At 37.0% G+C, this 72,089-nt stretch overlaps 2 protein-coding genes across 2 annotated transcripts; one reads left to right on the top strand and one right to left on the bottom strand.

The window, feature by feature from the left end:
* The first annotated feature begins 45,177 nt into the window (after positions 1 to 45,177).
* On the top strand, positions 45,178 to 46,117 carry LOC131149897 (signaling peptide TAXIMIN 1). Its single transcript, XM_058100690.1, has 2 exons — positions 45,178 to 45,676; positions 45,796 to 46,117. Exons 1-2 carry the CDS (start codon positions 45,570 to 45,572, stop codon positions 45,917 to 45,919), a joined length of 231 nt encoding a protein of 76 aa, XP_057956673.1. The 5' UTR covers positions 45,178 to 45,569; the 3' UTR covers positions 45,920 to 46,117.
* Positions 46,118 to 46,794: 677 nt separating this feature from the next.
* LOC131149895 (phospholipase A1-II 1) lies at positions 46,795 to 48,334 on the bottom strand. The gene is made up of 2 exons (XM_058100686.1): positions 47,740 to 48,334; positions 46,795 to 47,489 (listed from the first exon to the last, which is right to left on the bottom strand). The coding sequence occupies exons 1-2, from the start codon at positions 48,328 to 48,330 to the stop codon at positions 46,878 to 46,880; spliced, it is 1,203 nt and encodes a 400-aa protein (XP_057956669.1). The 5' UTR covers positions 48,331 to 48,334; the 3' UTR covers positions 46,795 to 46,877.
* Between the last annotated feature and the right edge of the window lie 23,755 nt (positions 48,335 to 72,089).

The following is a 72,089-nucleotide window of genomic DNA, read 5'->3' as shown; positions in this document are numbered from 1 at the left end:
GTGGCATTGTTATTTTGTTTGATTATATACTTACATTTTTATTATTGTCGTATTTTGTGTGTATATATATACATATATATTTAATTGGTATTGTATTATTTAGGATCAGGTATTGATATGATAATATTTTGAGTCTTTTTATTATGTTTTATTATTTATATGTTTGGTGTTCTTGATTTATTGTTATTATTTAAGTTAAACTTTTTATTGGTGTTGTATTAGTCACATTATTTCTTGCTTATATTTATCTGGGGTTGAGATTATTATTTGTTGGAGTAGTTTCAAAGTTTTTTTTTCATGATAATATTTATATATATTCTAGGGTTGTTATTGTAAGGTTTTAGTATTGTAATGTTTGCTTTAGTGTTTAATATATATATGCTCTATTTGTCTTGTTGTTTTATTTTAATTAATATTCATGGTGTAGGATTTACAATGCTATAAGATTTGTTTAAATGTTGATATTCATGTTTACATTTTTGTTGTATTTATGGCTGAACGATTATTATTATTATTATTGTGGGATTTTTGTCGTTTTAGTATTCAAAGTTTGAATTTTGTTATTGATGTTAATGTTCATATTGTAGTGTTTTTATTGTTGCCGTATTTATGTTCATGTTGGATTTTTGTGGTATCTATTGTATATATGTTAAATGATTAATGTTAGTGTGGTAGAATTTTTATTGATATTATATATTTATTATATTAGTATTTTGGGAATTAGCATTTTTATAACATTGTATATCTATTATTTTGGTAACGTCGTATTACATATTTAATAACTTAGTGTTTTAATAAATTAATATTGCTAGTTATATGTATTACATATTAGCATTTTGGTAAGTATTACATATGTAGTATTCTTGTATTTTTGTAATATTACATACTTAGTGATTTAGTGTTTAATTGATAGATTAGTATTTTAATTACATGTTCAGTATTAATTATTTTTAGTATATTAATATATTTAGCATTAATTATCTTTAGTATCTTAATATATTTAGTATTAACTATTTTTAGTTCATTAATATATCTAGTATTATTATTCATTTTTAAATGTTTAGTATTACGTATATTTAGTATATTAATATTTCATTATTTACTATAGTGTTTTTTCAGTATATATATAGAGTCATGTATTCTATTATTAATATTTTTTTTTTAGTATTTTAGCATTACTTATTAGAGTATTAATATTTATCATTATTTTTATCGTGATTATTATTTTTGTTTATATCATATATTGTGTTATTTTTACTATTATATATTTGTATTAACTTAATATTTTTTTTATTATTATTTATTTTCTTAATTTTATGATTTTTCCCCCTATGATTTTAATGTTAGGGTATGAGCCTTCGGGCTTCACGTACCTTTAGTTATGAGGGAATATGTAAATATTTAGATTTTACATATATTTTTGTATTATTTATTTATTTATTTATTTATTTATTTATTTATTCACTTTGCACGTGTATTAATAAATTTACTAGAGGAGTAATTTTAAAGACTTCTTAGATTAACTTAGGGATAATTCTAAATTAATTAGGTACCGTTCGTAAGAACGAGCACGTAGGGGGTGCTCGTACCTTCCCCTCGCGTAACCAAACTCCCGACCCCAGTTCTGGTAACATAGGCCCATTCTACCCCTAACGGGGTAGTAATCATATGTTCTAACCACACTAAAGGTTAGTGGTGACTCCGACATTCCATGTTTTTCATGAAAATTTAAAACGTCGCCGAGACGTCGCGACACCGGGTTTTCGGTTTAAATCATTTATGTACGTAGTTTCGTTTGGAGTTTAAGGTAAGGAGAATTTGATTACAACAACATTTTTGGAATACTAAACCGCTAAAATGTTAGGTTATGCTTATATGTATGATTTAACTGTTTATTTGCTAAATTCTACCGAGTAGAAATGCTTATTTTTATGATTTTTCGATTTTTGGTAAAAATATGGATTTGGTGTATGGTCTCCAAATGTTTCAAAACTTCTTTATTTGTATTATTATGTATGTAGGAGATGCCTAAATCCCTTATTTTTATTTAAATGGTGTTTATTACATTATATACTATATAGCGGATTTTGTTTAAAATAGTGTCACGTATGGACGAAAATGAACTTGTGAACATTTAATATTTTGATATGGATTATGGGAACGGAGTTCCAACTTGTTATACTGAAAATGTGGAAAATAAAGGCCGGTTCTACATCGAGCTGTAGATGTGAAAAGGGTAAACCGAGAGGATGTGTGCCAGTTTATACCCGAAGTGAGTATCTGAATTTGTGAAAATACTGGAATTGCACAGGTTACTATATTTTGTTATAAATTGTATATATGATACTGGAACCACAACTTGTTACCAAAAGAAGTTGAAAAGAAAAAAACTTAAGTGATGGGGTTGAAAAATACTCTAAACTATTATAAGCATTGTTCCGATGCTGGCAGTACAGTGCAACCACACATGAGGCATCAGTGTGGGTACTTAAGATAGTCGACCTGCATGGAGTTAGTAAACTACAGGTAAAAATAAACTAGTGGGCGGTCGGACTATAGAAGATGCTTGGCATTGTCTATACGAACATGACATTATTAGAGGTATCAGTGCACAACCCGTGCCACGGGGGTAAACAAGAAAATTGTTATACCAAGCTGGTAGTTGTTCTAATATTCATATGCATGATTTAAATCCTTGAATGTGCAGAAAAATCCTATATGTTACAGTATTATATACAAATTTTCCATATGTATGAGTTTTTATGAAGATATGCATATATGCAGTCACACACTGTTATAACACCTTCTTCCTTATTGAGAAGTGTTCACCCTATTATACAACCTTTGCTTTCAGGTCCATTAGTACGTTGGTCCTAGTAGCTAAAGGGACTGAGGAAATTGTTTTTGGTTTAGCTTACGTAAGCGTTCAAATCATGTGTTAAAATTAGATGAAGTTCCTTTTTTGGAGAGTTGTAATAACAGGTTATATTCTATGTCTGAATTTATGTACTTAAGGATGTAATAGTAAACTTTGGTATAAGTTTAGCAAAAATTCCAATGAATGTTTATGTTTTTCCGCAACATTTACATTGTAATTATGTATGGTTTACACCTGTATGTCCTTGTTTAGGGTAAGTTGTCTGCGTATCTTGAACAGGTACAGGTCTTTTGTATTTGGGTTAACGGTGCTGGTCCGTATAAAGGGTTGGGTCGTTACAATTGGTATCAAAGCCCATTAACCAGTCGGAAGTGTGTTTTGATGCATGCTGTCTGGTTAGGGATATGTTCAGTGCTTAGGAGTTGCTAGTTCTATAGTATAGAATATACCAAAGTATAGGACAAGGATAAGACCTTGGATTTTGCTTTGTATATCTGGAGACGGAAATTCATTGATAGACTTCTGTGTTTTTTTGGATTAGTCAAAAAGTTCAGAAAATCACGGTAATCCATTGACGGTTTTGTTTCCTAGTAGAAAGGCGGAATTCGAGTTCGAATGATAATGTCAAATTAATGGAGTATGTCAATATTAGGAATATGAATTTAAGGATTGAGTCTATAACATGATAGTACCAATCGATTCTTAGGCTATCACATTTCTAATGGATTCTCGTAATTGTTTTTCAAGATGGAATCCAGGGATATTACTGCCAACATGGGAGGCAGTAGTAGTGAGGGTGCCGGCCTTGAGGCTGCTAATGAATCTACTAGTGTGTTGCATGACTTCGCACAATAGCTTATGGTTGAGGTCGTGCAAACGAATAGGGGGCAGGATCACCCTACGACTGAGTTGGGTTACTCTATTGAGCAGTTCACCAGGTTGAAGTCCTCGGTTTATTTGAGTAGTGCAAATCCAGTTCGTGCTGAAAATTGGATCCAGGAGATCGAGAAGATCATTGATGTCTTGAATTGCACGGAGAGGCAGAAAGTCACCTTCGCCACGTTCAAGTTGGCAGGGGAGGCTGAGAGATGGTAGGTGTCTGTAAAGAAGATGGAGGAACATCGACCGAAACCAATAGTGTTGACTTGGGCCGGTTCAAAAAGCTCTTCTTTGAACATTATTTTCCGGCCACGGTTAGAAACGCGAAGATGGAGCAATTCATGAACCTGACGTAAGAGTCGTTGACAGTGTAGTAGTATGCTGCCAAATTCCAGGAGCTGTCCCGATTTGCTCCATTCGTGATACCGAATGAAGCGAAGAAGGCCTAAAAATTTCAGAGGGGTCTGAAGAAGGAGATCCGTAAGCAGATGATGATCTTGCAGCTATAGGACTTTGCTACGTTGGTTGACAAAGCCACAATAGCAGAAGAGTGTTTGCTAGAGGACGTAGAGGTTCAGATCACGAAGAAGAGGCCAGTGCCTCCTAATTCTTCATTTGAGGCAGGACAAGGTAATTGGAAGAAGAACAGTGGTGGTATGTCCCAAAACACCACATGTGTTCAACGTTGCTCTTTGTGTGGTAAGAATCACCATGGGCAATGTTGGTTGTCTATGGGAGTTTGTATGCGGTGTGGTAAGCGAGGACATCAGATGAGATACTGTCAGATGCGAGGGAACAGTGGAACCTCATAGCAACCATACAGGGGAAATACTCAAGCACGGTTTGGTGGTCAGCAAGGGGGTACGGCCCAGGCTAGGGTGTATTCTTTAACTCCAGCCGATGCTGAGAACTCTGGTGATGTTGTCACAGGTATCATTTATATGCTTTCTTATAAAGTTGTAGTATTATTTGATTATGGGGCAACACATTCTTTCATTTCCCATGGATTTGTTAAACTGTGTGGATTAGAGGTGCGATTGCTAGATTATAAACTGGCAGTAGTTACACCATCTAGGTTTGTAGTTGGGTGTAGCAGTGTAGTCCGTGACTTCCCAGTTGAAATACAGGGGAGGATGCTACCACTCGACCTTGTGGTGTATGACATGTTTGGATTTGATATCATCTTTGGGATGGACTAGTTGTCATCCAGTTATGCTAGTATTGACTGCCACAGGAGGGAGGTGTTGCTCAGACCACCGGGAGAATCGGAATTTCAGTTTTTAGGGTTGTGTGTGCATTTTGCACCACGGATCCTTTCTACTATGTAAACTAGGAGGCTACTCCTTAGGGGGTGCCAAGGGTATTTAGAATTTGTGAAAGACACACCAGCAGAAGAAAATAAACTGGAGATGATTGCCATAGTGCTCGAGTTCCTTGATGTATTTCCAGAGGACTTGCCAGGTTTACCTCCAAATCGTGAAGTGGAATTTGCCATAGAATTAGCTCCAGGTATGGCATTGATATCTAAAGCTTCGTATCGTTTGGCTCCAGCAGAATTGAGAGAGTTGAAAGAACAACTTCAAGAGCTGCTAGAGAAGGGGTACATTCGACCCAGTGTTTCTCCTTGGGGAGCACCAGTGTTATTTGTGAATAAGAATGATGGGTCGATGAGGATGTGCATCGACTACCGAGAATTGAATAAGGTGATGATTAAGAACAAGTATTCGCTACACAAGATCAATGATTTGTTTGATCAGCTTCAGGGCATGCAGATCTTTTCCAAGATTGATTTACGGTCTGGGTATCACCAGCTGAAGGTGAAAGCAGAGGATGTCTCGAAAACTGCATTTCGAACCTGGTGTGGCCATTTTGAATTTATGGTTGTGCCTTTTGGTTTGACTAATGCACAAGTAGCGTTTATAGATTTGATGAACAGGGTTTGCTACGAATATCTAGACCAGTTTGTCGAGGTATTTATTGATGATATCCTAATATATTCTAGCAGTGCTGTAGAGCATGAAGTTTATTTGAGACTGGTATTGCAAATGCTTAGGAATAAAGGGTTGTATGCTAAATTAAAGAAGTTCGAGTTCTGGCTGGAATAGATTGCATTTCTGGGGCACGTAGTGTCTAAAGAAGGTGTATCAGTGGACCTGAGTAAGATTGAAGTAGTAGTGGACTGGGCGAGACCGAAGAATGTTCAGGAGGTCAGAAGTTTTCTAGGTCTTGCAGGTTACTATCATCGGTTTATGGAAGGGTTCTCCAGTTTAGCAGGTCCTTTGATGAGACTCACGCGGAAGAATGTGAGGTATGATTGGACAGATGAGTGTGAGTTGAGTTTCCAGGAGCTGAAACGACAACTGGTCACTACTCCAGTTCTGACGCTTCCATCTAGTGATGATAGCTTTGTTATTTACAGTGATGCTTCGAAAAAGGGTCTTGGTTGTGTTCTAATGCAACATGGCAAAGTAGTTGCTTACACTTCTCGTCAACTCAAAGAATACAAGAAGAACTACCCGATGCATGATATAAAATTAGAAACGATAGTGTTTGCACTGAAAATTTGGAGGCACTACTTGTACGGTGAAATGTGTGAGATTTTTACCGATCATAAAAGTCTTAAATACTTTTTCACCGAGACGGAGCTCAACATGAGACAGTGCAGATGACTTGAGTTGATTAAAGACTACGACTGTATTATTAGCTATCACTCAGGAAAGGCTAATGTGGTAGCCAATGCTCTAAGTCGGAAGTCTGTGGATGCATTTATTTTGGAAGTGGAGGTTCAGCATCAGATCTGTATGGACCTTGAAAGGTTGAGTTTGGAGGTAGTGGAAGGAAACCATCAGACTGTTCTTGCTAGCTTGGTGGTACAGCCAACTTTGTAGGAGAGGATCCGTGTGGCGCAGAAGGGGGATTCAGAGTTGGTTGAGGTTATAGAAGGAGTTCAAAAGGGATTGAAGCCGAATTTCAGTGTCTCTGGCAATGGGATATTGAGATTTCGCAGCAGGTTTGTGTATTGAATGATGCTGTGATTAAATGGGTTATTCTAGAGGAGGCACACCGTTCACTCTACACCGTATATCCTGGTAGTATGAAAATGTACCGAGATTAAAGGGAATCTTTTTGGTGGTCCAACATGAAAAGAGAGGTTGCCCGCTTTGTAGAGCAGTTCCTGACATGTCAGCGGATTAAAGCAGAACATCAGAAGCTGGCAGGACCACTTCAACCACTCGACATCCCTGAGTGGAAGTAGGAGCACGTTTCGATGAATTTTGTGATGGGTTTACCTACGGTGGTGCATGGGGCCAATGCTATATGGGTTATAGTGGATCGGCTAATGAAGACTGCACATTTCATTCCAATCAGAGTTAGCTACTCTCTGAATAGGCTGGCAGAACTTTATGTGCACAAGGTGGTACGGCTCCATGGTGTCCCTATTTCTATTGTTTCAGATCGGGATCCGCGTTTTACATCTCGTTTGTGGAAGAGTTTACAGAATGCCTTGGGATTGCGACTGACATTCAGTACGTCTTTTCACCCGTAGAAGGATGGATAGTTGGAGAGGACTATTCAGACGTTAGAGGATATGTTGCGGGCTTGTGTACTGGATTTCGGTGATAGTTGGATACGATATTTACCGCTTGTTGCTTGTTGAGTTTGCATATAACAACAGTTACCAGGCTAGGATAGAGATGGCACCTTATGAGGCTTTGTATGGTCATCAGTGTCGATCTCCGTTATACTGGGATCAGGTAGGTGAGAGGCAGATATTAGGTTCAAAAATTGTTCAGCAGACCTCTACCAGGGTCGAGTTGATCAGAGAAAGAATCAAGACATCTCAGAGTCAATAGAAGAGTTATGTTGATACTCGTCGACGAGACTTGGAATTTGAGGTAGGAGATATAGTATTCCTAAGAATCGCTCCAATGAAAGGGGTGATGAGGTTTGGGAAGAAGGGGAAGCTAAGTCCTTGGTATATCGGGACTTTTGAAATCCTTGAAAGGATAGGTTCGGTTGCTTATCAAGTGGCTCTACCTCCAGCACTATCCAGAGTCCATGATGTGTTTCACGTGTTTGTACTGAGGAAGTATGTACTTGATCCATCACACGTACTGAGTTACAAACCTCTAGAGATCAGTGATGCTTTATCATATGAGGAAGTACCAATGCAGATATTGGATCAGAAGGTGCAACAGTTATGGACTAAGGGAATACTTCTCATGAAGGTATTATGATGTAACAATGCAGTGGAAGAAGTTTCATGGGAATTAGAGTCTGAAATACGCCAGAAGTACCTGCAGTTATTTGAAGGTACATAGGTATATATTAGTTTAGGTGATATAGATTAAATGATATGATCTTCGAGAGAGTTTTGCATGTGTATGTAATCTTTTGAAGTATCTTTTGTATAACCACGGTATTCCTCCGCCATATGTGAGGGTATGTAATGAGTTTGGGCTGAAGTCGCTTTGTAGGTGAATGTCGACCCTTTTGTAGAATGGAATTATAAGAAAAGATTATGTTTAGCGGCGCTTAGTAAATTTCGAGGACGAAATTCTTATAAGGAGGGGAAACTATAGAGACCCAAACTCATAATAAGTTGGGTTCATCGACGAAGGAGTCATGTTCGTCGACAAAGTCCTTCAGAGCCTCGTCAATGAAATTTAGAGTCTCGTCGACGAGAAAATACTGAGTGGGTCAGAGAAATATTCGGAATTGGGCTCGGCGATGAAGGAATGACTTTTTCGATGAGTTGTGTGGCGGATTCGTCGATGAAGACGCCGCCTCGTTGATGAGTTTGACTCGATCAAAGGCCCTATAAATATCCATTTTAGTTGCTTAAAAGCTAAGTTTCTCCCAAAGCTCTCTCTCTCTCTCTCTCTAAACCAGCAAAAATCCTTTCTCTCTCTCTCTCTCTCTCTCTCTCTCTCTCTCTCTCTCAGATTCTTCGGTGTTCGACGTCCGTTTCTAAAAACGGAGGTTCCTGCATAGATCAGAGGAGGAAGTTCTACAACTTTAGCGGATTGAATCGTTGTTTTGAAGATTTACGGGTTTTTACAAAAATCGAGGTAAGAATCTGATTTTGATTTCAATTGAATATTTAGATAGTAGTCGAAATTATAGTAAGGTTATATTCTATGGTTTTTTAGGTTTTGAGGATCCCAGGTTGTCGGTTTGGATCGTTTTCGTACGTAGTTTCGTTTTGAGTTTATGGTAAGATGAATTTGATTACAACAACATTTTTGGAATACTAAACCGATAAAAAGTTAGGTTATGCTTATATGTATGATTTAACTGTTTATTTGCTAAATTCTACAGAATAGAAATGCCAGTTTTTACGATTTTTCAGTTTTTGGTAAAAATATGGATTTTGGCGTATGGTCTCCAAATGTTTCAAAACTTATTTATTTGTATTATTATATATGTAGGAGATGCTTGAATCCCTTATTTTTATTTAAATGGTGTTTATTACATTATATACTATATAGCGGTTTTTTGTTTAAAATAGTGTGACGTATGGACAAAAATGAACTTGTGAACATTTAATATTTTGATATGGATTATGGGAACGGAGTTCCAACTTGTTATACTGAAAATGTGAAAAACAGAGGCCGGTTATACACCGAGTTGTAGATGTGAAAAGGGTAAACCGAGAGGATGTGTGTCGGTTTATACCCGAAATGAGTATCTGAATTTGTGAAAATACTGGAATTGCACAGGTTACTATATTTTGTTATAAATTGTATATATGATACTGGAACAACAACTTGCTACCAAAAGAAGTTGAAAAAAAAAAAAAAAAAAAAACTTCAATGATGGGGTTGAAAAATACTCTAAACTATTATAAGCGCGGTTCTGATGCTGGCAGTACAGTGCAACCACACATGAGGGATCAGTGTGGGTACTTAAGATAGTCAACCTACGTGAAGTTAGTAAACTGTTGGTAGAAATTAACCAGGGGGTGGTCGGACTATAGAAGATGCTCGGCATTGTCGGTACGAACAGGACATTGTTAAAGGTATTTGTGCACAACCCGTGCCACGGGGGTAAACAGGCAAATTGTCATACCAAGCTGGTAGTTGTTCTCATATTCATATGCATGATTTAAATCCTTGAATGTGCAGAAAAAATCCTATATGTTACAGTATTATATACAAATGTTTCATATGTTTGAGTTTTTATAAAGATATGCGTATATGCAGTCACACACTGTTGTAACACCTTCTTCCTTATTGAGAAGTGTCTCACCCTATTATACAGCCTTTGTTTTCAGGTCTATCAGTACGTCGATCATAGTAGTTAAAGGAACTGGGGAGATTGTTTTTGGTTTAGCTTACGTAAGTGTTCAAATCCTGTATTAAACTTAGATGAAGTTCCTTTTTTGGAGAGTTGTAATAACAGGTTATATTCTATGTTTGAATTTATATACTTGAGGATGTAATAGTAAACTCTGGTATAAGTCTAGCGGAAATTCCAATGAATGTTTATGTTTTTTCGCAACATTTACATTGTAATTATGTATGGTTTACATGCGTATATCCCTGTTTAGGGCGGGTTGTCTGCGTATCTTGAATAGGTACATGTATTTTGTATTCGGGTTAACAGTGCTGGTTCGTATAAAGGGCCAGGTCGTTACAAAAATTATTTGATTTTCTGTTGTATTCTCGACGGGTTGTCGAAAGAGGGAGACTATCCCTGTGAATAGTTTCGTATTACTCTAACTCGGTTAGGAGAGCACCGGACTGGTTCAAACCCAGTTAGGAGAACTAGGTGCACCATCTTGGAAAGGTGTTGTAAACGGTGTCGCTTCACCCGTGAAGTGAGCAACTAGTGGAATCCTTAAGCTATGGCTTAAGGCAGAGACATAGGCAGTATTAGCCGAACCCCCATAACATATCCTGTGTCATTCTCCCTGCACTATTTGATTTCGGCATTTATTTGTTTATATTTCAATTTCTGTGAATGCTTAGGAAATACTGAGATTGTTTTAATTGTTTAAATATTTGCTCAGTTAATTACCAGTGTGATTGGGATTGCATAGACAGACCCTAGGTTGCGTAATACTGTTGTCATCTGGTTTAACCTAGGCATAAATTATTAAATACTCAATTCACCCCCCCTCTTGGGAGTATACCAATTCCAACATAGGCCTATCAATTGCCTACAAAGGCCGATTGACCATCGTTGTAATGGAAGGGGGTAGTCAACCAAGCTTGTATGTCAGTAGACCATCTTCATGCTTTTTTCTTGAGAAACACAAATTTTATATACTTTTTTCATGCAACTTTTCACAAACAAACACAAACAAGTAACTCCACTCAAAATGCATCCTAGATGATATATTTCATCTTAAAGTTCCAAGTTCTTCATGCAAGAACAAAGACAAACAACCTACATTTGCACCATATATAACTTTATTCAAAAGCCAAAATAACACTTGAAAATACAAAAGCAGGGTTATAGGATTGACCTTATATCAATGCCACAAAGGTATATCAAGTGAGGATACGATTTATAGAATACAATCATCCTAAAGAAATCAAAAGAAGAGAAAAAGACGTAATTCACTTCAAAGTTTCCTCAAACACAATTTTATTCCTTTAACCCCCAAAATGCTCAAACTCCTATGTATTTCTCTCCCTTACCCCCATTTGGACGTGTCAAGAAATGTTCTCCACATGATTTATCTATAGATCGCTCAAAAATGGAGAGAAACCACCTTTGTATTTTGAATTTTGAAAATTCATATTCAAAATAAAAGCCATCAACTAATACCTACTAACTTGGTCATTTTCTGGCGCATGGTAATAACTAAAACACTTGGTATGCTCAGATCCACCAACTAATCAAATGAAAATAACTCAAAAATTTAAATTTTCACTTGGTTGGTCAACCGCCCTATGGGGACTAGTTGACCGTTATCGGGTACCCCAAATTCATCTCCAGATGTGCAAGAAACTTGGGAGGAAAAAGGGGTTGGTTGACCGCCTTTAAGTGGTCGGTCAATCGCTCTATGTAAAATTTTTTCACTCTTTGTAACTTAACTTTCATATATTTTAGCAAAATTATATAATTATTTTGGATAAAAAAATACTATCGACAACCATTTTGCCACAAAAGCTTTAATGCAATTATAAGCCTTATCCTATGCGTTGAATCTTTCTCCAGGTCGAAGTACTATTCAAAGCAGGCTTGACTAACCAAATGCTTCGCCCTTCTAATATATAGGAATGCACTCAAATCACCCAAAGGAAATTCTTAGAAGAACAAATAAATTAAGAAAGTTTCATCTAGTGGTTTACAACTATCAATCCACTTTATTTTACTATTCATTGTATTATAGTCATTATGCTCCTAAAGAAAAGCTTTAAAAACATAATTGGGAGGGAAAAGAGCAGATGACCAATACTTGCATAAAATAAGAATTTGGAGTAGGTTTTTTGCTGTGATTTTTTTCCATAAGCATACCACAGTCTTCCTTGCTCACTCTTTTGGTAACCAAAGGCGAGCTGAGATATTTATAAGGAAGTAAGCCTATCTTAACCCTCAAAGATTCAAAAATAACCTCACAATATCATCAAGGATTCCATGGTAGAATAACTCTATTTTTTCTAAATTACATTTCAAACTAGACATCATATAAAAGAAAGATATAGTATTCTTGATATAAAGAGAAATATTAAAATCTCTATTAGCACAAAATCTTCAATAAAATCCAAGTTAATAATTACAAGTTTGCTGCATATTTATGATGAAAGAAGAAAAAGGCCTTGAGCTTTAGCATTCTTTAAGATGCTATATAATTCATCCATTACCATCAAAAGATATCAGGAGAGAAAGGATCAACTTGTATTAACCCTTTTCACCTAAAAAAAATCCTTGAGCTAAACCATTTACTACAATAAAGTAGTAGGGGGTTGTAATGCACTTCTTGATCCAATTAGTGAATTGAGGAGAGGTCTCTATACTTTCCAAGATCTTGATTACAAAGTCCCAACTATCCAAGTCAAAATCCTTCTTAAGGCCCACTTTCAAAAAAAAAAAAACAAATTGGGGAGGTCCAATTTCAGTAATGGTAGGAGAAATATTAGAGACAAAGTTAAACTTGATGATGAAAAAATAAATAACACTTGTAAATTTCGATACCTTGGATCTATTATGCAAGTCAAAGGAAAAATTAAAGATGATGTAATGCATAGAGTTAAGGTAGGTTGGATAAAATGGAGAAGTACTTCAAGTGTGCTTTGTGATCGTAGAATACCCTTAAAATTAAAAAGGAGTTTTAGGACAACTATAAGACCAGTTATGCTATATGGATCAAAATTTTGGGCAATAAAGAAACCGAATATCCAAAAAGTAAAATTTGTCGATATAAGAATGCTTAGATCGATGAGTGGTATAATACTGAAAGATAAATTAAGGAATGAACATATTTATGGTAAGTTAGGTATAACTCCTATAGAAGATAAGATAAGAGAGGAATGACTTAGATAGTTTGGGCACTTACAACGTAGGTCATATAGTGTATCACTGAGGAAGAGTGATAAGTTACTATGAGGGTAGTAGAAGGGGTAGAGGTAGACCTAAAATAACTTGAAATGAGATAGTGACTAGTGAGTAAAGATTTAATAGCTCTGAATTTTTCAAAAGAAATAGTCCATGATTGCATAAATTGGTGGAAAATGATTCATATAACCAACTCCACTTAGTGAGACTTAAGGCTTGGTTTTGTTGTTGTATGATTGAAATGATACAAGTGAGCAATTCTTAAGCAATTAAAATATTACCATGAATATTTCTCCCCTTTATAAAACATGTGTGGTTAATTAATCCAATGAAAGAAGACAAGCAATCCAGCAATCTATTGCCAATAATCTTTGTAATACATTTTTATATGATATTGCAATAGGCCACATGTTTGAATGGACTTGGATAGGAAGGATTCCAAACTTTAGGCTCCAACACCAATAGGAAGCATTCACTTGCTTTAGAAGTTTGACTTCTTTGAAGAAGGATTTAATAGCACCATATATATCATTACGAACAATAGCCTAGCAAGAGTTATGAAATTTAACATTAAAACCATGAGAACTAGAAGAATTTTCATCAAAAAAGGAAAGGATAGCACATTCAATTTCTTTATTATCCACATCCTTATTTAGAATTGTTTTAGCATCATCAGCCCAATAAAAATTTAGAGTGATTTTTTACTAACGAGGATTGCGCTAGATTACTTCCCTATTATTCTTTCCGAAAAGATTAATATAAAGGAGAGTCAATTCTTTAGAGATATTTTCAAACTAAATAAGTTTCTTCCCATTAGAGTTTGTTAGAAATTTAATCCGACTCTTAGCTTTCTTGTCTTCATTTACCATTGCCAAAAAAAAAACTTATTATTTCTCTCTCCCAACTTAGCCAACCCACTTTAGACTTCTGCATCAACATATCCTCCTTAGCCCTTAGAAGATCCAACTAATTTTGGATCCTCGAGCTTATAGAACGTGAATCAATAAAACCCTTTAGAATGGCATATAGGCTGTGTTAAGTTCTTCCTTTAGCATCTTAATTCTATTACTCAAATCATTAAAATGAAGTTTAAGGAATTCTTAAGGAATGTTTTGAGAAGCTTAAGCAGCTGACAATGAATATACATTTGGCTGAGCTTAAGCAACAAAAACTATGTAGTTACAAAAAAGAATTTTAATCTTTTTTTTGAAGCATAACGCAAATGTAATTAATATAAGAAAGGGACTCATCTTATAGGCTGAGTCTTCGTTACAATATCCTTAACATAGAAGAAGTTAGAAGGGGCACTCCATGATAAACTCGTAACTGTATTTCTGTGCATATTGACAAACGTGGTAAGCAAGACCATTAAATTTCTTTGGATCATACAAAAATATCTTAATCTATACTATATATACATTGAAGTTGAATATAACTTTTGTGCCAAAATTAAATCCGTATGCTAGAAATTCCAACCATCAGAAGTCAAAGAATTTGATATACAACAAACCATTTAACCAAAAAAATTTAGGGCAATATGGTTTCAAAATCTCAATTATTTTATTATAACATAATAGTATTATTATGTTATAAATATTATATTATGATAATTTGTTATAAATGTAATAATAATGCATAATAATAATGTTACATAATGGGACATAATGTCCATTATGACAAAATAAGGAGAACAAGTCACTATTAACTACTATATTAAATTATTATATCATATTAATAAATTAAATTATTATGACATAGTTATTTTATTAATAATCTATTATTTTAAAAAATAGTACAATAATACTATATTATCAATTTATCATTTTAAATAAAATAATAGTATGATAATACTATATTATTATAGTGACATTATTATCCAATTTGATAAAATTATGAGATAATTTAATCTAAAAAGTAGGAGTCTCATGGGAATGGGATTCCCAAAAACTTATTATTGGGGAGGGTCGGAATAGGGTATTATAATTTATATAAATTCTTTCATTATCAGAATAAATATTGTTGGTACGTCAAATTTTTATATATTAATTAAGAGTTTTTTCCAATTTTAATTTTATTTTTTAATAAAATATTAAATAATAGTTTGATTGGGAAAACATTTCCCATTTTGATGCTTACGTAATCTTGCTCGATAGATGGTCCAGTGAGATTTAAACTAATTTTTTGGAAAAAGTAAATAACAAAAAATAAAATAAAAGTTGCCAAAAAAAAAATACACATTACAAAACTAATAATTACATATTTAAGAAATAAAAAGCGAATGCTAAATCAGGAAGAAAAAAAATTCCATTATAGACCAATGAGATTGAAAAGCAAAAGTTTTGTAAAAAAAAAATAAATTTCCAGGAAAACAAAAATAGAGTGCACGAAAGTTTTACTATTCACTGTAGTTTTTTTTCTTATATGTAAAAGTATAAATATAAGTATATATGTATATTTTATTTTTTTCTTAAATAAAATATTATGAAATAAATATTGCTTTAATATTACTAAATTTTTTAAAAAAAAATAAAATTTAACTTACACACAAAATTAAACTTATGTTCATTGTAGAATTTAGATTAAAGAAAGTGTTTGAAATTGTATTTTCATGATCTCAATGTATCTCATTTATAGATTATTTAAAGTGAAAATGAATAAATGAAAAAATAAATAACAAAAAATTAGGATTTGTGAAATTATTCTAAATTTGTAACACATAATTTTTTTTTTTATGTTTTATGTTAAAAATATTATTTATTTTTATGTCTCACAAGTCAGTCTCTGCGTGTATTATATATATACGCGCGTATATGTTGCAAAGAGTTTTGATGTGTCCTTTTTTTTTTTTTCCTAGCATTGATTGTTTCAAAAATGCTCATTTATCCATAATTTAAAAAAAAATTAAAATGCCAATTGATTGCAGCGAGAGAGTTTTGAAGTTAAGGAAATGGCAGTTTGGGAAAAAAAGAAAAATCGTAGCAGCCAGTGAGTGAAAGCTGGAAGTCAAGGAGTAGAGCGAGGGTCAGAATTGTCCAGGTCATGTCACTAATAAATACCAATAGTGGGGGCTGTATAGGTTGCCATGACAGCTTTGGGTGGACAGCTATGATAAGAAATTTAAAAAGATTCAAAATAGTTAAACTAATTTATAATTTTTATAAATTATTAAAAATTTCCTCATTATCATCTTAAATTTTTATAAAATTATTTAAATTTTTATCAAAATTATTTCACTTTTTATAAGCTTTGAATTATAGAAATGATTGATTTTTATCTTAAGTCAAATTTTATTTTTTAAAAATTTTTTAGTAATATTAAAGCAATATTTATTTCATAATATTTTATTTAAGAAAAAATAAAATATGCATATATATATTTATTTATTTATTTATTTTTATAAAAGAAAAAAAGAAAACTTTGAGTTTTTTCTAATTTTAATTTTAATTTTTAATAAAATATTAAATAATAGTTTGATTGGGAAAACATTTCCTATTTTGATGCTCACGTAATCTCGTTGGATGATCCAGCAAGATTTAAACTAATTTTTTGAAAAAAGTAAATAACAAAAAATAAAATAAAAGTTGCCAAAAAAGAAAGTCACACATTATGTTGACTTTTTGAGTCTTATCTCGTTTTTTATAATGACAAATATAAGGTATTTAATGTTTGCCGAGTTTGTGTGAAGGATCAAATAGGAAAAATCATATGGTGGCACATATTGACTTGAAGAAAAAGAAGACCCAAAATATTTAATTTATTTGTATTTTTAATTTGGGTCTGTAATATTATTTAAATTTCAACAGTCTGTTATAATTGATGCATATAATGCATGTAGGAACCTATAAGCTTAAGACCATTGAATGACCTTAGGAATCACCCTGGTCGACCGACACTCATTTTTGGGTCTAAGTAAAAAGACCTTAGAAAAACCCTAAGACCTTGCATGGACACTTAATATAAGTCTCCACTATCATCTATGTAATCAAAGGTACAAATTTAACTTAAGTTCTAAAATGGTAAAGGTTTCGGGCGACCGAACCTTGGAGTTTAAAAAGGCTCGGTCGACCGAACCATTGGAAAGTCAAATAATTGACTGTGGCTCGGGCGATCGAACCTTGGTGTTGAAAACACCTCGGTCGACCAAACATAAGAAAAGTTAGAGTGTTGACCTGACTTCGAGTGACCGAACCAAAAAGACCTTAGCGTTTTCGGTCAATCGAACCTTTACCTTGACCTTTTCCAACAACTCGGGCGCCTGAACATTTACGTTCAAAATATCCTCGGGCGACCGAACATGCAAGTTCAGCAGATTGAACTTGAGGACGAGCGACTAAACCTCGAACAATTTAGAAAATCGCCTTGTTCGGCTGCCCGAAATTCAAAAATTATTTTTCTTCATGTGTCTGTTCGGGTGACCGAACCTATGGCTTGGTCGACCAAAACTCTCGAGTTGGCCTAATTTTTACCAAGGTTAATTAGGGTAAATTAGGGTTATTTTTATTAAACTCATTCAAAATAATTTTAATAATTCCCTTGATGTCCCCAATGGTTATAATTTTGGATATATCTATAAACATGTGCTCATTCGCAAAACTAAGAGATGATTACGAATTTAATTAGCTAAAATTTTCTCTAAATTTTTTAAAGGACCTCTTCTTACTCAAAGCCAAAACACTGCTCACTTTTACTTGTTCCATTGCAAAATCAATTTGCGTGAGTGTATTATGAGAGATCCTACATTGCTTATACTTTCATTGGCTTGATTGATTGTTGATTTTGTTGAGAGTTAGGCCAAAAGGTTTTCCCCGGGATTTAATCTATAAATTCATTTTTCTAAATTTTTTAAAGCCCCTCTTCTTACTCAAAGCCAAAATACTCCTCACTTTTACTTATTCCATTGCAAAATCAATTTGCGTGAGTGTATCATGAGAGATCCTACATTGCTTATACTTTCATTGGCATGATTGATTGTTGATTTTGTTGAAAGTTAGGCCAAAAGGTTTTTCCCGGGATTTAATCTATAAATTCATTTTGGGGGAAACCTTATTTAGCTTGAGTTTTTGCATTTTGATTGCAAGACTCTTAAGCTTGTCTTATGTTGTGAAGTAAATATTTCTGACAAGCTTAGTTTACAAATATCTCTTGTGCTAGATTTTTTGGAAAATCATTTTTGAGATATTTTGATTACACTTGTTGAATATCTTTGAAATCATACTTATGATTGAGATGCTTTGATATATTGTTTCAAATATTGTTTGAAAATACACTCTTACAATTGATTGCCTATTGACATTAGATTGAGTGTTATTAGACATCATTGCACTGAGCTTATAGTTCTTCTCTATTTGATGTGCATTGATTATACTGTGTTGTATCGGTACAAATCTGCTTGTGTTTAGAAGCATTAAAATTGTACACAAATTTAAATTGTCTGTTATATTCCAGGCGTGACCTGAGGGGGTTTGATCTAACCTGTAAGGATCGTTTGTTAGGGTCTTCTCCACCCCGTAAGAAGAGTGTGTAAAGATTGAGATCAACCTTGGTAATTTGACCTGGTTGTAACCGGTGCCACTCCACCCATTAAGTGAGCCGTAGTGGAATCATCGGGCTTGCGAGTTAGAGGCGGGAACATAAGCACAATTGGCCGAACCCCGATAACATTTCTTGAGTCTACTTTTAATTTCTGCAATTTAAATTTTAGCACTTGAATTCTTGTGATTTAGTATTGTGAATGATTGAATTTATAATTGCATAAATAGACCTTAGGTTGCGTAACACTACTGATTTGGATAAATCTAGAAGGAGAAATTTTTAAATACCCAATTCACCCCCTATTGGGAATACACAAATTCGAGCACATTACAAAACTAATAATTATATATTTAAGAAATAAAAAGCAAATGCTAAATCCGGAAGAAAAAAAAATTCCATTATAGACCAATGATATTGAAAAGCAAGTTTCATTAAAAAAATAAATTGTCAAAAAAACAAAAATAGAGTAGACAAAAGTTCCACTATTCACTGCAGTTCTTTTTTTTAATATAAATAATAAATAAAAATGTATATATGTATATTTTATTTTTTTCTTAAATAAAATATTATGAAATAAATACTGCTTTAATATTACTAAAATTTTTTTAAAAAATAAAATTTGACTTAAGACAAAAATCAATCATTTCTATAATTCAAAGGTTATAAAAAGTGAAATAATTTTGATACAAATTTTTATAATTTTATAAAAATTTTAGATGATAGTGAGGAAATTTTAAATAATTTATAAAAATTATAAATTAGTTTAGTTATTTTGAATCTTTTTAAATTTCTCATCATAGCTGCCCACCCAAAGCTGCCATGGCAGCCTATGTAGGCCCCCACTATTGGTCTTTATTAATGACATGATCTAAATAATTCTGACCTCTGCTCTACTCCTTGACTTCTAGCTTTCTCTCACTGGCTATTGTGATTTTTATTTTTTCTCCAAATTGCCCTTAACTTTAAAACTCTCTGGTTGCAATCAATGAGCATTTTTATTTTTATTTTTTAAGTATGGATAAATGGACTTTTTTGTTAACTTTTTAAGTCTCATCCCTGTTTTGATGCGGACAAAACACTTGTATTTCATGTGTGCATTTAGCGTTCTTGAACAGGTTCATGATTCAGTACACACATAAGATAATAGACATGGAAGTCAGAAGGAACATAAAGATCACACACTCATGCGCTTTCCATGACACCAGAAGGACAAAAGAAAAAGACCCTTAATTTAAGTTGTATATGCATTTAATTTTTATTATTTTGGTCTGTAATAATGCATGCATCTGCATGATATGGATTGATTGCTCAAACGACCGTAGACTAACCTTAGGGTACCTACACTTCATATAAAACTTTTTTCATAAAAGGATAAAATCTTATAAAGGTTTTAATATAACTTTAGGGTCAATTTAGGGCTTACAAAGACTTCAGTCAATCGAAGGTTGACCGACGTTGAATTTTTGGGTTAATTTAATAGCCTTGCTTGACCAACCCCTTTTAGTTATAAACACCTCGGTCAACCGAACACACTGTAGGCCAAAAGTCAACTTGTTGACGATGCCTCGTGTGACCAACCGTAAAATAAATATATCTTTCTCGGTCCACCGGACCATGGAACTTGACTTTTCTACTATCCCTGGGCGACCGTACTTGTAGTTCAAAAATGACTCGAACGACTAAACCTGAATGACCGGCAAATCGGACCCCTCACCGAGTGACTGAAACCACGAAGGCCTAAAAAATTGCTTGGCTCAACCAATCGGCCATTGGCCACAATCGACCGAATGGGAAATTTTCCTGTGTGCCTTTGTGAGTGTTCGGGTGACCGACCCTAGGCATCGGGCGACCGAACCTCTCGGGTTGCCATGCTTTTACCATGGTAATTAGGGGTTAAAATTTAATTAAACTTTTATAAAATCCCCAATGTGTCTCTAACAGTCATATTTTCTTGAAAATCTATATATACCCCCTCATTATTCCAGATCAGCAACTTTGATTAACTCTGAAATGTAAGGTGTAGTCCCAAGAGAGGGGGGGGGCGAATTAGGTTTTAAAGTTTCCTTTAACTCCTTTTATAGATTCTAAATAATTTGAATTACAATATCAACTAGAAATCAATATTCACTTTCAAAACTTTAAGAATGAGTAAATCAACTTGATCTTGCACTAATGTCAATTAACACCCAACCAATAAATTGATTCAATCAACACAAACCAATGATTCGCAATGTAATGCTTTCAGCTTTTGAATAATATAATCCTCTCAACAGGATAACTATAACAAGATTCACACTAAAGAATGAATTTAGCAAAGCTTCCAAGATTTAGCCATTGAGTAACTCAAAGTAGAGTTTGATAAAGGCCATGTTTTAATGAAACACACTTGAAAATTCCAATACTCTTCCAAAACTCAGATTTTAAATAAACCTCAATTAATGAGTCTTGGGTGTTAATCAATCAACGTACTCCCTTATGGTTTCTGCAAAAAGTATTGATCAACCAACGTACTCCTATTTGGTTTCTGCAATCCTAAAGTCAAATTAATTATTTATTTATTTAATATCCAATCCACATAATTTATAGATTTGAAATTAACAACCACGCAATTATATATGTACAGAAAATTAAAGAGAGTTTAGGGAAAGAGAGTGAGACCGAGTTTTTTACGAGGTTCGGCTTATACTTAGCCTACGTCCTCGCCGTAGGCAAGACCAACCAAATATTCCACTATAGCGTTTCTTTACAGGTGAAGCAAACCGTTACAATTCCTCCTTCAATAAGGGTGGAGCCCCCTCTCCAAGCGATACCCCACACTCGGTACAACGATTCAACCAACTTTGAACCATCAAAAACTACAAGAGAAACAAGAAATAATTTGGTGTATAATGACACTCTCAAAAGAGTAGATTAGTACAATTGAAATCTATATATTTCAATCAAAATCATAATATAGAAAGATGAAGCTCAAGTATATATATCACTGGGGTTCTTTCTTAGGTTGAACAACTCAATAAAAATGCAAAGACCCGTGAGCTTTTCTGAGCAAAATCGCAGCAAGTAATTCAACAAGAGTATAGGCAAGGTAACTTTGAAAAGTAGAAAGAATTTGATTGATTTGCTGCTTGTAGGTTGTTGGTGTATTTGATCCTTGAGTTTAATCATGTATTTATAGAGTTTAAAGAGTATTTTTCGTGTTGCCCAAGTTACTTGGAGTATTCCCCATTTTTCACAAAGTTTAGAATTTAAAAACTCAATTTCGGAAACTTCTCGTTACTTTTAAAAATTTGAATTTCGAAGGGTCAAGCACCTAGATTTAAGGGGTCAGTCGTTTGGACTTTAAATTTCAATGAATTTTAGAAGTCAATATAGGTTCAGTCGCCTGAAGTGGTTCTGTCTGCTGTTCAGTCTCCTGAACAGATAAGGTCAGTCGCTTGATAGCTTCGACATCCCTTCAGTATTATGATCATAACGATTTTTGTACAACTCTAAATTAGACGTTCTTAGTATCAACAGAAATATAAGAGAAAATCTCACAATTATCTTGTTGAACACTTTTTAAGATAAAGATTTTTTGATAGAGAAAAATACACATCAATACCGATATAGAAAAAATAATAGAATTTGGAAAATCCTGTTTTGGTGCTTTTCATTCCAAAAATAATTTTAACCATTTTGAAATAACTTTTGACCTTATAAAAATATTTTTCAAGTATTTTAAAAGGTATCTAGGTCCAAGTAATTAACTTAAGAGTTTTATGTATCCATATTGAAATTACTTGAAGTACTTACATAAAGACTTCTTAAAACTTTGACATTCTAAGTACTTAAGTCTTCATGCTTTTCCATCTCTTGAGTCTATCTTGACTTCCAACTTCAATTCACTTTAAGTTTCATTCAAATTATCTTTGAATCCATGCTTTAATAATATAAGCTTTATAAGATCTTCTTTCTTTGGAGCATAAGCTTTCAATAATCCTTGTATGCACTTGACCTTGTATTCACATACTTGAGTCTTGAAATATCATCACTTAACCAAATATATTAAGTTCCTCTAAATAAGATTTTAAGCCTTGTAAGACAACCAAATTCTAAATTTCTCTCTAATATTTTGTTAATCAAAGTTCCTCCAAATCAAGTTTTATTACTAAAATCATTCTTTTGGGACAAAATCTTTAAAGCAAATCTCTCTCAACTCTCTTTTACTTGTTTATTTTAAAATCATTTTTGAAGAGAGAATTTTAGTTTGGACACTTTATTTGCTTGCACTGTCTCGCCCCGAACCCCGAAATGGGACTCAGGGGTGAAAATGTAACCTAACTTGTCCCTGTATCATACAAATAATCCACAGATACAGTACAAAAGATGAGGGTCTGATGCCGTGGGGTTCCCAGACACCCTAAACACATCCAACACAATCATATACGCAACGGAAAAGTTCATTATATATATGTACAGTACCATACCAGATTCTATACAAGAGCAGAACACGACTCTATAAAAAACGTACAAATGGGTGCCTAGATACATCTCAAAGTGGCAACCCACCAAAAATACAGTCCTAGAACTTACCCAAGCACTAACCGCAGTACACCAGTCACTACACTCCATACACTAGGACGTTAGTTTTGGTTACTCAAAGGACCTATAAAAATGTACGCACAGTAGGGTTGAGAAACCTCTTAATAAGGAAGAACACAAGTTATATCGGTGTGTGGCATTTGAGTGTTACCATGATGCAACATACACGTAATTAAATGCAATCCAGTACTAGTTTACACAATGCATACACGCACACATACACATGATTAGCAATCCTGGTGTTGTCACATCCTTTGGTCCGAAGCCGACCCGCGACATACGGTGTCGGCCCATAGCCAACCTGCGAACACGGCGCCACCGACACATGGCTAGTCCCCGACTCCCATGGCATCATACCGGTGCTAACTGGTGGATCCACATCCTTCGGCCTGATCTACCAATATAGGCTCACGCCCTTGGATATAGAGCCGGCCACTCTTACCTACGTGGCAGGCGATAAACACATGCCCTTAGATATAGAGTCGGACACTCTCAGTACTTGGAACAATTCGGAACCCCATTCCTACTAGCATTTTAACAGTCACACACACATGCATGCTCATATAACCAAACAAACCACACCAATTTGGTAATCTAAATCATGGTTTTTCAAAAAAATACAGTTTAAACAAGTCAAGGCATGGCCATCCCAATAATCCAGTGTAAATCAACATATACGCGCAGTTTTCAAAAAAACTAGGGATACAGCTCGTCGCCCCCTTTTTTCCAAAACTGTAATAATGAAAAATCCACAATTTTCCCCATTATATCCCCCCAAATAAGTAGCCAAAACACACACAGGATCGTGAACAACAGTTCCAACGAGCCTGATTTCGAAAATAACCGAAATAAACACAATTCCCCTTACCTTTTCCTCGAATAGCAAATCCCGAACTCCAAGGCCCCTAAACAGCGAACCGAGTTCCAAAACCAATAATCAACAGTACAAAATATACTCACAAGACAGTTTTCTAAAAAACTACCAGATCAGAATTGAAAACCGAGCCTTACCTCGATTTTACGCCAAAACCCAAAAATCTCCGAAACGGGATTCCGATCCGTAGAACTTGTGGAGAATCCTTCCACGATCCTCATTGTAACTTCAGATTCACGATTCTAGCAACGATCAACGAAGAAATCTAGAGAGAGGAAGTGTAAAGAGAGTTCTAGAGAGAGAGAGAGAGATATTTGAAGTTTCTTAATGGTGAAGTAAAGAGAATTCTATTTATAGCCCCTTTAACCCGAGCAAACTCATCAACAAGATGGTGTCCTCGTTGACGAGGCTCTATAGTCCTCTCGTCGACGAGACGGGGAATTTGTCGACGAATCCTGATATCCCCAGTTTCCCAAAACTCCTCGGCTTCTCCTTATCAACGAGTCTCTGAACTTCGTCGACGAGACTTACATAGACTTCGTCGACGAACCCTGGCTTCGTTGATGAAATCTGCCAAATTCTTAATTTCCCCTCTCTTATTTATTTAAACCCATTTATCATGGTTCGGGTTCTTACAACCTCCCCTCCTTAAAAAAATTTCGTCCTCGAAATTTGCCATCTCTCGTTCACAAACTCATACATTGAATACGTATAAACGAAATACCAACAAGAAACTGGCGACTACTATAACGCAGCACCATCATACACATACACATACATACCCTCACTTATGGCAAAGGAATACCGTGGTTACATATACAACTATCTCAGGAGTTCACAATACACACACTCCCGACGACTAACCACTTATCCCAACCCATAGTAGGATCATGTACAAGTGCTCAAAACAATTATGGATACTTCCGGCGTATTTCCGTTTCTAATTCCCAAGAAGCTTCCTCAACCTCGTGGTTTCGCCACACTACCTTCACTAACAGTATCTCTTTGATACGAAGCTTCTGAACTTTAGGGTTCAGAACTTGAACAAGAATCTCCTCATACGCTAAAGTATCCCCAATTTCCAACTCATCATAACTAATAACATGTGAAGGATCCAACACGTACCTCCTCAATATGGATACATGAAACACATCGTACACCCTTGAAAGTGCTGGAGGTAATGCAATCCTGTAGGCTACCGGACCAACTTGCTCAAGTACCTCGAATGGTCCGATATACCTCGGGCTCAGCTTGCCCTTCCTCCCAAATCTCATCACCCCTTTCATCGGAGCAATACGTAGAAATAGTTTACCTCCCACTTCGAACTCTAACTCATGGCGGCAAACATCTACATAACTCTTATGCTGACTCTGAGCTGATCTAATCCTCTTCCGGATCAAATCCACCTCATTAGACGCCTGCTGCAGGAGTTCAGGTCCTAACACCTGACGTTTACCAACCTCATCCCAACACAAAGTCGATCGACACCTCCAACCATACAAAGCCTCGAACGGTGCCATCCCGATCCTAAACTGGAAACTGTTATTATAAGTGAACTCTACAAGTGACAAAAACTGTATCCAGCTACCACCAAAGTCTAACACATAAGCTCGCAACATATCTTCCAATATTTGTATCGTACTCTCTGACTGTCCATCAGTCTGGGGGTGGAACATTGTGTTGAAAGTAAGCTTCATGCCCAATGCCTCCTGCAAGCTCATCCAGAATCGAGAAGTAAACCTTGGATCCCGATCCGATACTATGGACACTAGTACTCTGTGCATTCTCACAATCTCATGCATTTACAAATCTGCTAACCTACTCAAAGGATAGCCAACTTTCATCAGTATGAAATGAGCAGTTTTTTTCAATTTATCCACGATCACCCAAATAGCATTCTTCTCGTGAAGTACTGGTGGCAAACTGGTCACAAAATCTATGGAAATATGCTCTCATTTCCACACCGGAATAGGCAAAGGATGCAACCGCCCTGCTAGCCTTTGATATTCAGCCTTCACCTACTGACACGTCAGACACTGCTCCACGAACTGAGCAATCTACCTCTTCATACCAGACCACCAAAAGGTCTCGCGCAAGCCCCGATACATCTTTGTACTACTAGGATGTACCGTATACATAGAACGATGCGCCTCCTCTAGAATCGTCCTTATGATCTCATCATCATTCGGAACACATAGTTTGGTCCCAAACCTCAACACACCACCCTCAGAGACGTTAAACTTTGTAGCCAGTCCCTGTTGTACCTTTTTCATAACCTCTGCTAACTCTGCATCACTAGCCTGTGCCGCTTTTATACGTTCCAACAGGGTCGGTTGGATCACTAAGCTAGCAATGAAATCCTGATGATCACCAAACACCAACTCCATGCCAAGACTTTCCAGATCCCGCCTGACATGATGGTGAGCTACAACTACAGTTACTGCTACATGCTCTGACTTTCGACTCAATGCATCTGCTACCACATTAACCTTTCCTGGGTGATAACTGATCGTGCAGTCATAGTCCTTGATCAACTCTAGCTACCGCCTCTGCCTAATATTCAACTCCTTCTACGTAAATAAATATCTGAGACTCTTATGGTCTGTGAAGATCTCACACTACACACCATACAAATAGTGTCGCCAGATCTTCAGTGCATACACAACAGCAGCCAACTCCAAATCGTGCATAGGGTAGTTCTTCTCATATTCCTTTAGTTGCTGAGAGGCATAAGCTACTACCTTACCCTGCTACATGAGCACACATCCCAAATCCTTCAGGGACGTGTTGCTATAAATCACAAAACCATTATCCCCCGAAGGAATGGTTAGAACCAGGGCAGTAACCAGCCGATGCTTCAACTCCTGAAAACACTGCTCGCAATCACTGGTCCACTCAAACTGCACCCTCTTCCTGGTCAATCGTGTCAGAGGTCCAAACAGTTTAGAGAAACCCTTTACGAACTGACGATAGTAAACAGCTAGTCCCAGAAAACTCCGAACCTCCTGGACATTCTTCGACCTCACCAAGTCAACCATAACTTCGATCTTGCTAGAATCAACTAATATACCATCACCAGTAATCACATGGCCTAAGAATGCAATATGACTTAACCAGAATTCACATTTTTTTTAGCTTAGCATACAGTTTCTTCTCCTGCAGAATCTGTAATACTAACCATAAATGATCCTCATGCTCTTCCGAACTCCTTGAGTATACCAGAATATCATCAATGAACACCACCACAAATTGATCCAGGTACTCATGGAAAACCCTGTTCATCATATCCATGAACACCACCAGAGCATTCGTCAACCCAAAAGGCATGACCAAAAACTCGTAATGGTCATATCTAGTTCGGAAAGCCGTTTTCGCAACATCCTTCGATTTGACCCTCACCTGATGATATCCTGACCACAAATCGATCTTCGAAAAGACCTGCGTCCTCTGCAACTAGTCAAAGAGATCATCTATACAAGGTAAAGGATAGCGATTCTTCACAGTTACCTTGTTAATCTCACGGTAATCAATACACATCCGCATCGACCTGTCCTTTTTCTTCACAAACAATACTGGAGCTCCCCAAGGCAAAACACAAGTTCGAATGAATCCCCTATCCAGCAATTCTTGTAACTATTCCTTCAACTCCCAAAGTTTTGCTGGAGCGATTCGATATAGAGCTTTAGAGATCGGTGCCTAGCCAGACAACAACTCTATCTTAAACTCCACCTCACGATCTGGAGGTAAATCGGGTAAATCATTTGGAAATACATCCGAAAACTCGCTGACTACCCGAATATCCTCGAGCCTCAACTCCTTCCGCGACGGTTCCTGCACACAAGCTAGGTACCCCTGACATCCATCCAAGAGTAGCCTCCTTGCCTGTAGTACTGACAGTATCTGTGGCGCTGGACGCACACACGATCCCACGAATTCGTACTCCTATTCCTCAGGAGGTCTAAAAACTATCACCTTCCTACAACAGTCGATCACCGCATAACTAGAGAACAACCAATCCATCCCCAGAATGACATCAAACCCCGACATGTCGTATACCACTAGATTCGCCGGTAGTAGCTTCCCCTGAATCACCATTGGGCAATCTTCCAACATCTTCTTACAGAAAAATACACTCCCAGATGGCGTAGTAACAAATAAAACCTCATTCATGTCTTGGGTTTCAGTCCCACACCGTCCAATAAAACTCACAGATACAAAAGAATGGGGGGTTGCACCCGAATCAAATAAAATAGAAGCCTTATTCGAAAGCAATAATAAGGTACCTGTCACCGTGTTCCCTGCATGCTCAGCGTCCGCTGGAGTAAGAGAATATACTCTGGTCGGAGCTATATTCGTATGAACGGTTTCCCGAGGTATCTAATTCCTCCCTCGGTTCCCACTGTATGCAGGCACATCTCGCTTTGGTGCACAACGATCACGAGCCATGTGACCAGGCCGATCACAGTTATAGCAGTTACCCTCAAAAGACTGACACTCACCCTTGTGTCGTCTGAAGCACCTGGTACAACGACCACTAGTCTGGATCTCCTGAGAATCCTGGCATTCGGTATTCGAGCAGTAGCCCGAGCCCTTGTTTCTTTTCTTCCACGATCACTGACGAGACCCTATCTGAGAACTGGAAGGTACTGTCCTCTTCCTCGATTCCTGATCCGCCTCGTTTTTTTGGATACCAATCTCAATCACCGTGGCTTTATCCACAAACACCGAGAACTCCCAAATCTGAAGCATACCCACTAGTCTGCAGATATCCTTCCTTAAGCCCTTCTTAAACCTCCGAGTCTTCTCATACTCGCTCGAGATCAAACATGGTGCAAAGCGAGACAGCTCCATGTATCGAGCCACATACCCCTACACCGTCATACTCCCCTGAGTTAGGGCAGAAAACTCATCTGTCTTTGCATCATGTATTGAAGCCGGGAAGTATCTGTCAAAGAACACCTCCTTGAAATGGTTCCACGTCATCTCCTCAGGACCACCTCTCTGCTTCTCCAGCAGATTCACTGCAGTCTACCATCGACCCGCCTCCTTAGATAGTGGGAAGGTGGCATAAAGGACTTGCTACCTATCCGTGCAGTGCAGGACCTCCAAGATCCTCTCAATCTTCTCCACCCAATCCTCTGCTATCGTCAGGTCAGGTCCTCCAGAGAACGTCGGAGGATGCATTCGTGTGAACCTCTCAATAGTGCACCCTGCAGTAGTAGGAGAGCGCCCGCTTCTCTTCACACTCCACCTGATCTCCCATAACACCTGTCTCATCAAACCTCGAGTCACAGAAGGAGACTCATCACTGGTAGTCTCCTCGGAGCCACTTCCTAGGTCATTATCCTTGGTCTCCATTCTGTAGCACAATATGAATCTATCAGTATCCCTACGACATATATAGTCAACACCATGATCTACACTAATCGTGTTAACTACTCTCTGCCAGGTCTAGGTCTGTCTTATCACACCGACACGAAAGTTATTAATGATCTGTCCTACTTTTACTAGAATCGTCAACCCAGGAAAAACACGGAATATCGTTGACAAATCCCAGTCTAACAACCAAACAAACCTCAACCAATTCTACCCATATCCACATCCTATCCAATTCTTCTCATATCCACATCCTATCCAATTCTTCTCATATCCACATCCTATACTATGGTATGTACTCATAACTAAGCCTAACCAAGTCTACAAGATATAGTAACCTGGTTAGCTCTGATACCAAGTTGTCACGCCCCGAACCCCGAAATGTGACCCAGGGCTAAAAATGTAACCTAACCTGTCCCTGTATCATAATCCACAGATAGAGTACAAAAGATGAGGGTCCGACCCCGTGGGGGTTCCCAGGCACCCTAAATACATCCAACACAATCATATACGCAGTGGAAAAGGTCATTCTATATATATATATATGTACAGTACCATACCAGATTCTATACAAGAGCAGAACACGGCTCTATCAAAAACGTACAAACGGGTGCCCAGATACATCTCAAAATGGCAACCCACCAAAAATACAGTCCTAACACTTACCCAAGCGCTAACAGCAGTACATTAGCCACTACGCTCCCTACACCAGGACGCTAGTTCCGGTTACTCGAAGGACCTGTAAAAATGTACATACAATAGGGGTGAGACACCTCTAAGTAAGGAAGAACACATGTTATATCGGTGTGTGGCATTTGAGTGTTATCATGATGCAACATACACGCAGTTAAATGCAGTCCAGTACTAGTTTACACAATGCAGACACGCACACATACACATGATCAGCAATCCTGGTGTCATCACACCCATTCTACCCGAAGCCGGCTTGCAACATACGGCGTCGGCCCGTAGCCAACTCGCGAACATGGCGCCACTGGCACATGGCTAGTCCCTGACTCCCATGGCATTGTACCAGCACTAACTGGTGGATCCACCCCCTTTGGCCTGATCTGTCGGTATATGCTCACGCCCTCGGATATAGAGCCGGACACTTTTTCCTATATGGCAGGTGATAAACACACGTCGTTGGATATAGAGCCGGACACTCTCAGTACTTGGAAAAATTTGGAACCCCGTTCCTACTAGCATTTCAACAGTCATACACACATGCATGCTCATATAACCAAACAGACTACACCTATTTGGTAATCTAAATCATGGTTTTCCAAAAAAATACAATTTAAACAAGTCAAGGAACGACCATCCCATAATCCAGTATAAATCAACATATACGCGCGGTTTTCAACAAAACCAGGGATGCAACCCGTCGCCCCCTTTTTTCCAAAACTGTAATAGTGAAAAATCCATATTTTTCCCCATTAGATCCCCCCAAATGAGTAGCCAAAAAACACGCAGGACCGCGAACCACAGTTCCAACGTGTCTGATTTTGAAAATAACTGAAATAAACACAATTCCCTTTACCTTTTCCCCGAATAGCAAATCCCGAACTCCAAGGCCCCTAAATAGCGAACCGTGTTCCAAAACCTACATTCAATAGTACAAAATATACTAACAAGACAGTTTCCTACAAAACTACCACATCAGAATTGAAAACCGAGCCTTACCTTGATTTTACGCCCAAACAAAAAAATCTCTGAAACGGGATTCCGATATGTAGAACTTGTAGAGAATCCTTCCACGATCCTCGTCGTAACTTCAGATTCTTGATTCTAGCAACGATCGGTGAAGAAATCTAGAGAGAGGAAATGTAAGGAGAGTTCTAGAGAGAGAGAGAGAGAGAGATTTGAAGTTTCTTAATGGTGAAGTAAAGAGACTTCTATTTATAGCCCCTTTACCCGGGCAAACTTGTCGACGAGATGGTGTCCTCGTCGACGAGGCTTTATAGTCCTCTCGTCGACGAGATAGGGAATTTGTCGACGAATCTTGATATCCTCGTTTTCCCAAAACTCCTCAGCTTCTCCTTGTCGACGAGTCTCTGAACTTCGTCAAAAAGACTTACATAGACTTTGTCGACAAACTTTGGCTTCGTCGACAAAACCTGCCAAATTCCCAAATTGCCCCTCTCTTATTTATTTAAACCCATTTATCACGGTACGGGTTCTTACAACCTCCCCTCCTTAAAAAAATTCGTCCTCGAAATTTGCCATCTCCCGTTCGCAAATTCATACACTGAATACTTATGAATGAAATACCAACAAGAAACTGGCGACTACTACAATGCAGCACCATCATACACATACACATACATACCCTCACTTATGGCGGAGGAATACCATGGTTACATATACAACTATCTCAGGAGTTCACAATACACACACTTCTGACGACTAACCACCTATCCCAACCCATAGTAGGATCATGTACAAGTGCTCAAAACAACTGTGGATACTTTCGGCGTATTTCCGTTTTTAGTTCCCAAGAAGCTTCCTCAACCTCGTGGTTTCGCCACAATACCTTCACTAACGGTATCTCTTTGATACGAAGCTTCTGAACTTTACGGTCCAGAACCTGAACAGGTATCTCCTCATACGCTAAAGTATCCCCAATTTCCAACTCATCATAACTAATAACATGTGAAGGATCGAACACGTACCTCCTCAACATGGATATGTGAAACATATCGTGCACCCTCAAAAGTGCTGGAGGTAATGCAATCCTATAGGCTACTGGACCCACTCACTCAACTACCTCGAGTGGTCCGATATACCTCGGGCTCAGCTTTCCCTTCCTCCCAAATCTCATCCCCTCTTTCATCGGAGCAATACGCAGAAATACCTTACCTCCCACTTTGAACTCTAACTCATGGCGAAAAACATCTGCGTAACTCTTCTGCTGACTCTGAGCTGATCTAATCCTCTCCCAAATCAAACCCACCTTCTCAGATGTTTTCTGCACGAGTTCAGGTCCTAACACCTGACGTTCACCAACCTCATCCCAACACAAAGGCGATCGACACCTCTGACCATACAAAGCCTCGAATGGTGCCATCCTGATACTAGACTGGAAGCTGTTATTATAAGCTAACTCTACAAGTGGCATAAATTGTTTCCAGCTACCACCAAAGTCTAACACACAAGCTCACAATATATCTTCCAATATCTGTATCGTCCTCTCCGACTGTCTATCAGTCTGGGGGTGGAACACTGTATTGAAAGTAAGCTTCATCCCCAATGCCTCCTGCAAGCTCATCTACAATCAAGAAGTAAACCTTGGATCCTAATCCAATACTATGGACACTGGTACTCCGTGCATTCTCACAATCTCATGCATATACAAATCTGCTAGCCTACTCAAAGGATAGCCAACTTTCATCTGTATGAAATGAGCAGATTTCGTCAATCTATCCACGATCACCTAAATAGAATTATGCCCGTGAAGTACTGGCTGCAATTCTGTCACAAAATCCGTGAAAATATGCTCCCATTTCCACACCGGAATAAGCAAAGGATGCAACGGCCCTACTGGCCTTTGATGTTCAGCCTTCACTTGCTGACATGTCAGAGGCTGCTCCACGAACTGAGCAATCTGCCTCTTCATACCAAACCACCAGAAGGTCTTGCGCAAGCCCCGATACATCTTTGTACTATCAGGATGTACTGTATACATAAAACGATGCACCTCCTCTAGAATCATCCTTCTGATCTCATCATTGTTCAGAACACATAGTCTAGTCTCAAACCTCAACACACCACCCTCAGAGATATTAAGCTCTGTAGCGAGTCCCTGTTGTACCTTTTCCATAACCTCTACTAACTCTACATCACTAGCCTATGCGACTTTTATACGTTCCAACAGGGTTGGTTGGATTTCCAAGCTAGCAATGAAAGCTTGATGATCACCAGACCCCAACTCCACGCCAAGGCTTTTCAGATCCCGCCTGACCTGATGCTGAGCTACAACTACAGTTACTGCTGCATGCTTTGACTTCCGACTCAACACATCTGCTACCATATTAGCCTTTCCCGAGTGATAACTGATCGTACAGTCGTAGTCCTTGATTAACTCTAGCCATCGCCTCTGCCTCATATTCAACTCTTTCTGCGTAAAGAAATATCTGAGACTCTTATGGTCTGTGAAGATCTTACACTACACACCATACAAATAGTGTCGCCAGATCTTTAGTGCATACACAACAGCAGCCAACTCCAAATCGTGCGCAAGGCAGTTCTTCTCATATTCCTTCAATTGTTGAGAGGCATAAGCTACTACCTTACTTTGTTGCATGAGCACACATCCCAAACCCTTCAGGGACGCATCGCTATAAATGACAAACCCACCATCCCCCGAAGGAATGGTCAACACTGAAGCAATAACCAGCCAATGCTTTAACTCCTGAAAGCACTGCTCACAATCACTAGTCCACTCAAACTACACTCCCTTCCTGGTCAATCGAGTCAGAGGGATAGATAGTTTAGAGAACCACTCCATGAATCGGTGATAATAATCCGCCAGTCCCAAAAAAATCTAAAACTCCTACACATTCTTCGGTCTCACCCAGTCGACCACAACTTCGATCTTGCTAGGATCAACTGAGATACCATCACCCGTCACCACATAGTCTAAGAATGCAATCTGACTCAACCAGAATTCACACTTCTTCATCTTAGCATACAACTTCTTCTCTCGCAGAATCTGTAACACTAACCTCAAATGTTCCACATGCTCTTCTGTACTCCTCGAGTATACCAAAATGTCGTCAATGAATACCACTACGAATTGATCTAGGTACTCATGGAAAACCCTGTTCATCAGATCCATGAACACCGCCGGAGCATTCATCAACCCAAAAGGCATGACCAAAAACTCGTAGTGGCCATATTTGGTTCGGAAAGTTGTTTTTGCTACATCCTCTGATTTGAACCTCACCTGATAATATCCTGACCGCAAATCGATCTTCGAAAAGACTCGCGACCCCTGCAACTGGTCAAAGAGATCATCTATACAAGGTAAAGGATAGCGATTCTTCAAAGTTACCTTGTTAATCTCACGGTAATCAATGCACATCCGCATCGACCCATCTTTCTTTTTCATAAACAATACTCGAGCTCCCCAAGGCAAAACACTAGGTCGAATGAATCCCCTATCCAGCAATTCCTGTAACTACTCCTTCAACTCCCGAAGTTCTGCTGGGGCCATCCAATATGGAGCTTTAAAGATCGGTGCCTAGCCAGGTAGCAACTCTATCGTAAACTCCACCTCACGATCCGGAGGTAAACCGGGTAAATCATCTAGAAATACATCTGAAAACTCGCTAACTACCCGAATTTCCTCGAGCCTCAACTCATTCTGCAACGGTTTCTACACATAAGCTAGGTACCCCTGATATCCGTCCAAGAGCAGCCTCCTCGCCTGTAGTACCGACAGAATCTGTGGTGCTGGATGCACACACAATCCCATGAATTCGTACTCCTGTTCCTCAAGAGGTCTAAAAACTACCACCTTCTAATGAAAGTCGATCACTGTATAACTGGAGAACAACCAATCCATCCCCAGAATGACATTGAACCCCGACATGTCGTATACCACCAGATTGGCCGGTAGTAGCTTCCCCTAAATCACCACTGGGCAGTCTTCCAACATCTTCCTACAGAAAGATACACTCCCAGATTGCGTAGTAATAGATAACACCTCATTCATGTCTTGGGTTTTAATCCCACATCGTCCAATAAAACTCACAGATACAAAAGAATTTGGTTGCACCCGAATCAAATGAAACAGAAGCCTTATTCGAAAGCAATAATAAGGTACCTTTCACCACGTTCCCTGCATGCTCAGTGTCCGCTGGAGTAAGAGAATATACTCTGGTCGGAGCTGCATTCATCTGAATGGTTCCTCAAGGTATCTGATTGCTCCCTCGGTTCCCACTGAATACAGGCATATCTCGCTTCAGTGCAAGAAAATCACGAGCCATGTGACCAGGCCGACCGCAGTTATAGCAGTTAACCTCTAAAGACCGACACTCACCCTCATGCCGTCTGAAGCACCTGGTACAACGACCACTAGTTTGGCTCCTTTGAGAATCCTGGCGTTCGGTATTCGGGCAGTAGCCCGAGCCCTTGTTCCTCTTCTTCCATGATCCCTGACGAGACCCTGTCTGAAAACTGGAAGGTACTGTCCTCTTCCTCGATTCCTAATCCACCTCATCCTCTCAGATCGTGGTCTCAATCACCGTGGCTTTATCCACCAACACCGAGAACTCGCGAATCTGAAGCATACCCACTAGTCTGCAGATATGCTTTCTCGGGCCCTTCTCAAACCACCGAGTCTTCTCATACTCGCTCGAGATCAAACATGGGGAAAAGTGGGATAGCTCTATGTACCGAGCTGCATACCCCTGCACCATCATACTCCCCTGAGTCAGGGCAGAAAACTCATCCGCTATCGCATCATGTACTGAAGCCAGTAAGTATCTGTCAAAGAACATCCCCTTGTAACGGTTCCACGTCATCTCCTCAAGACCATCTCTTTGCTTCTCTAGTAGATTCACTTCCGTCCACCATCGACTCGCCTCCCTAGATAGTTGGAAGGTGGCATAAAGGACTTGCTGCCTATCTGTGTAGCGCAGGACCTCCAAGATCCTCTCAATCTTCTCCACCCAATCCTCTGCTATCATCGGGTTAGGTTCTCCAGAGAACTTTGGAGGATGCAAGCGTGTGAACCTCTCAATGGTGCACCCCGCAGCTGTAGGAGGGCGCTCGTGTCTCCTCACACTCCGCCCGATCTCCCGTAACACTTGCCTCGTTAAACCTTGAGTCACAGAAGGAGACTCATCACTCGCAGTCTCCTCAGATCCACTTCCTAGGTCATTATTCTTGGGTTCCATTCTACAGCACAATAAGAATCTATCAGTATCCCTACGACACATACAATTAACACCATGATCTACACTAATCGTGTTAACTACTCTTTGCCAGGTCTAGGTCTGTCCTATCACACCGACATGAAAGTCATCAATGATCTACCCTACTTTTACTGGAATCGTCATCCCAGGAAAAACACGGAATGCCATCGACAAATCCCGGTCTAGCAACTGAAGAACCCTCAAACAATTCTACCCATATCCACATCCTATCCAATTCTTCCCATATCTACATCCTATACTCTGGTATGTACTCATAACTAAGCCTAACCAAGTCTACAAGATCTAGTAACCTGGTTAGCTTTGATACCAAGCTGTCACGCCCCAAAACCCGAAATGTGACCCAGGGGTGAAAATGTAACCTAACTTGTCCCTGTATTATACAAATAATCCACAGATACAGTACAAAGGATGAGGGTCCAACCCCGTGGGGTTCCCAGGCACCCTAAACACATCCAACACAATCATATACACAATGGAAAAGTTCATTCTATATATATATATATATATATATATATATATATATATATATATATATATATATATACAGTACCATACCAGAGTCTATACAAGAGCAGAACACAGCTCTATCAAAAATGTACAAACGGGTGCCCAGATACATCTCAAAATGGCAACCCACCAAAAATACAGTCCTAACACTTACTCAAGCCCTAATCGCAGTACACCAGCCACTACGCTCCCTACACCAGGACGCTAGTTCCGGTAACTCGAAGGACCTGTAAAAATGTACGTACAGTAGGCGTGAGACACCTCTCAGTAAGGAAGAACATAGGTTATATCAGTGTGTGGAATTTGAGTGTTATCATGATGCAACATACACGGAGTTAAATGCAGTCCAGTACTAGTTTACACAATGCATACACACACACATACACATGATCAGCAATCCTAGTGTCGTCACACCCTTCGTGAAATTAGGAATAGCTTCCCAAGATTGGGGGGGGTGAATTGGATTCCAAAAAATTCTTTTAATTTTTTAAGTTACCTTAAACTTCTTTTATTTCTTTGAACCAATTCTTGACTTGTTTGTTTAATTATTTAATCAATTAAGAACTTAGTTCTTTTATCCAATCAATAACACAATTAATCAACCAATCAATTAAACACAATCAAACATTCAATCACAATTTCCAAACCAATACACCCAATTTGATTGTCAAATATAAATTCACTTCAGCACAATAAGATTGATGTAAAATTCAAGATTTAGCACTTTTGGAATACAAACACTATCCAATCAATCTCAAGTTTTATACCATTCAATCATAATATATCTTTTGTTGTCAGCCCTGGATATGAATTTGTAAGCCCTGTAGTTGAATTATAATTTATACTTTGCTGATATAGATTTGCTTCTTCAATATGTTTTTCAACAACACATTCACACTCTTCTCAATATTCAGAACTCAACTAAACTCTCAGTTAATTTATCCTTGCGCAGTTAACCAAGTAACGTACTCTCGTATGGTTTCCACAAGATATGGTATAACCAACGTACTCCCTTTCGGTTTTCGCAACCCAAATCAAAATTAAACCTTAAGTTTGTTTGATTTCCAAATATACGTAGTTTATATGATCTTCAAATTTAAACCATCCACACAATTTAAATATGCACTGAAAATAAAGAATAGGGAAAGAGAGAGTGAGAAGGAGATTTTTACGAGGTTCGGCTTATACCCAGCCTATGTCCTCACCTTTGGCAAACCACCAAAGGATTACTAAATTTGTTCCGTTGACGGGTGGAACAAACCTTTACAATACTCCTTGGTTAAGGTTAGAGCCCACCTTCTCCAAATGATATTCCCTCGTCCAGTCACCCCTTACATAGGCCAGAGCCCACCTCTCTAAGCAATGTCCCTTTGCTTAGTCAACGATCCAAACAACCCTTGGAATCGTCAATCTACAAGAAACATATCAAATATTTGTGTACAAATAATTTTCTCCTAAAAGAGTTGATTAGTACAACAATTCAGAACTATATACTTCAAAGTAAATAACAATATGAATATTCAAATTGAAGCTCAAGGAAGTATATCACCAATTTAATTCTTTCAATGAATGAAAGATTTCAGAATTGTAGCACAAACTTGGTGAGTAAAATCAACAAGAACTCAGTAGGCTTCGTGCAAGTTGAGATCAAGAGAGAGCCTTGAAAATTTGAGAGCAATTTGAGAGAGATTTTGAATTTTTGCTGAATTTGAATTGATCGTATGATTCAATAATATTTGAGGCTTATTTATAGACTTTAAAAGGTGAGTAAATTGGTCCCCAAACGTTTTGAAATATCCCCCAAGTTTCCATAAATTTCAAGCCATAAATAACCCCATTTAAAAATTTGACCGTTATGAGAAAAAATCAAAACAGCCGCGTGGTAGTCGCCTGCCCATTCCGCCAGTCGCCTGCCATGAAATTATTTAAAGGAACAGCAGGGGCAGTAACTTGGCAGTTGCCTTCCAGAACTAAGGCAGTCGTCTGTCATGTTCACGCAGGCGCCTTTCCTGTTTTGGCAGTCGCCTGGCATGCACACATGCTGTTGTCAGCTTCAAGTACCCTTCTATTTTTTAGTCATAACTTTTTATGTATAACTCCAAATTTGATGATCTTGGTGTCAAATGAAAGATAAGATAAAATCCTACAACTTTTGTGTTGAACACTTTTTAAAATAAAGAGTTTTTGATAGATGAACATACATCTCAATGCACATGTATAAAAATTAACAGCATTTTGAAAATCCTCTTTTTGATGCTTTTCATTCAAAAAATGATTCTAACCTTTTTGAAATAATTTTTGATCTTATAAAAATAATTTCCAAGTATGGTTAAAGGTATCTAGGTCCAATAAATTAATCTAAGAGTTTTATGTATCCATATTGAAATTATTTGAAGTACTTACATGAAATTTCCTATAAACTCCTTCAAATTTCCAATTCTTGAATTCCTTGAGGTCTTTATGCTTGCTTCATCATTCTTTGAGCTTTCATCAAGTTCTCTTTAATCCTCATGCTCTCATGATCTTCAAGATTTATCTTTAAATCCATTTTTGAATCCATGCTTCAAGCTTCATATTGAATTCATTTTTGGTAGTACAAGCTTTCATCAATTCTTTAACGCTCTATCCTTGAGTCCTGAAAATATATCACTTAAACAAAACATGTTAAGTTCTACTTGTTTGTTAGCCTCAAAATAGGATATTAAGCCTTGTAAGGCCAACACTTCGGCCCGAAACCAGACCGTGGCATACGGTGTCGGCCCGTAGCCAACCCGCGAACACAGTACCATCGGCACATGGCTAGTCCCCGATTCCCATGACATCGTATCGGCGCTAACTGGTGGATCCACACCCTTTGGCCTGATTTGCCAATATAGGCTCAAGCCCTCGAATATAGAGCCGGACACTCTTGCCTACGTGGCAGGCGATAAACACACGCCCTCGGATATAGAATTGGACACTCTCAGTACCTAGAACAATTTGGAACCCCATTCCTACTAGCATTTCAATAGTCACACACACATGCATACTCATATAACCAAACAAACCACACCCATTTGGTAATCTAAATCTTGGTTTTCCAAACAATTACAGTTTAAACAAGTCAAGGCATGACTATCCCAATAATTTTGTATAACTGAACATATACGCGTGGTTTTAAATAAACCAGGGATGCAACCCGTCGCCCCCTTTTTCCCAAAACTGTAATAATGAAAAACCCATAGTTTTTCCTGTTAGATCCCCCCAAATGAGTAGCCAAAACACACACAGGACCGTGAACCACAATTCCAACGAGTCCGATTTCAAAAATAACTGATATAAACACAGTTCCCCTTACCTTTTCCCTGAATAGAAAATCCCAAACTCCAAGGCCCCTAAATAGCGAGCCGAGTTCCAAAATCTACAATCAAAAGTACAAAATATACTCACAAGAAAATTTCCTACAAAACTACCAGATCAGAATTGAAAACCGAGCCTTACCTCGATTTTACGCCAAAACTCAAAAATCTCTGAAATGGGATTTCAATCCGTAGAACTTGTAGAGAATCCTTTCACGATCCTCGTCGTAACTTCAGATTCACGATTCTAGCAACGATCAGCGAAGAAATCTAGAGAGAGGAAGTGTAAGGAGAGTTCTAGAGAGAGAGAGATAGAGAGATATTTGAAGTTTCATAATGGTGAAGTAAAGAGAATCTATTTATAGCCCCTTTGACCCAGGCAAACTCGTCGATGAGATGGTGTCCTTGTCGACGAGGCTCTATAGTCCTCTCATCGACGAGACGAGGAATTCGTCGACGAATCCTGATATCCCCGATTTCCTGAAACTCCTCGGCTTCTCCTTGTTAACGAGTCTCTGAACTTCGTCGACGAGGCTTACATAGACTTTGTTGATGAACTCTGGCTTCATCGAAGAAATCTACCAAATTCCCAATTTGCCCCTCTTTTATTTATTTAAACTCATTTATCACAGTTCGGGTTCTGACATGTACTCTCACTTGTTATTTATTTCCTGAAAATCATTTTTGAGAGTATTGCTTAGGTTCTCTCTTGGTTATTTCTTTGATAAATATTTTTGTGAGAAAATTATTTACAACACAAATATTTTCTTGAACTTAAATTCCTTAATCTCCAAATATTCTTTATTTGCAAAAATATTTATGGGAGAACATAATACTCATTTTTCATAAATATTTTATTTGTGCAAAACCTACTTGAAAAGAAAACCCCAGGTTTTCCTATATTGATATATATTTTTGGGAAAAAATTTCATTAGGGTCATATCTTTGAGTATTTTATCAAACACATCATTTCTCAAAAATTGAAAATATTGTTTTGAGAAAACACTCTTTCTCTACTGAGCATAACTCATATCATTAGAGAGTGCATGTATTGAACTTAAATGTGTACATTTCTACTTGTATTTTTTAGTGTTGACCTCATTGGTTACACCTAGTTTTGATTATGACAAATACTCTTGGTATTGATAATTGTACTGAGAAGTGCATGTAGGTTCACCTTGTGCGCGCTTTAGGATTGAAAGACATATCATGATGGCGTGAGGTGTTCGTGCCTAAGAATGAAGATTGATGTGTTGTATTTTGTATTCATTTGATTATTTCTTCATTCTGGAATGTAATTTACTATGAATTGTGCGCGTGTATGGCTTGTAATAATTTTCATCATGCATGGTAGGTAGGTATGCTCAAAACGACCATAATTGGACTCTAGGTACCTACACAGTCCTTAGGTCTCTAAACAAATGCACAAAAAGTCCCCATTATCATCTTCATATTAGGGGAATTACAATTGGCTAAAATTGGACTGAAAATTGAAAAAGTTGAGAGGGTTTGGGCGACTGAACCTATGTTGTGTAAAATGGCTCGGGCAACCGAACAAGTCAACATGTTGACTTAACTTTGAGCGACATAACCTCTTTTGAACATATCTTCCTCGGGCACCCGAGTGTTTCTGAGAGCACTTTTCAACTACTCGGGCGATCGTCTATTTACGTTCAAATAGAGGCTCGAGCGATCGAACTATCTGGTTCAGTTAACCGAACTTAGCTTGGGGCACCCGAACCTCAGACTTTTGGCTACTGACTTTGTTTAAGCCAACTGGTCCTTAAGTCGGGCACCTGAACCTCTTAAAATTGATTTTTTGACTGTGTCTATTTAGGCACCCGAACCTCAGGCCGAGCACCCGAACCTTGCGGGTTAAAATAATTTTTATTGATTTTTAAATGAGGTAAATTGGGTTAATTTTCTTAATGATGTTTTAAACAATTCTAATTATACCCATTGTGTCCCCAACAATCAAAAAATCCTTCTTGCCTATATATACTAGTTTATTTGTCTTAATTAGAAAGGATTAACAAACTTGATTAGGGTAAAAATTCTCTTGACTCTCAAAACCCTAAAAACCCTATATTAGACAAATATTTCTTGTAAACACTCACATACTCCTCATTCTCTTTCTCTAAGCATTGTGAGTATCTCTATAAGACTATTGTGCTTAAACTTCTCTAGCTTATACTCTCTCTTGATATATTGATTAATTGATTTTACTTGAGAGTATAGCCTAAAGTTCTTCCACCGATTTCATTTGATAAATCTAGTGTGGAAAGACTTTGAGGGTTTTTGGTTCTTGCATTATTGTTGCAAGTTACCTAAACCTAGATTTTGTGCACGAAAATCTTTTCTCAAAAAGGCTAGTCTTTCAAACAACTCTATTGTGCTTTATATATTGAAATATCCTATTGAGTTTGTTTGATTTATCTTGCTTAGCACATTTGAAATCCTGATCTGATTTTGTGACATTCAAATAGTGTTTTTCAAATCTTGCTTGATATACACTCTAGATCTGGACTGAAAATATATATTTGATTGAGTATTTAGCACACATTAGAGCACCGAGCATATTTACATATCATTGGTGCTTACATTATTGACTGAACTATATTGGTACACACATCTGCTTGTGTTGAAGCGCATTTTCGTGTACAAACATTTTTATACACATTGGTTGTATTTCAGGCTCGGGGTTGAAGAGGGAGACTAGCCCTGTGGAATAGTTCCGGATTGGCTTAGACCCGGTTAGGAAAGTTAGGTGCGTCATCCTGTTAAGGTGTGTCGATTGAGGTCAGCCCCTTGAATTTACCTGGTTGTATAGGTGTCGCTCCACCCGTTTAAGAGAACATTATAGTGGTAATCCTTGTGCTGGTGTGGCCAAGGCGGGGACGTGGGCACAGTTGGCCGAACCCTGATAACATATCATGCGTGTTCTTTATATATCCGCAATTTGCATTTACTGCACATGTATGTGTGTTTGATGATTGCATAGACTAACCCTAGGCTAAATTACATTGTTGTTAAAATTAGTAGACTTATGTAATAAATTTTTAAATACCCAATTTCCCTCCCTTTTGGGGTTGCACCATAACTATCATTCAGAAATATTTTTATATGTACAAAATTATTTTTATTATATCGGTTGAGTTCAACTCGGAATTGAATTGGGGAGTCTCAACCCTGTAAGTGAGATCGATTGGGTTCAACCCGATAAATTGAACTGGAGAGTCTTCGCCCCGTAAGAGAGACAAGTTGTGCTTAGCATTGTAATTGAACTGGAGTTTACCTCACCCCGTAAGAAAATGTTATAATGGTTTCTACTCCATCCGTTTAAGTAAGCAGAGTTAGTGTAATCCTTGGGGGGTATGCCCAAGGCAAGGACGTAGGCTAATTTGGCAAAACCTCGATAACAAATATCGTGTGTCGCTCTCTCTTTCTCTCTCTCTCTCTCTAATTTAAATTCCTACAGTTTAATTTCAGCATGTGTATGAACATTTATTTAATGTCACAATTATTTGCATACACACATTTGATTTAAATAAGATATACTGCACACGTGTATGTTTGCTTTCATTATTAAAATTATTTTACATACACGCGTGTATATTGAATGAAATATGAACTGTGGTGAATCGGTGTAAATGTTTAAATTAACTAAAATATTTTAAAATCCAATTCACCTCCCCTCTTGGGATCACACCAAAGCCAACATTTTTGAGACAATCAATATTGAAAAAAAAGACACATCAAAACTCTCTGCAGCATATGCGCATGTGTATATATATAATACATGCACTTGTGAGACATAAAAATAAATAATATTTTTAACATAAAACATAAAAAATAAAATTATGTGTTACAAATTTAAAATAATTTCACAAATCCTATATTTTTGTTATTTACTTTTTCATTATTCATTTGCTTTTTAAATAATCTGAAAATGATATACATCGAGATCATGAAAATACAATTTCAAACACTTTCCTTAATCTATATTCTACAATGAACATAAGTTTAATTTTGTGTGTAAGTCAAATTTTATTATTATTATTTTTTAAAAGTTAGCAATATTAAAGTAATATTTATTTCATAATATTTTATTTAAGAAATATATATATATATATATATATATATATATATATATGAAAACAAGAACTGCAGTGACTAGTGGAACTTTCGTCCACTCTATTTTTATTTTTTTTAGCAATTTATTTTTTTGACGAAACTTGTTTTTCAATCTCGTTGGTCTATAATGAAATTTTTTTCTTTCTAATTTAGCATTCTTTTTTTATTTCTTAAATATATAATTATTAGTTTTGCAATGTGTGTCTTTTTTTTTTTGGCAACTTTTATTTTATTTTTTGTTATTTACTTTTTTCAAGTCTTAAATCTCACTGGATCAACTAACAAGATTTTCTCACTACGTGTCAACACTCAAATTGTCTTGAACCTTTAAATTTCGCTGAATGGTCCACCAAAATTTCCTCAAATCTTACTGAATTACGTAAATATCAAAATGAGAAATATTTTCTCAATCAAACTATTATTTAATATTTGATTAAAAAAAAAAAAAAACTCCCTTAATTAATATATATAATCCGAGTGTGGCCTCAGACTTGACTTAACTGAGAGTTGCCACTTTCTCAAAAGCTTCTGATTTGTGAACCCCCAAGTTTAGGCCTTAGCTATGCCTATACGGGAAGTTATTTGCATAAATAAAAATTAAAGACAAATAGGTGTTAGAACCTAGGCCCTAGCGGGGTGCATTTAAGTCTTCTTCGATTTAAATATTTGTAAATGGTTGATTAGAAACAAATAAAGAAATATACAATTATACAAGCACAATTTGGATGTGGATGTGGATGGAGGATTCTTACTCTTACGCGTCAAGGATATTATTATAAGAAGCTCCAGAGGCATCCCCTGTTCGTTCCTCTGCGCTTCAAACGTCATTGTCGCTTTCTTCAAACGCCTGCAAAACGTGTTCCTTCAGCTCTGTCTCTCTATCTTCCCTGTTCTGGCTTTCCTCCCCAACCACTCACCAGATCAAGTAATTCTATAGAAGAAGAAGAACTCTAAGAAGAAGAAGAAGAAGAAGAAGAACTCTAAGAAGAAGAAGCAAGAAGAAGAAAGGAACAATCATGTGCTGCGAAGGCGATTGCAGGCCTCTGGGCTTTCTGTTGGGCCTTCCGTTCGCCTTCCTCTCTCTCCTCATCTCCATCGTCGGCGTCGTCGTCTGGATCGTCGGGTATACTTTCTCTCTCTGTTTAGATTTTCTCTTTACGAACTCTTTTAGTTGTGCGCCGCTGTTGATTTGATCTGGGTTTTGATTGATTCTGATGGGGGGTTTTGATGTGGGTGTTGCAGATTGTTGTTGACGTGCTTATGCCCGTGTTGCCTGTGCGTGACGGTGATAGTGGAACTAGCTTTGGAGCTCATCAAGGCGCCTATTCATGTCATGGAATGGTTCACCGATCAGATCCCCTGTTAGATTTATACCCTTTATTCCCTAGCGTGTCTTTAAATTTGTAGGGTGCTCTCGTTCTCACTCTGTAAGTTATTCTTCGTGGGGTTTTCTTCCTTGTTTGATTGTTTGATGATCCACCACAGGTTTCCATGAAATTTTCAGCATACCTTATCTGATTGTTTTGTATCTGTAACCAATAAATAAACGAATGATGTTTTTTTAGATTGAGCCTCTCTCTCTGATATTCAAATTCATTTTATTTTATTTTTATGGTCTATTATTTTGTGGAAGAAGAAATGAATGAAAGCAGTCATATTTGGGTATCTCTAATGAGTGTTTAATATTGCTAAATTTGGAAATATTTTTATTTGTTGCAATGAAAATCAACTTATTTAAAGTCAAATCATTACATACAGGGATATGGATTTTTGTTAAAAATAGCTTTAATGAGTATTCTTGGGTGCATTGATGGCCAAATTTACAATATAATCAGGTATATCTGATGCTTTTGAGTTAAGTAACATCACCCATCTCCTCCCAGAAAGTTTTAACCCTAAAGTTAACCCAAGGAATGTATAAGATCAGGTATATTTATGCTCTTTGGCGATTTTGATCATAATTTGTAGGCACAGTAGTTCCTTTTTTTTTTTTGTGTCATGTGTGGTGCTATGCTCTTAGGAATAGTTGCTGTGTGTATTTTGGGAGGCAGGCTGGGTGGGTTTTTGTTTTGTGTGCTGAGTTTTTATTTGATTGTTCTTGCATGTTCTCTTCTCTTGAGATATGTGCAGTGAAGGCGCTCTGTTTTGTGTAGTCTTTGTGCTTTTGGAGGTGCTCTGTTTTGTGTATCTTTGATCAAGTCTGTTCAATATATGGTCCAATCTCAAGTGCTCAAGCAATGCTAATCAAAACTGAAGTCCATTATTCATTACTCTTTGGTTATTGATTTGGTACACTTTGTTATGGAACTGCCACCAAAAAACACTCAAAGCTCACTATTATCTTCCTCATGATCCTCCAATTTCCAGGACCCATCAGCCATTTGAACCATACCCTTATTCTGCTGACACCACCATGAAGCGGGAACCAAATACTCATCCTTTAGGGCATCCAATTTTTTGTTGACAAGTGCAATATCCCGTTTCACTTCTAAATGAAACCCTCCTTCAGCTCCTTGCGTTCCTGCAACTCCATGCAGATAAGCCTCCAAATTATGCCAACTAGAAAGTTCTCCAGAGATTTTCAGGAATGATGACTTTCCAGTGTTGATCACCAGCTCTTCTCCAACATCTGCATATCCTATTAGGGGATAAAGTGGTACGAGGTCAGGAGAATTACACACCCGTAACAGATGAAGGTCTTCCATGGATAGAATAATGTTAGTAAAGTTCAAGTCCCCCACACGAGGGCAAGCAAAGAGAAAGGCTGTTACTGGACAGGGCTTCTGGGTGTCGTTTTCAGGCCTGTTCACCCCATTCGCAACAATGTCAGCTGCATTTAGTATTCCCAGTGCTGCCCCCAAGCTGTGACCACATATGGTTATGCTGATTTCTTCATCCACAAATTCATCTACGAGTCGCTTCACCTCAGTTATAACCTGCCATCTCAAGGCAATCAATATGTATCAACAAAAACACCTCCTTTTAACTCTCTTTTCTCTTAATAAATTATTATTATTATTATTCGGTGGTTGGGGTTGTTGATCCAATGATAACTTGATGAAAGACAGTAATGGTTATTCTTCATTTTAAGGGTTACCCTTATTTATTTTTTTTTTGGGGGGGTGGGTGGCGGGGGTGGTGAAGAATCTACTTACACCTGTTTGAAGAAAGGTTGAAATTGATCACCTGGTATCTAGCACTGGTTTTGCTGTATGGAGAATTTGGATTATCTGAAGTGTAAATGGAAAGCCAGCCTCCATGAACATTAGGGTCACCGGTTTCTCCTAGTATATCTGAAGCTGATACCAGAGAGAAATCAAAATCGTCAATCCATTCCATGGTCCGGATTGTCCCTCTCCAAGCGACCAATATATCCCTCCTGCCTAATGCAGCCTTACCCTCATCAGTGGCCGCAGCTACGTACCCTATCCAATTTGACTCCTCACACACAGTATTCGGAGAAATCGACTTCAAAATGAATGCTTCTGGAACTGGGATTTGTGATGTTGCATATAAATACTTGGTCGGGTTGTACTTGAATGGATTAGCCTTATCTATCCCCACCCTGGAGAACAGGTCTTTCCTTGCATATATGCTGCTTCCTGCAAACTTGGATGCCTTCTCAGCGTCAAAAGTGTCGTAAGCTGCCTGAGCCATTTCACCATAGTGAATTATGTACCTTCGGAGATCAATGTCCAGAGGATCCAACAGGTTTTTCCAGTTATTGTCTCCACTTAGCAGCCTCCATCGTTCTGCTATGCTTCCAGTACCCATCATTGCTTGAAGCAATGAATCCTTCAAGTCTTGGAGTGTTGATATATCCTAACAATTTTAGTCAAGTTGTGTCGATTGTCCTTCTTGATGATTCATCATAACAAAAGCATGTGCAGAAGGCTAGTAAGGCATATTCTTAGCTTGGTTAAGGTTGTTGCTTGAGATAGACAACACTCTTATTGTGTGAATAGCTGTTAATTACGTAATATGCATGGCCATATGCAGATTGCGCTTGATCTACCTGGCATTGGCACTTGACCGAAAAAAAAAAAAAAACACCTATGCTTCTCTGGCCAAAAAGAATCTAAATTGTTGCTGGTACTCAAAAAGCATAGGAGGTTTGTTACAATTCCTCTAATATTTCCTGCATCCTACAATCTGCCATGTCCGCAAAATCAAATTTGAAAATTGAACAGCATCAATAAACTCGTAAATTGATCAACACAATCTACCGGCAATTTGTGATTTCCGTCGTCATGTTCTGAACCTCTTGGCATGGTTTCTTCAACCTCTGTTTCTCGCTGTACAGTTGAATAAAAAAAAAAAAAAAAACAGTAGCCATCTGTAAATTAGATCTTTTCAACAAAAAGCTGAATTATGAACTCTTTTAATACAAATGCAGAAATAATTAAGACTATGAAGTTGCTCTGTAGATAATTTTAAAACTATTACAAGAGTTTTTTTGGTTGGTTAATTGAGGGGCCTAAGTTTCATAAAGAGTAGCTCATCCTAAACCCGCTTCTCACTCCTTTTGAAGAATAGAACCAAAACCTTTAATATATAGAGCCATGAATAACTGTTAGGAGCGAAAAAAAGAAAGAAAGTGTGGACTTCTTTTGAGCCTCTGGATCATCTACACCTTAGTCGTTCCAGCCAATGATAAGAACCTGGGGCATGAATTGCTGCCTCTGACTTGGATGACATTGTTTTATAGGAATCCACTTACATCCTAAGAATTGTTTGGACCATCTTCTCTTGGTTAGATGCCATCGTGATAAGTACCTTATCATGCTTTCACCTCAGATAATAGGAGTCCATTTCTCCATTGCATTTTTTTTTTTTTAGAAGGAAAAATGTACCCAAAAAAAAATTCGGTGTCATTTCGTCATCATTTTTGGCAACTAATTCATTAGAGGTCTTTTAGCTATCCTAGATGCACTAAAATTATAAGCAACAATTATACTCATTAAAATAAGGAGTGTCTCAAATCATGCAAAGAAACAAAACAGGGAGCATGCTTTAGGCTCAAACTAAAAGAACCAATATGCGAAAAATTTATCTGAAGATAGAGTTTTTGACTTTGATGCCTTGGCCTATATGAAAGAGCTAAATTTAGCAAGCCATGGAGATGAAGATAAATTTGACAACTAAAATTATTTATGCTATGTTTGAGGACATGAATTTCGAATCTTAGATTTGGATTTGAATGAGTTTGGACAAATTTGAATACAATTTTGAATTACATTTTATCTAAAGCTAATATAAATCTAAATTTAAGGTCTCTCCAAACATAGTGCTAATGAAAAGAGAGCATACTAGGGATTGTTTTGCTAATGCATTTGAGTCGTAAAAGGCCAAGATGTCTACTTACCCTAGTTCAAATAGGTAACCAAAACCAATCTAGTTCATTCTTCGATGAAGGAGGAGATCAAAACAAACTAAGCCACATGCACAAGAACATGGTGTAGATGTGTGGACACTAATGCACATTCCTGAGTCTTGTTCTTGCAATACAGTTCATGTTTTGACGACAAAGTTCGTGCATTTTTTAAACTAAGCTTACAAACAATGAAGGAGATTATCATTGAATTCATGCTCATAGTGATCATGCAAGAGAAGTGGAATTAGATTGGGAGAGGTGTGCTTATGGTACCTTAGTTAACCTTGCAATTCTTCTAGTAACTTCCCTCCAATGTTGGGAGTTTCTCATCAATCTTCTATCTGAGCTTTTAGTTTGGAGCACGCTTAAAAGAGCTTCTCTCTCTATTTTTGCATCTCTCTAATGAGGCCCCTAGGCTTTTATGTATGGGTCAAGGAAGGAAAAATGGCGTGAACAAGATAAATGCTTGACAAATGAGCAGAGAACACAAAACCATAGCTGCCACCTTGGTGAGCCTCGTTTGTCATTTGTCGTGTCATCAACATTGGGGATGCATTGCCAACTTGACATGGATAAAAGCTATGGGTTTGAATTTCTTTTTCCAGCTTTTTAAAATTGTTAAAAGGGATCATCTAAAGTTAAAACAAATTATTCTTCTCCAAACAAATAACAAACTTTAGTTATACCAACTATTATGAATATTGGTGAAGCATAACTTAAACTCATTGGCTAATTTTTTGGCTTCAACCCCTTTCTCGATCTCTTCCTTCTTCTTGGCTGTGTATTCCACAGCACGCTACGGCAACATCTTTGGCAGCAACTAGTTGTTTCCCTGCAAGATCCACCGCACTGTGGCTTACATCTACCACCAAATCCTTGGCTGCGGCTACCTTTTCAACCACATACCCCGCAACTCCTTGAGTAGTGTCTGCCGCCGCTTTCGTTGCCTCCACCGCCTTCTCTGTTGTGTAGTGTGCAACACCCCAACCAGTTACAGCTGCTTTGTCCTCCATGTCAACAGCCACATCACCTGTAAAGAAAGGAGAACTTGATTGTGCAAGTTCAAGCACATTACGAAAAAATCATGTATGTAATATGAATTAGAGATCATAAACCTTTATGTTTAAGTGGACAAAGATAAGGGGACAGAGAAAAAATCATGTATGTAATCCTGCTGGTTTAATTGAGTGCCCAGTAAGAGCCTTGAATACCATCTATAAAAATAATTAGCTAGAAATGCAAAAAAACCTTTTCACATACTTACAAGTGACATTAAAGGTCATGCACCCACATTGTATTCATCATTATACCAATTTTTTAGTCACACTTCCATTTAATGGAATCTGTATTTCTAACATATGTGTGAATAGAGTTTTTGATGTGCATAGAAATATTTTTGTGTTTTGTGACCCATAAGTGAATGCAAGATTTATTTCCTTGCACATGCAAATATATCACAAAAATTTCCACAAAATGGAAATTAAAAGATGAAATTTGGAGGAATGTGGGGAGGGGGGGGGGGGTGCAATTATAATTTCATTTGACAAGAAAAAGGACAAGAACCTAGAAAATTAATTATTTTGGTGCTACCTAGTTTAGTGAAATTTTAGAGGAGACTGCACTACTAGCCCCGGAGAAATTATGCATGGGGACTTGTCCATCAATATGTTAATGTCTATGTTCTAGATGTGAATTATGTGGAACAAATGGGTTTGACATTCATTAAAATTGAACATATAGAATTGATCCATTTGTCACATGTTTTACATCCACAAAATAGGCATATGGACAACACGGAGGGACAGTTTTCTTATATAATTTCTTCTAGTTGCTTACGTTACAAATGTACGACGTATCTATAGAAAGATGGCTAAAAAGAAGGCCATCTACAAAGATATATTTATTGAGGGATTGAATCACAACCAAAAAATAAAAAAATAAAAAAATCCTCCAAGTGTGTTGTCTATGAAAAATAATCTTTCATGTTTTTTGTTTTCAATTGTTTATAAATAATTATAAAGATGCTATTTTATTGTTCAATATTGATATTAGAAAATTTGAGAAACAATAAAATTTAAGTTTCAATTCTTTTAAATTATATATTTTTTTAGTTATTTAATTCTCATATATTGAATTTCTTTATATTTTTTTTTATTTCTTTTTCTATGATTAACTGAATAAACTCAAGGCATATCCCTCGACTTTTCTTATCTTTATTTTCCCCCCTTTTCAATTTGCAATGTGTGTGTGTGTAAATATATATTAACGTCAAAAATGAAATTCCTAGTATATCCTTCTTGCATATTCTTTATTAGAACAAAATTCGTTCCTAATTAAATATAGATTTTATTACATATAAAATTATGGAAATTTTATAATTTACTTGTAATTTATTTTGTAGAGTAAAATTCTTTGATTTATTTTTAAATTAAGGGGAATTATATAATCCCAAGAGGGGGGGGGGGTTGAATTGAAATTTTAAAAACTTTAACGGATTATTTTACCGATTCACCTAACAATATTTCAAACAAAATGAAATGTGTGTATGTAAAGCAATCAAAACAATTAATAAACAAACATACACTTGTAGGAATTTAAAGGAGATAAAAGAGAGAGAGAAAGATTGACACCGAAATTTTTAACGAAATTCGACTATACCCGTCTACGTCCTTGTCTTGGGCAAACCCTCCAAGGATTTCACTAAACCTGCTTACTTAAGCGGGTAGAGTAGAAATTGTTACACACTCCTTCAAGTAGGATGGAACCCTCATCTCTAAGCGATATCCCACGCTTAGTACTCCTTCAATAGGGTAGAATCCCCCTCTCTGAGTGATGTACCCTCACTTAGTACGGATCACACCGTATACCACTCCTTCTAGGTGGAGTCACCTCTTTAAGTGATGTACCCTTACTTTGGGTGGTTCACAACCCGAACCGCGAAGGGGTTGTTTTTAAAAAATAATTTTTTTGTACAAAAAACAATGCTTCTAATAAGCTGATTTGTACAAGTTTGAAAACTATTATGCATTCTCTAATGATTTATAAAATGAAGATCAATAGAGTTACGATTTTCCTCTCAAAATATTTTTCAAATAAAAACTGAGAGCATGGAAAATATTTTTCCTTAAGATTGACCTTTTGTAAAATCAAAATATGAGAAGCTTTTCAAGCAAAAATATGAATGAATATACTGCTCAAAGCTCTCTTGATTTACTCAAATTTTCTTCATAACAATATTCAAGATGAAGTGTATAGGAGAGTTAATCTTTGAGACTAACAGGAGACAAAAGAAAAGGCTCTCAAGTTAGATATATGAACTTGAATATTAGCTTAAGCCTTTTCAAGAAACCCTTAAAAAGTTTTCTTGAAGAAAGTATTTTCAAAATGAAAGTTGGAGAAATAACAATTTGCTCTTTGAAATCTCAAAAACAAGAAGCTCCTCAAGCAAGTATATATAAATTAAATATAGGCTTGAAACTTACTTGTATAACCCCAAGATTTTTTCCAAAAATATTTTTCAAAAGAAAGAGTAGGAGAAAATGAATTTGATCTTTGAAATGAAGTATAAAATATGAGATGAAAGCAAAGAATAATCAAGTAATCTTTCAATGTGTTTTTCTAAAATTTTCAAAGTGTTTGGGCCAAGTATTTATAGGCAATTTTGAAATATGACAGTTAGGTGATCGTTGGGCATTAAAATAATATTATAATTTGAATTTTTCTGATCATTGGGGGCTCAAAATAGTATGAACCCGAGAGGTTCTGTCAATTGGCCCAAGGTCTGATTGATTAGCCGTAAGGCGATTTCCATTTTCACGAGAAACGATCTGCTAGGCACTATGATCCGGTTGACTGGACTTTATATGGATGAGGGCTGGTCATCTAGGCTTCATTTGTTATAAAGAGTCCACTCTAATTGGCTAATCAAATTTCATTTGTGCCTTTATGCACATGCTGGTCAACTGACACAAATATATTTATGGGAGGCTGGTCGACTAGGCCCTTTGTGAATTGCCCATGTGGTCACTCCGGTCGATTGGACTTGAACAACCAGTCGATCGGGCCTTTGTAAAATCCTCATTTTTGGCCTTAAAGCACGCTTTGGTTGGCTGGGTCTTATAGGCCGGTCAACTGGCCTTAACAAAAATGATTTTTTGGCCTTGTCTTTGATTTCCAAAATATTTCAAACCTTTTGTAGATGTTAATCTTTAAGAATAAAAAGGTTTTCTTGACTTTAGGGTTCTTGAGGTCAATTTATGGTCATGGAAGAGCTTCAATAAAAAAATCATATGAGTATGTATGCACAAATGAACCCTAATTACTATTAAAAATTAAAAATCAAAGTCTTCAAGTTCTACTCAGATTTCATGAAATACGCCATGGAATATGATCTTCTAGATGCTTTTCAAGGCTTCTATATTGCAGCATCATCTGTGCTTTTAGAAAGATAAACCTGTTCATTCAATTAGCACACAATTGAGATGTTGTGGTTTGTCATAATCAAAACATGGTTCAAACTCAAAAAGTCAACAATCTCCCTATTTTTGATGATGACAAACACAGGAGCAAAATTGGGTTTAGCTTGAAAGGCTCCCCCTAAAAATATGCATAATTTAAAATATATTCAGTATAGTTCAAGCATATACACACATAAAGACTTGAGAAAGTTTAAATTTAGCATTTACATCCTGTTTGGTTTAATGTGCATGTAATATTGAAGCTTATTTTAAAAGATATTCAATTAAGCACAAAATTACATGATGCAAGAATAATTTATAATTTTTCAATGAGTATCATGTATTATCTTTTTCCCATTTGTGAATAAACAAAAAGATAGGGAGAAAGGAATAATAATTTTGCTCATAAAGCATCTCTCCCTTTTGTCATCAGTAAAAGGGCTAAAAAGAAATTTCTCCTTGGATAAGAAGATTATTTTAAACAATTAGAGCCCTTAAGTTTTTGAATTTTACGACAAAGATTTATTTTAGAGAATTACAAGTAGCATATGTCATAAGTTTTTTTAAAAATATCCCCTTTGAATATTATTCATTAAGTGCAAGGGACTGATACCAAATCTTGCTGAAAAAAAAAAACTTTAACATAAAGGGTTAGGCAAGCCTACATTTTTCTGGTGAACACTTAAGCACATTTCAAATCATGTTTTAAAAAGAAAAATTAACCATATAGATCCAAAAAAAATTGAAAATTTTAATGCTAGATCATATGACAAAATTTGGATCAATGGTTCCACCTAATATTACTGTGGGAAAAGATATGTTTAAACATATGTATAAACAGAAATTTCTCTCTCTCTCTCTCTCTCTCTCTCTCTCTCTCTCTCTCTCTCTCTCTCTCTCTCTCTCCCTCCCTCCCTCCCTCCCTCCCTCCCTCCTAAGCTCTCCCAAGTCTCCATTCCCACTCTTTGATCCTCTTTCTCTCCTCTCCGATTGTTTCTCTCTCCTCGGCCAGGTTTAAGGAAACTTGGGTTCCGTCTCCTGGAAGCTGCAGGCTCTATTTCGAGAACGTGGTAGGCTTATTAGGTAAGACGAATAGATTATGTCAGTATATTCTAAAAATTTAACTGATTAAACTTGAGTATGTGGATGCTTTTTGCTATTATATAAGTATTTGGGAAAAGTTAAAGTGAGTAGGGTGATCATCTCCTTTTTCTTGTAAAACATATATTTGGAGTTGTATTAAACTGTGGAGGTGATCATACCATTATTTTCAGCAAACTATTCCGATTATATTATGATTTAACACTCAAATAAGTGTGGCATGAGATTGACTTGTTTTATGGCATAATTAAACCTGTGGGAATTTCTATGGTATTGTATGGCGAAAATTGTGGTTTTATACTGAGTTCTTGAAATGCTGAGAATAATGCAGAGATTGTGAATTTCATGGTGATATACTAATCACGTGAGTGTTAAAAAATTTAAGTGTTGAGAACGATGGGGAGGGATTATTGAAAATCTTTTGTTGAGAATAATGATCATGTTAGCTATTTTATTATGTAAATTGCAATTTATGTTCTAAGAACCTTGATGGACTAGTGGATGCTCAGTACCGTAGCTAGTGGGAAATCAGTGCAGCCACACTGTTGTGGAAGTGTAGGCCATGGGATAGTCGATTTGACCACGAAGAGTTGTTGTACCCTCGTGGAGTTCGGACCAGGTTGCAGTAGGCAAATTGGACTTACAGACGAGTTACTTTGACTTAACTTGGTGGTAGTTCCAGTCAAGGCTAAGACCAATATTCGGACCGTACAACATGTCATGGGGGTTAAACATGTCGTTATTCTAGAATGAGAGGTTCTTTTAGGCATAATTATAGATTTATATATTTGGGGCTATTATTGAGCTGGAGTTATTAACTAGAAGAAAATATGTATTTTTAACTATATTGGTGTGAGTATAGTTTATAAATGCCTTTTCAGTTAAAGTTAAATTAATGGGTATATTTGCTTACACTAAACTCATGTTAACCACACACTAATAACAATCTATTACTTCTTACTAAGAAGTGTCTCATCCCAATAATTATTTCACATTTCAGGAATTACATGGAATCAGGCTTAGGAGCTTCAGAGCGGGGTGTTGATAGTATAGTTAGGGCAAGTGTTTGTATGAAACTGAATTAGATTTTCTTTTGTGTACCTTGGGATGTAATACTATTTTTGGGGAGATGCTTATGTAATAATGATGATGGGATTAGTACTCTGGTATGGTATTTAAGGTTTATTGTGTTTCCGCTACTTGTTTTAAATTATTATGGAAGACATACCTTGGAACCCCACTGGAATTTGGGTAGCTATAGTTGTGGTATTAGAGATACGATACAATTGTGGTATCTGAGACAGTGTATGTCTCGAGATACGTTATAGATGTGGTATTAGAGGCGTGTATGTTTTGGGGTGTTACATGCCATTTTTGAAAGGGAAAGGGTTTTGTGTGTCTAACTTAGTAAATAATTTTACTGGATATTGTTTAAGTCATATTTATTCAAATAGTAAAATTATTACTTTAGAACACACATACTTTAGAACTTTTAATATTTGAGACATGCAAAGTGTTCATAAATCTAAGAACAATCCATATCTAATTATGATTCAAAGAAAAATAGGACATGATGTTCAAGAATTTTTAGAAAAGCATTAGGATTCAAAAACAAAAACAATAAAGCATATGAGTCCATAAGAATGATTTAAGTGGAGCTCAGCTCTCTTGTATGTGCTCATGCAAAAACATATGCAAAATGTATTTAAGGATGAAGTTCAATATTCATTTATTATTCACTCATCATTTCAAAAAATATTTTAGCATGCATTTTATCATAATCATTTTAGTACATGGTTTATGGACTGTAATCACTTGTGTGATGTTGAATTTAAAAACAACATGATTAACCAATTTGGTCCTAGATTAAGTTCAGAAAATTAAATTTAGACCAAATAGAGTCCATATGGTCAGATTTTCCAAGAAAAATGTATATACTTATACGACATTTTGGAAAATGCAGTTTTTTTTTTTTAAAAAAAATTCGTTAGCATGCCACCTGTAAATAGAACATTTTTCTATAAAAACAGTTCACAAAAGACATGCACCAAAATCTGATTGTTTTCAACAACAAGAAATTCACAAATCACTGCATCAACCATGCAAGTGGCATTTAGTTCAATCAGCATGCACTCCTAATATCAACTACTAGCATGCATTTCACAATATTCAGCATTAGCCATGCAGATGGTGTTCTAGACAAATAACATGTGCATTAGTATAATCAATTCAGGATATTCAACATAGCCCATTGACAGTTCATGCTAAAAATCAAGATATAAATTACCCATCAAGTAATGTAAGCTATAAGCAAAAAGGATAGTAGTGTTCAGTGCAATGTTCAAAAGATAAAACACAAAAGAAAACAGGATAAAGTTATTCAGTTATTACAGACCCAAAAATTTAAATTTTTTTATCAGCTGAGAAATTTTAAAGTCCTACTCCCCCTTAGATGTAGCTCCTAGGCCTCTCCATCAGGCGGTCCATCATGTGATCCCACTTCATTTTCGTTGATGTCCATCTGAAGCTTTTCATGCTCATCATCATCGTTATTCAATTCATTGAAGCGGTTATTGATCTTGGTGAAGTTTGCTTGCATGATGTTCTCTAGCTCAATGTAGTTATTTTGAGCATCAATGCACCCGTTCTCTGAAGAAACTGCAAGCTCCTTAACTTCTTTCTGCAAGGCGGTGAGGTGAGCATTTGTAGACTCTAAATATTTAGCTGTGGATTCCATAAACTTCACCGTGGACTCTCTGAACTCACTAAAGGACATGGAGAGTCTCTTAATAGCAGCCATGATTTTTGCACACGTCGATTGTGGAGGCTAATCCTGTGGAGCTCTTGGCTGATCTCCTCCTCTCTTAGGAGCCTGGGGTAACCATATATTACCTACATGTTCATACCCCATCTGCTTAACTGTAGTGAAGGAGAATATGTTTGTTTTCTTCCTCTTCTTATTTTCAATACCATTATAACCTATACCCTCTTTGTCTAAGGTCATCTTCCATGAACCTAAGAGGTTATCAAAATTTTCTCTACCCTTAGTAAATGTATGGATGATCTTAGCTTGGTCCTCTATCTTTATTTTTAGGCCTAGAGTTTTTAAATCTTTTAGGCCTTTGCAAACAGCTTGTAATTTTACAAATTCTTTGGTCATCTTGTTTGCTTTACACTAAAGTTCAGAGATTTGAAGATCCTTTTCATTTTCAATGGAAATACGAGATATTAAATCTTTTAACTCTTTTTCCAACATTGCATTCTTGTTATCTAATCTCATGATTTTCAAATTGTTTTCTTTTATAGTAAAAATTTTAGATTCTAAATCTTTCAATGATTCCTCATTCTTGTTTTTCAAATCAGTATATTGTTTATGTGTTTTAACAAGAAACTTATGAGTTTTAACATATTCTTTTTGAAGTTCATCATAAGTTGGCATGCATTCACTACTAGCATTATAACATGATTCACTATCAGAAATATCACAAGATTTAGCACAAGAATAATTGCAAGAATTATTTGTATATGAATTAGAAGGAGAGGAATGTACCTCTTCATCGATTAAAGCAATTAGGCAACGATTTTCTCCTTCTTTAACATTTAAGCTTGACGTATCTGGAGTAAAAGACTCCTTTTCCTTGGTTTCTCCATATCTCCTATTTAGTTCCTCCTAAATATCCTTGGCATTCTGACAAGCTATGATTTCTTTAAAAATATCATAATCTAAAGCACAATAGAACATGTTCATAGCACTAGAATTAATTTGCAATAAATTATAATCATGCCCATTTATAACACTTTCTATCTTGGGAAACTCTACATTTTGAAAAACTTTTATTGGGATATAGTTCCCTTCATCGATTACTTTTTAAGCCCTCCAATCAATAATTTGAATAAAAATAGTCATTTTTCGTTTCCAAACATTGTAATTTTTACCACAAAACATTGGAGGCCTTGAACAAGATCAACCCTTGCTAAATATAGATACACCATTATGAGCCACTGCTGTAGGGACTCGAACTAGGAAAATAAGGAAATTAAGTAAGAAAAGGAAAAAGGGGATTTCAGCAGGTTTCATCAACGAAGTCTATGTTCTCGTCGATGAAGGCCCTTTTGAGGTTCGTCGCTGAAATTCAGAGTATCGTCGACGAAGAGATCTAGAATGACCGAAAATATCAGGCTTAGGGTTCATCGACAAAGTTCTTCTTTCGTTGACGAACGACCTTCTGTGGTTCGTCGACGAAGGTGCCATTTTGTCGACGAATTTGACCAGGTCAAGGGGTCTATAAATAGATTTTCAATTGCTTTATTGTTAAGAAATGAAAACATCTCTCTCTCTCTCTCTAGAACCCGTGCCCGCACTCTTTGATTGTTCACCATTTGTTTCCCATTTCAATGATCGGAAGCTACCACGAGGATCAGGGAGCAAATATCTATGAGTCTAGCGGAGTGGATTCTTGATCTCGGGAAAAAGTTAGGGTTCGATTTTCGAGCTTCTCAAGTTGTTTTTCAAGAAATATGTAAGGGGATTATATTATGTTAGCTACGTTTATGAGTTCTAATCGAATGGAATGTTAAAAGGTTTTTATATATATAGTTACGACTTTTCTATGGTTTTCAAGCCTAGGGTTCTAGGTTAACTGACTTTATTTTCAAAACCAACCGTTTAAATTTAAGTATGATATTTTTAAAGTATAGTATTAGTCTTTTCTGAACATTTTCACTAGTTGGAAAGTTGTTATTTAAAACTATAGTCTTATTTTAAAACCAATCAAAGATGGTAGGATTGATTATCTCAAATTTTCCCGTATTTAGCTGTATATCTATATTTAGTAAAATAATAACTTGGAAATATTCATACCCTAGTTTTAGCAGCAGTATTTATGTTCTCAAGTAGATGAGTTATGTATGAATTACCAGATGAAACTTGTGTGACATGAGTATATTTTTAATTGGCATTAAATGAGCAGGTTTTGTGTATTACTGAAATGTAACGGTTATAAGCCGAGATGTGAGATATGATAGCTATATGCCAAGAAATGAGATGAGAAGTGACAGCTAAATGCTGAGTTTATGATACGATGATTTTTACTGAATTAGTATCTAGCAGATATGTTCACAGAAGTATGTACAGATTATGTTATATTATAGTTTTATGAAATGAATGATGATTACAGTTTTATATGACGCAAATTGCCATATATGATAGTAGAGCCCTGTTATGATGATCTCATGGTAAAAACACAGTACAGTAGCTATATGTATGTAGGGGTGCAATCACAAGTCTCAGATAGAGTGTGGATGGGAAAGGCGATTGGTGGCTTGGGTAAAGTACTCCCCAGGGTAGAGATTCCGAGGCCCCATCCGATGGAGTAATTCCGGATGACTTAGCCTTTGGGCGGCCTTTAGGTACAGATTGAGTAGGCACCATTGTACTACTTTATGTTTGACTTAGCATTAGTCGACCAACTATTTGCTTGGTCCAGCCTCCAGACCGCATAACTCGTCATGGGGGGAAGCATGTTGCACGTGTATGTGATGGCATGACGACGCTAGTCCTATAGACCGGGTTGTATCTTCTAGGCATATATGGGCATATTTACTATAGAAAGTGCTATATTGAGCCAGCAGGTTGTATTTTCAAATTTACAAAGCAATACATATTTTAAAATGCCAATTAAATGCATTTAAATATTAGCAGTATATGTACACACGAAATGTCATGCTAGCCACACACTGATGATAATATAATCTATCTTACCGAGAGGTGTCTCACCCTAGCATACAAATGTTGTTTCCAGTCCTCCGAGGGATTTAGTTTAGCGTACCACCAGGTTGGTTGTTGATCGTCTACTGTTTTGTTAGAGCTAGTGAGTTGTAGACGGCATCTATGTCCTTTTTGGGATTGCAATAGTAGATTATGTTTTAATTATGTATTGATGTATATGAGTAATAGTTAGAAACTTTGGTAAACATTAGATCATGTATGTATTTTTGTTGTGTATGTTTATACAGATCAATATGAAACACCCATTTCCCCTTATTTGGGACGGTTGTATATCTATGGTATTAGAGAGATGTATGTTATGTATTTTTAGTGGCACTCTGGGCCCACCTAAAGGATTGGGGTGCTATAGTTGGTATCAGAGCTAACTAGGTTGTTAGGTCTTGTAGACTTGGTTAGACGATGTTAAGAGGTCTTACTAGAGTATAGGAGTCAGGGTAAGACAAGGATAGGAATGGGTATAATAGGACTTTAGGGTTTAGCTTTATAAGCCTAGAGACAGAAATCCATTGGCGAACTTCTGTGTTTTTTTGGATTAGTCGATGGGTTCAAAAAATCACGGCAATCCATTAACGATTTTGTTTCCGAGTGGAGGGGCGTAATTTGAGCTAGAATAAGAGTATCAAGTTAGCAGAGTACGTGGTCATTAGGGATGTTGGTTATTAAAATGAGTCTTATAGTATTGTAGCTGTAATAAATATGTAAGGTACTAAGATTCTAAACCATTTTCTCAATTGTCTTTCAGGATGGAGTCCAAGGATAATACTGCTAATGTTGGAGGCAGTAGTAGTGAGAGGGCTGGCCATGAGGCTGGTAGTGATACTATGGTGGTACTTCATGACTTCTCCTAGCAATTTATGGTAGAGGTCATGTGGAGTTCTAGGGGGCAGGACTGTCCCACGGTGGAGCTGGGAGGTTCTATTGATCATTTTACCTGATTGAAGCCTCCTACCTTCGTAGGGAGTACAGACCCGATCCGAGCAGAGAATTGGAAATCTAGAAGATCTTGGCAGTTTTGCATTGCACGGATAAGAAGAAAGTGCTATATGTGACGTTCAAGTTAATAGGAGAGGCAGAGAGATGGTGGGAATTAGTGAGGATGTTGGAGGAACAGAGAACAGTATAGGTGGCAATGATATAGGGCTGTTTCATAGAGGTGTTCTTTGAGTAGTACTTTCTAGCCACTGTCAGGAATGCAAAGATGGAGGAGTTCATGATCCTGACTCAGGGGCAACTGACGGTGCAAAAATACGCCGCTAGATTCATGGAGTTATTGTGATTTGCTCCAATTATGGTACTAGATGAGACGAGGAAAGTTTGGAAGGTTGAGAGAGGTTTGAAGAAGGAGATCCAGAAGTAGATGACGATACTGCAGATATAGGACTTTGCTACTCTGGTGGATAAAGCCACCGTGGCTGAGGAGAGCCTATAGGGGGATTCAGAGGTTCAGATTTTGAAAAAGAGGCCAGCACCTTTCAGGTCTTATTCAGGTGCGAGGTTGGGCACTTGGAAGAAATATGGTGGTGGTAGAGGTTAGCGGCGAGAGACTGGCGGTGGTACATCTCAGGGTGTCACATCTTCCTTTGCTTGTCCTACTTGTGGCAAGCAATATGTGGGGAAGTGCATATTGGGTTTAGGTGTTTGCTACTGGTGTGGTAGACCAAGGCATATGACGCATGACTGCGACACACCGGGAAGCAATGCACCCCCACAGTAGCCAGTTATGCCAGCATCGATTGCCGCAAGAGGGAGGTAGTATTTAGGCCTCTCGGGGAGCAAGAGTTTAAGTTTGTGGGGTTGTGTGTGTGTTCTGCACCACGTATCCTTTCAACTATTCAGGCTAGGGGATTTCTTCTAGAGGGATGCTAGGGGTATCTGGTATTTGTGAAAGAAATGCAGAGAGGAGAACTTAAGTTGAAGGAGATTTCCGTAGTGAGTGAGTTTCCAGACGTGTTTCCAGAAGACTTGCCGAGATTGCCTCCTGATCGTGAGATGGAGTTCGCTTTAGAGTTGACTCTGGGCACGACACTAATTCAAAAGCTCTGTATCGTATGGATCCAGTAGAATTAAGGGAACTGAAGGAGCAACTACAAGAGCTACTAGATAAGGGTTGCATCCGACTGAGTGTTTCACCCTGGGGAGCATCGGTGCTGTTTGTGAAGAAGAAGGATGGGTCAATGAGGATATGCATCGACTACAGAGAGATTAACAAGGTGACAGTAAAGAATAAATTCCTATTACCTAGAATTGATGATTTGTTTGACCAGTTTCAGGGCACATATGTCTTCTCTAAGATCGATCTGCAATCTGGGTATGATCAGCTGAAGGTGGAATCAGATGACGTACTGAAGACTGCATTCCGGACTAGGTATGGCCACTATGAATTTTTAGTTATACCTTTCAGATTGACTAATACTTCTGTAGGATTTATGGAGTTAATGAACAGGGTGTTCCATGAGTATCTAGATCAATTTGTGATCATTTTCATTGATGACATCCTGGTTTACTCAAGTAGTCCAGAGGAGTATGCAGTTCATTTAAGGTTGGTACTTTGTTTACTTAGGGAGAAAAAGTTGTTTGCGATGTTTAAGAAATGTAAGTTTTGGTTAGAGCAAAACTGGCAATTCTGGGGCATGTTATGTCTAGATAAGGGGTATCAGTGGACCTAAATAAGATAGAGATGGTGGTGGACTGGGCAAGACCAAAGAATGTACAGGAGGTCAAGAGTTTTTTGGGTCTTACAGGATACTACTGACTGTTCGTAGCAGGGTTCTTTAGACTATCAAGTCCATTGACATGACTCACAAGGAAGAACGTAAAGTTTGAATGGACTGATGAGTGCAAGTAGAGTTTTCAGGAACTGAAGTAGTGGCTGGTTACTGCTTCAGTTCTGATCATTCTGTTAGTCGATGGTGGGTTTGTTATCTATAGTGACACTTCTAAGAAGGGTCTCGGGTGTGTTCTAATGCAACGGGGAAAGGTAATTGCTTATGCTTCTCCTTAACTCAAGGAGTACGAGAAGAGCTACTTGACACATGATATGGAATTAGCAATGGTAATGTATGCATTGAAGATTTGGAGGCACTTCCTCTACGGTGAAAGGTATGAGATTTTTACCGATTATAAAAGTCTTAAGTACTTTTTCACCTAGAAGAAATTGAACATGAGATATAGGAGATATTTGGAGTTGATAAAGGACTATGACTGTATCATTAGTTACCACCTAGGAAAAACTAATGTGGTAGCTGATGCTCTAAGTCGGAAGTCAGTAGATGCGTCAGTTTCAGCAGTGGGTGTTCAACATCAGATTAGTATGGACTTGGAAAGGTTAGGCGTAGAATTAGCGAAAGGAAATCACCAGACGTTCATTTCTAGTTTGGCAGTACAATTGACCTTACGAGAAAGGATCAGAACAACTTATAAGGAAGACGCAAAACTAGTAAAGGTTATGGAAGGGGTTCAGGATGGTTTAAAGCTGGATTTCAATATCTCTGATGATGGGGTGTTGAGATTCCATATCAGTATCTGTGTACTGAATGCCGCCGAGATCAAGCGAGTCATTCTAGAGAAGGCACATAGTTCGCTCTACATAGTATATCCAGGGAGTACGAAGATGTACAAGGATTTTTGGGAATCTTTCTGGTGGTCCAACATGAAAAGAGAGATCGCCAATTTCGTAGAGCAATGCTTGACATATTAGAAGGTGAAAGATGAGCAGGAGAGGATAGCAGGACATTTGCAACCACTTCTCATTCCTAAATGGAAGTGGGAGCACATTTCCATTAATTTTTTCATGGGATTGCCATCGACACTTCATGGATAGAATATGATTTGGGTAGTTGTTGACAGATTAACGAAGACTGCCCATTTCATCCCAGTTAAAGTCAGTTATTCCATTGATAAGATGGCAGAGCTTTATGTTCAGAAGATAGTTAGGTTGCATGGAGTGCCGGTGTTGATTGTCTCAGATTGAGATCTATAGTTTACTTCCCAGTTTTGAAAGAGTCTTCAGGAAGCGTTGGGATCTCAACTTACTTTCAGTACTGCGTTTCACTCATAAATTGATGGTCAGTCAGAAAGGACCATCCAGATCCTAGAGAATATGTTGAGGGTGTGTGTACTGGATTTTGGGGGTAGTTAGATCAAATAACTACTGTTAGTTGAGTTCGCCTACAACAATAGTTACCAAGCCAGTATTAGGATAGCACCGTATGAGGCACTGTAGGGTCAGAGGTGTTGATCTCCGTTATACTGGGATGAGGTTGGTGAGCAATAGATATTGGGGCTAGAGTTGGTCTAGCAGACCTCAAAGAAGGTCATGCTCATCAGAAAATGGATTAAAGCAGCTTAGAGTCTGTAGAAAGAGATACGTAGATACACACCGGCGAGAGTTAGAGTTTGAGGTAGGTGATACTTCATTTTTTAGGATTTCTATGATGAAAGGAGTGATGAGGTTTGGTAGGAAGGGCAAGATGAGGCCTAGGTACGTCGGACCATTCGAAATTCTGGAGAGAGTCGGTTCGGTGGCGTACAGGATAACATTATCTCCAGTATTGTCTAGGATTCATGATGTGTTCCACGTGTCCATGCTTAGGAGGTATGTTCCAGATCCTTCACATGTGATCAGTTATGAGTCGTTGGAACTCAAAGACACGTTAGCATATTAGGAGATACTAGTTCAGATCCTAGATCATAGAGAGCAGGAGTTACGTACGAAGAGGATTCCACTAGTAAAAGTACTGTGGTGTAATCACTCAGTAGAGGAAGCTTTATGGGAGAAAGAGTCAGAGATACGTTAGAAGTATTCTCATATTTTCAGAGATGCTCAGAGCTAGAAAGGTAAGCAGAATGGGAAGTAAGTGGTATGTATGTATTATAGTTAGAGTAAGCTTGTTTATGGTTTAGAGTATGTTTGGTCTTCAGGGGCGTTTTTTTTAGATATTGTAATCCCCTGAGACATTACGTGTAACCACGTTATTTCTCCGCCATAAGTGAGGGTATGTAATAAATTTGGGATGGGGTTGTTATGTGGGTGGCCACCGCCTCTTCCTAGAGTCAGAGTAGTGATGGTTTAGATGATGTGATAGAAAAAAGTTAGAGAATTTCAAGGATGAAATTTTTATAAGGAGGGGAGATTGTAGAGACCCGAACTAGGAAAATAAGGAAATTAAGTAAGAAAGGGAAAAAAAGGATTTCAGTCGGCCTCGTCGACGAAGTTCATGTTCTCGTTGATGAAGGCCCTTCTGAGGTTCGTCACCAAAATTTAGAGCATCATCGATGAAGAGATCTAGAATGACAAAAAATATCAGGCTTAGGGTTTGTCGACGAAGTCCTTCTTTCATCGACAAAAGATCTTCTGTGGTTCGTCGACGAAGCTGCCATTTTGTCGACGAATTTGACTAGGTTAAGGGTCTATAAATAGATTTTCAATTGCTTCATTGTTAAGAAATCATATATATATATATATATATATATATATATATATATATATATCTAGAACCTGCGCCCACACTTTCTCTCTTTTAGATCATTCGCTGTTCGTTGGCCGTTTTAACGTTCGGAAGTTACCACGAGGATTAGGGAGTGAATATCTACGAGTCTAGCGGAGTGGATTCTTGATCTCGGGAAAAAGTTAGGGTTTGGGTTTTGAGTGTCTCAAGTTGTTTTTTAGGAAATAGGTAAGGGGATTATATTATGTCAGCTATGTTTATGAGTTCTAACCGAATGGAATGTTAAAAGGTTTTTATATATATAGTTACGACTTATCTAAGGTTTTCGGGCTTAGGATTCAGTTAACTGACTTTACTTTCAAAACCAATTGTTTAAATTTAAGTATGATATTTTAAAAGTATCGTATTAGTCTTTTTGAATGTTTCCACCAGTTGGAAAGTTGTTATTTCAAGCTATAGTCTTATTTTAAAACCAACCAAAGATGGTAGGATTGATTATCTCCATTTTTACCGTATTTAGCTGTATATCTATATTTAGTAAAATAACAACCTCGAGATATTCATACCCTAGTTTTAGCAGCAGTATTTATGTTCTCAAGCAGATGAGTTATGTATGAATTACCAGATGAAACTTGTGTGGCATGAGTATATTTTTAATTGGCATTAAATGAGCAAGTTTTGTGTAGTACTGAAATGTAACGACTATAAGCCGAGATGTGAGATATGATAGCTATATGCCAAGAGATGAGATGAGAAGTGACGGCTAAATGCCGAGTTTATGATACGCCGATTTTCATCGAGTTAGTATCTAGCAGATATGTTCACAGAAGTATGTACAGGTTATGTTATATTATAGTTTTATGAAATGAATGATGATTACAGTTTTATATGATGTAAATTGCCATATATGATAGTAGAGCCCTGTTATGATGATCTCATGGTAAAAACACAGTACAGTAGCTATATGTATGTAGGGGTGCAATCACAAGTCTCAGATAGAGTGTGGATGGGAAAGGTGATTGGTGGCTTGGGTAAAGTACTCCCTAGGGTAAAGATTCCGAGGCCCCATCTGATGGAGTAATTCTGGATGACTCAGCCTTCGGGCGGCCTTCGGGTACAAATTGAGTAGGCACCATTGTACTACTTTATGTTTGACTTAGCATTAGTAGACCGACTATTTGCTTGGTCTAGCCTCCGGACCGTATAACTCGTCATGGGGAGAAGCATGTTGCACGTGTATGTGATGGCATGACGATGCTAGTCCTATAGATCAGGTTGTATCTTCTAGGCATATATGGGTATATTTACTATAGAAAGTGCTATATTGAGCCAGCAATATGTATTTTCAGATTTATAGAGCAATATAGATTTTAAAATGCCAATTAAATGTATTTAAATATTAGCAGTATATGTACACACGAAATGTCATGCTAGCCACACACTGATGATAATATAATCCATCTTACTGGGAGGTGTCTCACCCTAACATACAAATATTGTTTCAGGTCCTTCGAGGGATCGAGTTTAGCGTACCACCGGGTTGGTTGTTGATCGTCGATTGTTTTGTTAGAGTTGGTGAGTCGTAGAAGGTAGCTATGTTCCTTTTGGGGATTGTAATAGTAGATTATGTTTTAGTTATGTATGGATGTATTTGGGTAACAGTTAGAAACTCTGGTAAGTATTAGATGATGTATGTGTTTCCGCTGTGTATGTTTATGTAGATCAGTATGGAACACCTGTTTTCCCTTATTTGAGAAAATTGTATATGTATGGTATTAGAGAGATGTATGTTATGTATGTTAGTGACACTCCAGGTTCACCTAGAGGGTCGGGGTGCTAATTGCAATTTTATTCAAGTGCGGTTAAGCTTATTTCAACCGGGATTTGAACCAATTGAGGGCAATGGTGTAATCCCAAGAGGGGAGGGGGGTGAATTGGAATTTTAAAAACTTTTTGTTGACTTTTTAAGTCTGGTCCCTGGTTTTGATAATGACAAACCGTAAGTTACTTATGTGTGTATTCAGTGCTTGAGCAGAATTAATATTTTTGTGCACACATAAGGAAGAGATGGAAGTCAAGAGGAACATAAAGACCATATGATTTGGCGTATTCTATGATGAATCAGTGGTGCAAAAGAAGAAGAAGAAGACATTTGTTATTATTCTAAATGCATTTTGTTTTATACTTTGGGTTTGTAATAATGGTTTGTAATATTTGTATCTTATGCATAATAGATTTTTATGTTCTAGAGGCCTTAGAATGACCATAGGAACCATCAAACTTCAAACTTAAATGCCATATGCTTGTTCACACAACGTTGATGAAGCATAGAGACCAAACAGGACTTAAATGCAAATTTTAGGTTATCTCGGTCGATCGAACCCTTGGCATTATAAATGCTTTGGTCGATCGAACAGGTTAGAGGTCAATAGTTTGACCAAGCCTTAGCCGACCGAACAAAATTTGATCATGTTGTCCATAGTCGTTCGAAAGCTGAGATGTGACCTTCCTCACCCGACTGAACTATTAGATCAAAATGACCTCGGTCGATCGTAGTTCAAGACTCGGCGATTGACCTTAAGTGTCGGGCAACCAAACCTCTCGAGTTGGCCAATTCTTTTTCTGTAATTAACCGAGGTTAAATTTTATTAAACATCATTAATATTTTTCAAAAAAGGCCTTTGTATCCCTAACGATTTTTTTTGTGTGGACATATACATATACTCATTCATTTGTCTTAATTAGCATGATATTAACAAATATCATTAGAAAAAATTATCTAAATTTTTTACTCATTTTGCGCATACTCTTTCAATCTTCCAAACAGATTACTCATTCTCCTTCCACTTTGATTTGAAAAACTATTTTTTTTTTTTTAGGAAAATCATTTGTTCTACTCCTTGGTTGCAAACTAATTGCAACTTGTGAGGGAGTTTGATTTCGTATTATTGTGCTAATTTCTTACATCTTCTTGAAGCTTACAACTCTCTCATATTGCATTATTTGAACTTGATTTTCAGAGAGTAAGCTAAAGTTATTCCCATTCTATTTTATTGATAAATATTATTTGGAAAGAAGTTATAACTAGTTTCTGAGTCTTGGCATTCTTATTACCAGATTCAAAAGCTTGCTTGTGCTATTTGATAATACATATATTTGCAAGCTTGAAACTCTATCTCAGTTGTGCTTAATATTTGAAATATATTTTTTGAGATATTTTCATGAGGAGTTCAAGGTCCTTTGATTATTTTCTTGTTGAATATATTATCTTAAATCAAAGGTATCACTCTCACGTAGATACAATATATACACATTGGTTGAGAGTTGACATATAGTTTTACCTTATCTCGCTTGAGTATAAATTACTATTATCTGTGAGTGTATTGATTGTGCGTATTGGTACATATTTGCTGAGTGTAAGAAACATATTTATTTTACACAAAAATATTTGATATTGGTTGTAATTGCCGATGTGTGGTTGGAGGAGGGAGACTTGCCTTGTGAAAAGTCTCGAATTGCTTAGACTCGATTGAGCACCAGACTGGTTCAGACCTGATTAAGAGAACTAGGTACACCATCCTGTAAGGTGTTGTAAATGGTGTTGCTCCACCCATAAGCGAGCAACTAGTGGAATCCTCTTACTTGTGAGCTTGAGGCGGGGATGTAGCCAGTATTGGCCAAACCCCGATATCATATCGCGTGTTCCTTTATTTTTCCACACTTAAATTTTCATACATGTATGTTATCATTTATTGTCTTTATTATTTTACATACATACTTTGAATGATTGAGAAATACCTAGTCTAATATAACTGTTTTATTTATCTACTCAGTTTATTATGTTGGGTAATTGACATATCTTTAGAAAGACCCTAGGTCGCGATATACTGATTGCAGATTTGAACTTAACCTAGGAAAGGTTTTAAAATTTCAATTCACTCCCCTCTTGAGAATACACCAATTCCAACAACTGGTATCAGAGCCTCGGTGCACTAGACTTAAACATTTTTATAAAAGATTGCAATGACTCAAATTGGCGTATTTCCATTCGCAAGGGACAGTCACCTATTAGCCCTCCATTGTTTTGTGGCGTAAACTACACCCACTGAAAAATTAGAATAAGTGTTTTTATAAAATCTATGAATTGGAGGGCTTGACAAGTGGCTGATAAAGGAATTTGTATGCCAATAGTTGAAAATGATAATAGCTTAATGCATACAAATTCACATGCCATGGATTTACTATATTGCGCTTTAGATTCTAATATTTTGTTCGAGATTATGGCGTGTATGAATACGAGAGAAAACTGGGTTGAACTGGAAAAGAGATATGGAGAGACCCAGGAAAAAGAGATCACCACTCTAGTAGCTCCAAGATCAGATGATTAGGTAGTGGTAGATCATAAGCTAATTGCAATAACCAATGAGGAGGTATATGACTCACCTTCTGGTTTAATTAATATTGCATGTGATGATTCCTCTCTTGATTCCTGCAACACATTATTTAATGAATCATTTGTTGAATTTTTTTGATAATCCTACTGATGACACATGCAATGATTCATGTAATGATTGTGTTAAATTTTGTGAAGAATCATGTGTTAAATCCTATAATGAAAACATGCATGTGTATGAAGAACTAGAAAAAGATTCATTGAAAATACATAAATTTCTAGTTAAGATATCTGAAAAGAAAAAATTTTTGAAAAATGAGGATAAAAAGGTGGAAAAAAAATTAAAAAAATTGAAAGCTTATCATTCCACCTTAGAAAAGAAAAATATTGAAAAGATATTGAAAATTATCTGCTTAAGGAAAGAAGTAAATGATTATTCTAGAGTTATATTCAAAGTTGAAAATGAAAAAAATAATCATAACGAACCCTTCGTAGTTAAAATGAAAAATATTTTCAAAAAGAGTTCATGTTTTGTTTATCAAACCCACTTTCATGCCTCATTAGGTAAAAATAGAATAAATAAACATAATCTTTTATGTATATTCAATACCTGCTTATTTTGCAAAACTATGTGGCACGTATGGTTTAATTTTTTACTTAGAAGTGCCCGAGGCTTAGATAGGAAGATGGAGTGGGTAATCATGAAGGCGAACCCCGTAGGACCTAAGGAAAAATGGATTTAAATTAAAATTACCAAATTAGTTAATTTTTTCCTTAGACCCTAGGATTGGATTTAGGGTTTAATAATGACAATGGGCTTGGGAGGTGGTTTAGGTTCAAAATGTAGAAGCTTAGTATACACATCCACTTCCAAATGGACAAGGCATCCTTGCCTGGTATATAATGCTTCATGCTTATCCTATGTCTTCATGAAAATCTAAAGTTAAGATATTTTTGTCCATTGAACAAGCTTGAG

Source organism: Malania oleifera, chromosome 2 (genome assembly GCF_029873635.1).
Source record: "Malania oleifera isolate guangnan ecotype guangnan chromosome 2, ASM2987363v1, whole genome shotgun sequence".
Lineage (NCBI taxonomy): Eukaryota > Viridiplantae > Streptophyta > Magnoliopsida > Santalales > Ximeniaceae > Malania > Malania oleifera.
This window is presented reverse-complemented; position numbering and strand designations above follow the sequence as displayed.

Excerpts from the sequence above, each read along its gene's own strand:
- LOC131149897 (XM_058100690.1), top strand. The coding sequence starts at position 45,570 with ATGTGCTGCGAAGGCGATTGCAGGCCTCTGGGCTTTCTGTTGGGCCTT. Across the intron at positions 45,677-45,795 it reads GTCGTCGTCTGGATCGTCGG|ATTGTTGTTGACGTGCTTAT; the intron begins GTATACTTTCTC and ends TGGGTGTTGCAG.
- LOC131149895 (XM_058100686.1), bottom strand. The coding sequence starts at position 48,330 with ATGATGGGTACTGGAAGCATAGCAGAACGATGGAGGCTGCTAAGTGGA. Across the intron at positions 47,490-47,739 it reads AAACCAGTGCTAGATACCAG|GTTATAACTGAGGTGAAGCG; the intron begins GTGATCAATTTC and ends TTGAGATGGCAG.